Source organism: Mauremys reevesii, linkage group 7, assembly GCF_016161935.1.
Source record: "Mauremys reevesii isolate NIE-2019 linkage group 7, ASM1616193v1, whole genome shotgun sequence".
Taxonomy (NCBI): Eukaryota; Metazoa; Chordata; order Testudines; family Geoemydidae; genus Mauremys; species Mauremys reevesii.
The window spans coordinates 71992924-72064516 of record NC_052629.1 but is presented as its reverse complement, the minus strand read 5'-3'; the positions used below and the strand labels follow the sequence as shown (position 1 = coordinate 72064516).

The 71593-nt window shown below is 48.7% G+C and overlaps 1 protein-coding gene across 1 annotated transcript; it reads left to right on the top strand.

The window, feature by feature from the left end:
- The first annotated feature begins 14675 nt into the window (after positions 1 to 14675).
- LOC120368839 (neurotrypsin-like) lies at positions 14676 to 42486 on the top strand. The gene is made up of 16 exons (XM_039481491.1): positions 14676 to 15025; positions 18161 to 18483; positions 20931 to 20976; positions 22393 to 22629; positions 24788 to 24911; positions 26590 to 26765; positions 27388 to 27535; positions 28436 to 28614; positions 29017 to 29158; positions 30420 to 30622; positions 31849 to 31990; positions 32547 to 32752; positions 34602 to 34680; positions 38730 to 38852; positions 40792 to 41072; positions 42021 to 42486. Exons 2-16 carry the CDS (start codon positions 18412 to 18414, stop codon positions 42326 to 42328), a joined length of 2466 nt encoding a protein of 821 aa, XP_039337425.1. The 5' UTR covers positions 14676 to 15025; positions 18161 to 18411; the 3' UTR covers positions 42329 to 42486.
- The last annotated feature ends 29107 nt before the right edge of the window (positions 42487 to 71593 follow it).

Sequence of the window (71593 nt, the reverse complement as noted above, 5' to 3'; positions counted from 1 at the left end):
GGGAGCAAGGAGGCTGTGAATTCTCAGATCACCTCTCCCCCGACTGCGCTGTCTCTTCTGTACTCTAAAACCTTTAGTATTGAGCATAGCCTCATGCCCCTTACTCAGGGTATGTCTACACTACGAAATTAGGTCGAATTTATAGAAGTTGTTTTTTTAGAAATCTTTTTTATACAGTCGATTGTGTGTGTGTCCCCATACAAAATGCTCTAAGTGCATTAACGCGGCAGACTGCGTCCACAGTACTGAGGCTAGCGGCAACTTCCAGAGTGTTGCACTGTGAGTAGCTATCCTGCAGTCTCCACCGCCCATTGGAATTCTGGTTGAGATCCCAATGCCTGATGGGGCAAAAATAATGTTGCGGGTGATTCTGGGTACATGTCGTCAGGCCCCCCTCTCCCTCCCTCCATGAAATCAACGGCAAACAATTGTTTTGTGCCTTTTTTTCCTGGGTCACCTGTGCAGACGCCATACCACGGCAAGCATTGAGTCCCACTCAGTTCACGGTCACTGTATGTCTTCTGGGTGCTGGCAGATGGGGGACTGCATTGCTACACAGCAGCAGCTCATTGCCTTTTGGTAGCAGACGGTGCATCGTCGTTGCACTCCTGGGTGCTCTTTTAGCCGACCTCGGTGAGGTCGGTCAGAGGCGCCTGGGCAGACATGGGAGTGACTCAGCCAGGTCAATCCCCAGTCGTACTGCACTGTCTTCTGGCGAGCACCCAGGAGATGATGATGGCTAGTAGTCGTACTGCACCGTCTGCTGCCAGCCTAAGATGTATAAGATAGATGGAGTGGATCAAAACAAGAAATAGACCAGATTTGTTTTGTATTCATTTGCTCTCCCCCCCACCCCCTCCGTGAAATCAACAGCCTGCTAAACCCAGGGTTTTGAGTTCAATCCTTGAGGGGGCCATTCTGTGTGACAGTTGTTTGTGTTTCTCCTTGATGCAAAGCCACCCCCTTTGTTGATTTTAATTCCCTATAAGCCATGTTGTCAGTCGCCCCTCCCTCCCTCCGTCAGAGCAATGGCAGACAATCGTTTCGTGCCTTTTTTCAGCGCAGACCCCATAGCACTAGGAACATGGAGCCCGCTCAGATCACTGCAGCAATTATGAGCACTGTAAACACCATGTGCATTATCCTGAAGTATATGCAGAACCAGAACCTGCAAAAGCGAAACCAGGCGAGGAGGCAACAGCAGCATGGTGACGAGAGCGATGAGGCTATAGACTTCTCACAAAGTACAGGCTCTGGCAATGTGCACATCATGGTGTTAATGGGGCAGGCTCATGCCATGGAACGCTGATTCTGGGCCCGGGAAACAAGCACAGACTGGTGGGACCGCATAGTGTTGCGGGTCTGGGACGATTCCCAGTGGCTGCAAAACTTTCACATGCGTAAGGGCACTTTCATGGAACTTTGTGACTTGCTTTCCCCTGCCTTGAAGCACCAGAATACCAAGATGAGAGCAGCCCTCACAGTTGAGAAGTGAGTGGTGATAGCCCTGTGGAAGCTTGCAATGCCAGACAGCTACCAGTCAGTTGGGCATCAATTTGGAGTGGGCAAATCTACCGTGGGGGTTGCTGGGATCCAAGTAGCCAATGCAATCAATGAGCTGCTGATATCAAGGGTAGTGATTCTGGGAAACGTACAGGCCATAGTGGATGGCTTTGCTGTAATAGGATTCCCTAACTGTGGTGGGGTGATAGATAGAACCCATATCCCTATCTTGGCATCAGTGCACCAAGCCAGTGAGTACATAAACTGAAAGGGGTACTTTTCAATAGTGCTGCAAGCACTGGTGGCTCACAAGGGATGTTTCACCAACATCAGTGTGGAATGGCTGGGAAAGGTACATGACACTCACATCTTGAGGAACTCTGGTCTGTTTCAAAAGCTGCAGGAAGGGACTTTCTTCCCAGACCAGAAAATAACTGTTGGGGATGTTGAAATGCCTATAGTTATCCTTGGGGACCCAGCCTATCCTTTAATGCCATGGCTCACGAAGCCATACACAGGCAGCCTGGACAGTAGTCAGGAGCTGTTCAACTATAGGCTGAGCAAGTGCAGAATGGTGGTAGAATGTGCATTTGGACGTTTAAAAGCTCGCTGGTGCAGTTTACTGACTCAGAGAGACCTCAGCGAAACCAATATTCCCATTGTTATTACTGCTTGCTGTGTGCGCCACAATATCTGTGAGCATAAGGGGGAGACATTTATGGTGGGGTGGGAGGTTGAGGCAAATCACCTAGCCGCTGATTACATGCAGCCAGACACCACGGCAGTTAGAAGAGTACAAGAGGGCATGGTGTGCATCTGAGAAGCTTTGAAAACCAGTTTCATAACTAGCCAGCCTACAGTGCGAAAGTTCTGTTTGATTCTCCTTGATGAACCCCCACCCCCTCTTGGTTCACTGCCCTGTAAGCTAGCCACCCTCCCCCCTTCAATCGCCTCTTGCAGAGGCAATAGTCATTGTTGCTTCACATTCATGCATTCTTTATTTATTCATCACACAAATAGGGGGATAACTGGCAAGGTAGCCCAGAAGGGGTGGAGGAGGAGGGAAGGACAAGGCCATACTGCACTTTAAAATTTATTGAATGCCAGCCTTCTGTTGCTCGGGCAATCCTCTGGGGTGGAGTGGCTGGAGCCCCCCCCACCACATTCTTGGGCATCTGGGTGAGGAGGCTATGGAACTTGGGGAGGATGGCGGTTGGGTACACAGGGGCTGTAGCAGTGGTCTGTGTTCCTGCAGCTCAACCATCCACTGGAGCATACGAGTTTGATGCTCCAGCAGCCTGAGCATTGACTGCTGCCTTATGTCAGCAAGCTGACGCCACCTGTCATCTTCAGCCCACTGCTTACTCTCTTCAGCCCGCCACCTCTCCTCACGTTCATATTGTGTTTTCCTGCACTCTGACATTGTCTGCCTCCACGCATTCTGCTGTGCTTTGTCAGTGTGGAAGGACAGCATGAGCTCAGAGAACATTTCATCCTGAGTGCATTTTTTTCACCTAATCTTGCTAGCCTCTGGGAAGGAGAAACATATGCAGCTGGTGGAGGGAAGAAAAGGGAGAGTGGTAGTTAAAAAGATTTTATAGAACAATGGGTACACTTTCACCATAAACCTTGCTGTTAACATTGCATAGCACATGTGCTTTTGTTACAAGGTTGCATTTTGATAGCTTCACCCCTCCCCCCACCACATGGCTAACAGCAGGGAACATTTCTGTTCAGCCACAGGCAAACAGCCCAGCAAGAATGGGCACCTCTGAATGTCCACTTAATAAAACCACACTATTTTAACCAGGTGACCATGAATATCATCACTCGCCTGAGGATAACACAGAGAGATAAAGAACGGATGTTGTTTGAATGCCAGCAAACACCAGTACCATATGCTGCAATGCTTTGTTCTGCAATGATTCCCACATATGTGCTACTGGCCTGGTGTGGTAAAGTGTCCTACCATGGAGGACAGAATAAAGCTGCCCTCCTCAGAAACCTTTTGCAAAGGCTTTGGGAGTACATCCAGGAGAGCTTTATGGAGATGTCCCTGGAGGATTTCCGCTCCATCCCCATACATGTTAACAGACTTTTCCAGTAGCTGTACTGGCCGCGAATGCCAAGGCAAATCAATCATTAAACACACTTTTAAAACTATGTATAATATTTACAAAGGTACACTCACCAGAGATCCCTTCTCCGCCTTCAGGGTCCAGGAGCCCGCCTTGGGTGGGTTTGGGGGTTACTGGCTCCAGGTCCAGGGTGAGAAACAGATCCTAGCTGTTGGGGAAACTGGTAGCTCACAGCAAGGAAGCGGAGAAATCTTCCTCATCCCCAAAACCCACTTCCATGTTGCGTCCTACTCCATTGACGGAGTCAAAGCACCAGGTTGGGGTACTGGTGGCTGCACTCCCTAGAATGGCATGCAGCTCATCATAGAAGCTGCATGTTTGGGGCTGTGACCCGGAGCGGCTGTTTGCTTCTCTGTTTTTTTGGTAGGCTTACCTGAGCTTAATTTTCACACAGCACTGCCATGAGTCCCTGTTATAGCCTCTGTCCTTCATGCCCTTTGAGACTTTCAAATGTTTTGGCATTTCATTTACTGGAACGGAGTTCAGCTAGCACGGATTCATCTCCCCATACAGCGATCAGATCCTGTACCTCCGGTTCGGTCCATGTTGGAGCTCTTTTGCAATTCTGGGACTCCATGGTCACCTCTGATGATGATGATCTCTGCATGGTCACCTGTGCTGATCAGCTCGCTACGCTGGCCAAACAGGAAATGAAATTCAAAAGTTCGCGGGACTTTTCCTGTCTACCTGGCCAGTGCATCTGAGTTGAGAGCACTGTCCAGAGCGGTCACAATGGAGCACTCTGGGATAGCTCCTGGAGGCCAATACTGTCGAATTGCATCCACACTACCCCAAATTTGACCTGGCAAGGCCAATTTCAGCGCTAATCCCCTTGTTGGAGGTGGAGTAAAGAAATCAATTTTAAGAGCCCTTTAAGTCGGAAAAAAAGGGCATTGTCGTGTGGATGGGTGCAGGGTTAAATCGAGGTAACACTGCTAAATTCAACCTAAAATTGTAGTGTAGACCAGGCCTCAGGTGGAGAGACAAGTATGTTGTTCTAAATGTATCTGATATGAACACCAATGAATAGCCTCTTATTACAGGATAGGGTGAAAAAGAGGGAACTCAGGTTTTTTTTCCTTCACCCTTCATCTCAAATAATTCATTCAAGTCACTTTAACTTTATGTTCCATGCTAACTAATCCCTGATTTTACAGTTGCATTAGAAAATATGCAGTGCTTCTCGGTGACGTAGTCGCCTTCTCTGATCATTTCAATCTCTGCTGTATCTTTACCATAGCATGCCACATTTGGGTCTTACAGTTGCTAAAGTACAGAATGTGCTCTGTTTTTTCTCTTTTCCGTTAATGCACTTAGGCATTACAATATTTGTTTTAAAGACTACTTTTGACAGTTCACTTGGTTCTGGATTTCATGCTGTGATCATTAAGTGTTGATGCTGACTGGGTCCTAGGCAGTTATAGCTGCTATGATCACCCTCTGACTATTACACTTGTAATTAAGCAGATTGCCTGGGGTGTTGAGACATTTACTTGCTCACTAACAGAAAAAGACCCTAGGATGCTTACTGTGTGCAACTGTGCGGAGGATGATTATCGCCTCTTAATGAGTTCTGTGGGAGCACTGCTGGATGATGTACATGGTGATATTGCTGGATCATGGAAGCTGGATGTACCTGATAGCCTGTGGTGCTACATGGAGCAGCAGAATCTCTCTCAAGAATGCCTCACCTTCGTAGTAGGGAAGTGTTAATTAAATGAAAGTTTACTTATCTGTTTTTCCCCTCTCTAAGTAAGATTTATAGGATTTAAGCAAACCTGTTGGAATTCCTTGATCTTATTCTCCCTGTTTCTTCCACTCACCTTACAGCCTGGCTATCACCAGCTCTGGGCATGATTGTGCTCTTAAATCCCTCTCATCATTTTATCATATAAGGTGTATGGAGGAGGCAATATTATCTCTTTACTTCCCTGAACACAAACAGCAATCTCATAGGAGGCAGGAAATCATTCAAAATTCCTGAGGAGTACACATACATGAAGGCATGGGGTAACTTTCTTCTTGCACCTGTTCTACCTTTGATGGGTGTGAGTAATATTTAAAAAAACCACACACCACGAATGGCCTAAGGTAATGCCTGTAACTTTGTAGGCTCACTGACTTCTGGGCACAGTGCCAACAGGGTCTGTATTGATATAGTGTGGATTTGCTAAATAATAGGTGTGATTATTAAAATTTATTTTAATACCTTCGCTCTCCAACCTCTCTTGGGGGAGGGGGTCATGTCATTATAGTCTTAGAAGGAAGAGAGTAACTTGACTCTTCAGCCGCTAAACATTCTCTTCTCTCCCTGCCATCCACCCACCCAAACAACAGTCACAGGGAAATCCACTGCACTACAGTTATGGTTCAGGCAGCAAAGCTGATCTGGATTAACTGGCTTGATTAGTTACAAGCATATAGATGAGGAGGTTGGGGAGCGGGGGTGTACAGCTCCTGTGTTAGGGTGCGTGACTGTTACATTACTGAGGAAGTAAAAGATTGCCTCTCCTCAAGGATATGAAGTCAGTGTCACTTCCTGATCTTTAAACAAATGACGTTCTCTGTGCTGAGCCCACAAGGATGAGGGACTAAGGCTATGTCTACACTACACAGCTTTTGTCACTACAGCTGTGCTGCTAAAAGTCATGCAGTGTAGCCACTGTTTGTCAGCTCTCCTGCCGACAAAACTTCCACCCCCAAAGACCGGCGTTTGCGTTGTCAGCAGGAGAGTACTCCTGACAACAACGCGCTATTCACACTGGCACTTGTCATGGCAAAACTTTTGTCTTTGGGGGGGGGGGGGGAAAACACCTCTGAAAAACAAGTTTTGTCATTCAGTTGCTAAGGCCCAAGGCTTGCTGCAGTGAATTCAGGAGGAGTCTTGCCATTAAATCCTGTTCATATGGAAGTTGACACTATGGCAGCAGCAGAAAGCAATTCCACCTCCCTGCTTCTTGACAAAGGGGGATTGAGATTGTGACACTATGCCCCATATTCTTCAGAGAAATATTGTTATAATATGATTATAGCATATCTAAGATGTATTTTATGCAAGATGGGTCGTGTGCGATATCATTGGAAAGGTTATTTACTAAATATGAGTATCATATTTGTATGCATGTATCATTTTGGTATCTGAAGTTAGGAATATTATCTATGCACCTATTACAAATGTGTTTACACCTGGTGAACGCCCACTAGACAGAATACAATCAGTCTAGATTGCTGGCTGGAAAGGGCCATCAGGAAAAACAATAGGTCTTTGAAAATGCTAATCTCCCACCTTCCTGGAAAGCCTTCCTGTGTATGCTGTAAATAGACTGAGTTATGGCTGCAGGGCCATGTGATCATGTCTCCTGATACTGGACTCCATGATAAAATTAGTATTTTTCCACTGATGGGGGTGGGAATCACACTGGAAGACAAAGGATTCCTGCCATATGTAAAATCTATTTACAGCAGGGGAATGACATAATCGTGGTTCCTTCTTCACTGTATGCCTGCCCAAGATGACTGCTAAAATGACGACTAAGACTGAATTGGGGAAGAAAGGATTGAACCTAGGCTGGAGGGTGTCTTGTCCGTGAAAGAAATACCTGGAGTTTTAAGCTGCCAGCAAGAGCAGCTTGCCTTCAAGAACCTCTGCAATCTGCCTAACACAACATTTAGGGTGAGAATTCACTACTTATAACCAGTTTCTTTAGAATAGCAAGCTTATCTTGTGTGTTTGTTTCATTTGCTAGGTAATCTGCTTTGATCTGTTTGCTATCCCTTATACTCAACTACAAAAGATAGGTTTTGAGTAATAAACTTGTTTTTGTTTTCTCTAAAACCAGTTTGTGGAATTCATAATGGGGGGTGGGGAAGGCTGTGCATATCTTAGAATCATAGAATATCAGGGTTGGAAGGGACCTCAAGAGGTCATCTAGTCCAACCCTCTGCTCAAAGCAGACTGTAAGGCTCCAGTAAGGGGCTCGCCCTTCTCAGGCGCGGCGGGGAGCCAGGGCGCCTCCCTACAGGCAGCAATCCGTCTCGGGCTCAGACCCCTCCGCAGGGGCTGAGCAAACTAATAGTCTCTGGACAAGGCAGAGTCCTGGCCCTTTTAGCAGGGGCCCGAGTAAACACACTATCTATAAGCCCAGCCCTGGAGCAGGGCAGGCAACAAGTAGTCCTAGCTCAGGCCCTTCAGCAGGGGGTGAGCACACACAGTATTTAAGCCCAGGCCCTTGGGCAGGGCGGGGCGGTAACAGTTCAGGCTCAGGCCTTTCAGCAGGGCTGAGCAAACACAGTATCCAAGCCCTGGTCAGGCCAGGGGGAAGGGGGAGTCTGCCACCCTTGGAAGGGTGGCAGGGGGACGCAGGCCCTCCCACTCCACTGCATTCCAGCCCAGGGCCCTAGCAGCGGCAAAGATTCGCTGCAGTCAGTGGGGATCCTGGCCGCAACACTGACATTGGCTCAGGGTCCCCTGGAGCCAGACTGGGGTCGGCTACCCCCGGGCCACTTCCAATCTCCCCCTCCCTAGGTACCTGTCTCTCGCCGGAGTCATCCGGTTGGTCCCAGACCATGGGCTCTTCAGGATACCGGGCAGAGGGGACGCTCAGGTGACTCCTCCGGATACCGAGTGGAGGGGATGCTCAGGCCAGCGCTCCTCTGGATACCGGGCAGAGGGGAAGGCTGGGCCCGGCGGGAGCCTGAGCACCGATGTCTGTCCTCTCCGGCAGCCTTCCTCTAACTGAGTGCTGGGGCCGGGCTTTTATACTTCCTGTCCTGCCTCTTGACTTCTGGGGGGCAGGGACAGGTGGCGATGGCTCCGCCCACTCTGGCACCTGGTCTGGCTCGTCCATCTCAGGCACGGCGGGGAGCCAGGGCACCTCCCTACAAGGACCAGTCCCCAACTAAATCAATCTTCCTCCACATTGAGTTATCTATGCCTCGCAAGATGATATAATTTTGGGTTTACATTCCAAAGGGGGTATGCACTTGAGTGCTGGGCAATTCCTTAGTTCTCTCATGCAGAGCTGATCTCAGCATCTGTGTGAAACTTCAGCTAGGCATGTTCCTACTTGTTTGTGTGCTGGTAAAGCCTGAGGGCAATACCATGTGAAGGGAGCCCAGCTGGTGGGACAGGCGGGCTCAGTGGTACCCCAATTCCAAGTGGCACCCCAGGGGAAACCCATCACAGGGATGTTGCACCTCTAAGGGGAAGACCTTAATCCTGAGCTGTGCTCATTCAGTGCCCACAAATAGGTCAAAGGGAAGGATAACTGTTTCTGTGGGGGGCAGAACAATGTGCAGTGTGGGGGCAGTTCATCAGTGCTATGGTTACTGCTTGCCACCACTATGGAGGAGACCAGGATCAGCTCCTCAGGCCAATAGCACTGCAGGGGAAGGGAAACCTTTTCCTTGCGCTCAGAGGGATCAGTGTAGATCACATAGGAGCAGTGTGGGTAGGGTGGCTCTGGAGGGATTCTAGTCTGCTGGCTATGGCTGAAAGGTTTGTCCCACAGAGGGACCAAGGGATGTGCTTTAATCAAAGGCGGGGGGAGATTTCTCTACAGATACACACTGGACTGAGGTGATTTGCAGCTAGTTAGGTCTTGTCTACACAGGAAAATTATAAAGTAAGGTGAAGCCTTTAATTGGTATAGTCCCCTCTCCCCCCCCCCCCCCTTTGGACACTTATTTTAGTATAAAATGGCCCTTTTCAGTTTAGTTTGTCATTTTGGAAGCAGTTTAAACCAAGCTGAAAAAGCCACTTTTATTCTGAAGTGAAGGTGTCCACAGGGGGAGTAATCCTGAAATACTAGAGTGGTTTAATGATACCCGTGTAATTACATGGATATAACGTAAAACTTTCCTGTATGGACAAGCCCTAATCTCACTTGGACAGCAGCAGAATACAAAATGGTGTGTTCTGATTGGTAGGGAAAGGGCAGATGGGCAAAACTCAAAGGCTTCCACTGGCCAAAGTCAGTTTCATTTGCTACCACGTTTGTTTCCTTGATGCAGTTGCCAAACTGAAATAGTGTCAGGTCTCAACAAGAGTGAAATTGTAGCCTTATAACAGCCCATTGCAGAGGGGCACATGCTGCAATGTTCAAGTGTCTCATTGTCCCTAGATCGTCGGGCTCAACGGGTAGTGATCAATGGCTCCATGTCTAGTTGGCAGCTGGTATCAAGCAGGGTGCCCCAAGGGTTGGTCCTGGGACCAGTTTTGTTCAATATCTTCATTAATGATCTGGAGAATGGAGTGGACTGCACCCTCAGCAACTGGGAGGAGTGGTAGATACGCGGAAGGGCAATGATAGGATACAGAGAGACCTAGACAAATTAGAGGATTGGGCCAAAAGAAATCTGATGAGGTTCAACAAGGACAAGTGCAGAGTCCTGCACTTAGGACAGAAGAATCCCATGCACTGCTACTGACTAGGGACCGAATGGCTAGGCAGCAGTTCTGCAGAAAAGGACCTAGGGGTTACAGTGGACGAGAAGCTGGATATGAGTTGACAGTGTGCCCTTTCTGCCAAGAAGGCTAATAGCATTTTGGGCTGTATAAGTAGGGGCACTGCCAGCAGATCGAGGGATGTGATCATTCCCCTCTATTCGACATTGGTGAGGCCTCATCTGGAGTACTCTGTCCAGTTTTGGGCCCCACACTACAAGAAGGATGTGGAAAAATTGGAAAGAGTCCAGTAGAGGGCAACAAAAATGATTAGGGGCTGGAGCACATGACTTATGAGGAGAGGCTGAGGGAACTGGGATTGTTTAGCCTGCAGAAGAATAGGGGGGATTTGATAGCTGCTTTCAACTACCTGAAAGGGGGTTCCAGAGAGGATGGATCTAGACTGTTCTCAGTGGTAGTAGAGAATGGAACAAGAAATAATGGTCTCAAGCTGCCGTGGGGGAGAGTGACAGGTTGGGGACTCACCACCTGGCACCTCCCGCTGGTGACTCCGGGAATTAGCTCTGTCCAGTAGAGAGCCCCCTCCTGGTGGTGTCCCATCCATCGTTCTGCCCTCGGTTGGCATCTCTGGACCCGCGTTGCTCCCTGCTCAGCGGCGTCCATTCGCACCCCCTTCCGGGGGTCAGTGATCAGCAGTCCTACACCCCAGCCACCATATCCAACCACACCCTCTGAGTCCAATCCCTCTTGTCAGGGATCTGGCGTAGTCTATAATGGGCAGCTCCCTACGGCCAATGGCTGGCAAGGGGAAGACTCAGGCCCGCCCTCTACTCTGGGTCCCGGCCCAGGGACCCTCTGGCAGCAGCCTCGCTGTCCTCCTTCTCTCTCTCTCCCCTCTGTCCCTGCCAGCAGGTATATGGGATCTTGGGGAGCAATTACCACACGGGTGGGGTGCAAAATAAACTTTATTAAGAAAATGCAAAAACAGGGAAAATTCAATAGTGAGGGGTATGGGGTTTGTTAAGGTAGACAATTGGGGAGGGGTTTCTTTTGGTGAACAGTATAGGGGGTTTCAATAGTGGGATACAATACAGCTGGTAAACAATTAACACTGAAGTATAAAAGCAACAGGTAGCTAACAATTTCTATGTAAAAAGGTGTGTCACAGCAGCATATAACCAACTAACAGTTATGGAAAAATATGTTAAATAAACAATTTTAGGTAAAAATGTGTCACAGTGGTGTAAATGTAGAATGTGAGGTGTATCAGAGAGGAAAAAGTAACCAATGGGGTTTTATGCTAGATTGGGATGGGGGAAGAGGAGCACGTGGTGGAGCAGAGGGAGATTTAAACTTAGAGAGAGACAGAGAACAGAGAGACTGTAAGGAGTCAGAGGGACACAAAGAAGCTGGGGGGGAGGGGGGGTTGCAGTGGAAAGACAGACTTAACCACAATTATACAAAACACAGCAAAATCTTATCTATGATCTAACTTAACCAAGACTACACAAATTAGCAAGTAACAAAACACAATGCAACAATTCTCTAAGCCTAACTTACAGAGTATAATGCTAACCTAACTTAACCTAATGAGTGCACCTTATATTAGGGGTGGTTCTCCAAGGGTGTGGCTGCAGCAGTGGAGCAACTGCAAGTGGGCTGCCCAGGATAGAATCCAGGGAGACATAGGGTTATTTCTAGCAGCAAAGGAGCTGCAGAACCAGAAACAGATTACAGATGCAGACCAAGGAGTTAACTTGGGTCTGTCTGTTGGGGAAAGAAAAGCCAGCAGCTAGAACAGGGAGGGTCTGCAAGAGAGAGTTCTTACCAATCCCCAGGACAACAGCAGAGGCAGGCACAGCAGCAGCATCAGAGGACGCAGAGAGGACTCAATTTGCTCACAATAATCAGGAGATCTCCAGGCAAAATTCGTTGTTCGTGGGGAGTTTAAAAACGGGGGTACGCTCAAAAACAAACGAGAGCGGGGAGAGGGTCTCCCAAAGAACCCTAGCTGATCAGACTAGGTGGCAAAGCAAGGACCTTCTCTGAGGTCTGATTAGAAAATGTCTGGTTATATAGGCAGACTTAGGCAGTTTCCCGCCAGTAAGTTTGATTGGTTCCCCTTCTTAGAGGGGAGGAGAGAAAGCAGGGAAAAGTCTTCAGGTGTGCACAGACGTATCCGGGCTAGTCCTAAGTCACAGGCATGACTTACATGCTCAGCTATGTGGCCATATAAGGTCTTGCATTCTTGGGCAGCGCCCCCTACACCGAGCCCAGGTCTAAACAAAGGAGGCAGGGCCCCACCCCCACCTGAGCAGAGCAATGGCTCCGGTTAGTCTGCAAAGGCCATTCCACTGAGCAGGGCCAGGCTATGACTTTTGCTAGCCCCATGGCCGGGAGGGGCAGCCACACAGAGAGGAAAACAAAAAAGGAATGCAGCAGGGAGGCAGCTGTAACAGACACCCTCGTCTGTCTGCTTCCCTGGGCCGCTTCCCCTACAGCCCCTTACACCCACTAGGCCCTTCCCTGCAGGGCCTGCAGCCTGGCAGGCTATGGGCTAGAGCTCCCTAGCCTCCCAGGGCCTGGCCAGCACTGCGCTGTCGGCGGTGCTAGTCTCCCTCCCTTGGAGACTGACCTTCCCCTCTTGAAGGCCTGGGACAGACTGACTGCTCCCTTCCTGGGCAGCCTTCTTATAGGGCTGAGCCTGGCCCTGATTGTCTCCAAACTGGGCCCTGATTGGGTCACAATAAGCCCTTACTTGATTGGCTCCCTGTCTGCACAGGCACCCTAGCCTGCCACAGCCCACACTCACAGGGAGTGGGGTAGTCCGCCCCACTACAGGGAGGGTTAGGTTGGATATTAGGAAAAACTTTTTCACTAGGAGGGTGGTGAAACACTGGAATGGGTTACTTAGGGAGGTGGTGGAATCTCCTTCCTTAGAGGTTTTTAAGGTTAGGCTTGACAAAGCCCTGGCTGGGATGATTTAGTTGGGAATTGGTCCTGCTTTGAGTTGGGGGTTAAACTACATGACCTCCTGAGGTCCCTTCCACCCCGATATTCTATGATTGCGTGGGTGTGAGCTGTTACTCCTCCAGAGGCTGAGTGTCACAGGATTGGGACTCACCACTGCAGCACCTCCCGCTGGTCACTCCAGGAATTAGTTCAGTCCTTGATGGGGCACTCACTGCCGGTGGTATCCCATCCATCCTCCTTTATTGTTGTCTGGACCTACATTGCTTCCCACTCAGCAGCATCCTCTTCAGGACACTGCCCACTGCTCTGGTCTCACCCTCTTCTGGGGGTCTCTGCATCCCAGCCACCATGGTCAACCACACCCTAAAGTCTAACCCTTAGCATCAGGGGTCTGGTGCAGTCCACTATCACCACATCCACTGTCTGGGTGGTCATGCAAGGCGGGACCCAAGCCCACCCTCTACACTGGGTCCCAACCCAGGGACCCTTTGGTGGCAGCCTTCCTTCTCTCCCCGGGCCACTTCCCCTTCAGCCCCTTTGCACCAGCTAGGCCCTTCCCTCAGAGCCTGCAGCCTGGCAAGTAGCAGGCTGGAGTTCCCTTCTACTCCACCAAGCCAAGCCTACCCCAGGTGCTAGTCACCTCATTCAGGCAACAGGCCTTCCTCTCTGAAGGTCTAGGAGAAACTGCCTGCTCCTTGCCTAGGCAGCCTTTATATAGGGCCTAGCCTAGCCCTGATTGGCTGGCTCTAATGTCAGCACTGATTAGCTCTCAGTAAACCCTTTTCTAATTGGCTGCTGGCCTGTGCAGCTGCTCTGGCCTACTCTAGCCCCCTCTCACATGGAGGTGGGGCAGCTGTCCCACCACACTGAGTATGGAAGTTGATGGACTGCTGATTGCTTTTAGCATGCCCTGTGTTCCTGTTTGAGGGCGAGGCACTTGGAACTACCTCAGAAACTGTCTTGAGTGGGAGAGAGCAGCAGCCACTAGCTATTGTGCTAGTGGCCCAAAACAAGGGCTCTTGCCGCAGATCATCAACCACAATCATTTCCATTGGAAGGCAGGGTTGAATAGAGGTGGCCCTTTCCAGGCCCTTAACTGCTGTAACAGATGAGCTGTCTGGCTGTCTCCACCTGTTGCTCTGCCTTTTCCTCAGAGAGAAGGACTTAGTCTTAAGTTTGTCTAACAATGAACACCTTTAAGGGAGACTTGGATCAAAACATTCGCTGTCAGCTAACACTGAGCATTGATAAACTTCCCCCAGTTGATCTTGTGGTGTTGAGGATTTTCAAAGATTGAGGAGTTTTCAGTCATTGTCACTGAGTTGCCATTTTACTCTCTCAATTTGAGCACACTCTTCCCCTCAGCTTGCATTAGGACAAGCAGCCCTAGAACTCTGAAATCATGGGCAGTGGGTATTGTAGGCGGGGGGAGGCTGAACTTCCCCAAACAGCCAGGTGTGGCCCCGCCCACACTCTGCCCCCAGACCCCCTCTTCCATGGCCTAGGCGGGCTGGGGCTGGGGCTGGGCCTGGGGCGGCACCACCCACTTGATGCTCTGGGGCTGGAGGCTCTGCAGCCACACTGCCTTGCTAGGGTTGCCAGGCGTCCGGTTTTTGACTGGAATGTCCAGTTGAAAAGGGACCCTGGTGGCTCCGGTCAGCACCACCAATGGGGCCATTAAAAGTCCAGTTGGCAGTGCTGCGGGTGTAAGTCAGGCTAGTCCCTACCTGTCCTGGCACTGCGCTGCACCCCAGAAGCGGCCAGCAGTGTCCTGCACCAGACACTGCCTCTACCCCGAGCACCGGTTCCACACTCCCATTGGCCGGGAACCGCAGCCATTGGGAGCTGGGAGGTGGTGCCTGTGGGTGAGAGAAGCACGTGGCGCTTCCAGGCCCCTACCTCCCCCTGCCTAGGAGCTGGACCTGTTGGCCACTTCCAGGGCACAGCACGGAGCCAGGACAGTCAGGGAGCCTGCCTTAGCCCCACTTACTGGGAGCCGTCTGAGGTAAGCCCACACCCCAACCCCCTCCCCAAGCCTGAGTTCCCCCCAAACCCAGAGCCCCCTCCTGCACCCCAAACACCTCATTCCCAGCCCCACCCCAGAGCCTTTACCCCCAGCCAGAGCCCTCACCCCTCTGCACCCCAACCCGGTGCCTCAACCCGCAGCCCCCTCCTGCATTCTGAATCCCTCATTCCCAGCCCCACTCCAGAGCCCGCACCTCCAGCCCAGAGCCCTTACCCCATTCCACACCCTAAACCCCTGCCTCAACCCGCAGCCCCCTCCCACATTCCAAATCCCTCAGCCACACCCCCCAGCCTAGAACCCTCTCCTGCACCCAAACCTCTCATTCTCAGCCCCACCCCAGAGCCTGCACCTGCACCCGCAGCCCTCATCTCCTCCCTCACTCCAACTCCCTGCCCCAGGCCCCCGGCCCCCAGCCCAGTGAAAGTGAGTGAGGGTGGGGGAGAGCAAGCCACCGAGGGAGAGAGAATGTAGTGGGGGGCAGGGTCTCAGGGAAAGGGCAGGGCAGGGGTGTGGCCTCAGGGAAGGGGCAGGGCAGGGTGTTCGGTTTTGTGCAATTAGAAAGTTGGCAACCCTATGCCCGACCACGTGGCACTCCAGGGCTGGGGGAGCTCGGATGGCCCGGGGCTGGGGCAGGAGCGGCTGTCAGCCGCAGTGGGGTGCTCTGGGTTCCTGTGGTGGAGGAAGGGGCAAAAGGGGAGGAGGAGGAGTGGCAGGGCCTCAGGCAGAGGGGGATGAGATGGGGGTTAGCCTCCCCCAACAGCCGGTTCACCAGCCGCCCATGCTAAAATTGCTTTCTTCTCTTCCCTCCCTGCCACTGCTGCTTTGTGTGACAGGGCCTTGCTAGTGGCAGAGCCCACCGGGGTGAGGCTCTGTTTTCAGCCTCTCTTCTTGTCTGCACTTCTGCCTCTCTGTCTGCTTGCTTAGTGCTGTCAGTTCAGAGATTTGTTCCCAGTTAAATGATTGCAATTCTTGGCCAGACAAGCAATGCCCAGCGCACACTGCAGTAGGATCCACCCAACAGCAACTGCTCCCTCCTCCCATCTTCTAACAGCATTGCATTGCATTGCATTTGATAAGCAATTGTGGATGAGACAAACCAGCAAGACTGGAATCAATGATTGCTGGTAATGAGCAGGGAGAGAGAAAGAGGCTTTGCATCCAGTCAAGAGGGACTTCAACAGCCTGTTCCATGTTTTTGTGTTGAAGGTCTCCTAGAAATCTTATCCAGTGGACTAGTGGACTTTCCCCTGCTGAGATGCAAGACAAACTCTTTTCCAAGGCGAATTCCACATTTCCATGCTGCAAAATCCCAAAAGAGTTAATTCCCCAGGAATAAAAAAGTACAGTTATAGGGAATGTCCATTGAATTGAGCTGAGAGCAGCACAGAGAAAGTGTAAAGACCCTTAAAATTCCTGAACTGTGTCAAATGGATCCACTCAACAGAAACTGGGAAGTGGACTGGGAGGCAGGCCCTCTGCGTATATTTATTAATGATAAACATTAAGGGATGTATAAATAAATCAACTAGCACTACGCATAATGGGCAGCTATAACAGCCAACCCCTGTGACAATTTGGGGTTCCACCCAGACTAGTGAAGGGTCGTGTCACCGCCTGCCCTGTGACTCTGGATGCCTTCAATGCTGTGCTGCTGCAGACTCCAAGAGCCAGCAAACATGCAGGTCCTACCCTGGCTTCCCTTGTCCAGTTACTGTTTGAAGAGTTACCTCAACACCTCCCGCAGTCCTAGATTTCCCTAAAACTGTCTCCAGCAGTGTCCAGCCCTCTTCTGGAATGCTCAACAAAGTTATTTAGTTTGCTGCTCCTTTAAAGAGCCAGAAACACCATCTTATGAGCTTGGCTGGAGCTAACAATCTCTTCAAGTCAGTCAGAGTACTGGGCTAGTTTAGAGAAAACGTAAAACAAATTTACATAATCAGAGAGTTTTTAAGTGAGTTTGGCATATCAATGTGCTTTTCCTTGTCTTTGGTCACACCTTGCTCCATTTACATGGGAGACCCATTCCAGCAGGCAGAACTGCATTCCTGTGTCTGGAAAAACTCTCTTTATTAACTCCCCCTGACATGCCTGGTTTAAACACATTTTAATCATAATTCCAGCAGCTCTGTGTAATTATTTGTGGGTTGACCATTCAGACATCACACACGAAGATTAATCATCAATGAGATGTTAGTTTTCCAATGACATATTACATGACACCTTATAGATGCAGATGATAACAGTGGCGAGTTGGGGTACATTGAGCTGGTCAGGCCAGCTGACACTTAGTGCTAGACACCAGTGCTTCTGGCTTAGGGATGCTCTTTGGGTCTTATCCCCTACCAAGTACCCCAGCCCACCAAGTGGAAACAACTTTCCAGCCTTAGCCCAAGGTTAAAGAAATGCTTGGCTGAAAAGGTGAATCTTGGAGGTGATCAGGATCTGGCAGACCAGCAGTGGGAACACCCTCGAATTGGAGTGGGGGTGGGGGTTATCCACTGAGAGTGCCCTGTCACCTATGCTGTTCTCTTAGGAGACATCTTAACCTGAAACGCTCTGTCTCTGATTTCCATAGGTTCAGAGACCAGAGAAGAGGGTGTTCTCAGGGAGCTGCAGGTGGTTGAGCAAGAAGACAGAGGTTGGAGGATAAAGTCCAGTTCCTTCGAAACATAATCTCGTGCAAGCACACAAACGATTTCCCCCCACACCTTCAGTTTTATTGCTGGAATTTTTCTAGCTGGGAGTTCCAAATCAACATCTCCCAGTTCCATCAGTCCCTTGCAGACAGGAGAGAGATGAGGAAGAGAGAAGAATCAGTTGGGGAAAGGAGGGAAGTGTCAGGAGAGGAGAGAACTGCTGGGCTAGGCAGCAAGGTAGGCAGGGGAAGAGAAGGAGGCTTGCACTAGAGAGAGATGCATATCTAAAGCAAAAAAAAGAGGCTGGGACAGCAAGAAAGAGGGAGGAGAGAGCGCTAGGGTAGGAGGCAGAGAGACATGAGGTGTGGAAGCAGCCTGCAAGGCTGAAGGCTGTACCCTGCCCATCTGCACTTGTCTCCTACTGTTTATGAAGGTGGATCAGAAATTCTCGGGACATATTCTCTTCCCCTCACTCCAGAACAAGGAAATAGAAGAAAGAAGAAAGCAAAATCACAAGCTGCTGCTGTGAGCTTTCATCCCCTTCCTTCCCTTCCCTGCATCGAAACGACAGAGTTGTGCTGTGCAGATCCTTCCAGTGCTGTGCTGCTCCAGCCCTGCTCCCTGGGAAATAGAACAAGGGAAGGAGGGAGAGGAGGAGGCAGCTGAGCCCAGCAGCAGCGAGAATGTGAAGCTTGAAGAAGCTTCTGGCCACTTTGCTCAGGAAGAAGGATGGAGCTTCCCAAAGCTTTCAGGTGCCTGACCCTGCTGCTGAGTTTGTTACCCTGCCTCAGATGTGTGGAGGTAGGAGATTTTTTTTATTTTATATCTCTCTCTAATGTCACATGGCTTTTTAAGGACCAGTGGGTTTATGCTGGGAGAAGGGCTATTTATCTTCTTTTGCCTCTGTAAATGCATAATCAGAAAACACAACCTACAGGAAGCTGAGCAGGGTGCATGGGGTGCAGCTGCTTTGACTCATTTTTTCTCAAGCTCTGCAGTGACCAAAGCAGGAAGTCTCTTTGTCTCTGCCCATTGCAGATAGATTGATCTCAGCTATTACTATTGTGGACTGATAATTTATAGTTACATGGACCTGGGGCCAAGGATGTAGGACAGGATATTTGCACTTGTGCTAAAATGTGAGGGGGTTGACCCCGCTAAGGGGACCAGTCTTTGATGAGAGGGCTTTGGGAGGAGCACATTGCTCCATGGGTCTGGACTGCAGTCCCTTCCTTCACGGTCAGTCTCCAAGTTGTGATGGATCAATTGTCCAACGGTCCATTATTAATCTAGCCTATCACATGCAGACTGGCCTGGGCATGCACATCCTGTGGGAGCAGGGAGTCGGGAGACATGGATTCTGGTTCTGTCACCTGTCTTGCTGTGGGAGCTTGGGCAAGCACAGGACTCCTGTGGCTCAGCTTGCCCGGCTCTGAAATGAGGAGAGTCATTCCCGTCTCTGTAAAGTGCTTTGAGATCTTCAGATGACTGTCGCTATAAAAGTGCAAAATATTGTTGGTTTACTCTCATTGTGTGGGCTCAGTACTGTATGATACAGAGAGAGAGGGGCTCCCTGCTCTCTCTCTCTCTCTCTCTCTCTCTCTCTCACACACACACACACACACACACACACACACACACACACACACACACACACACACACACACACACACACACACACACACACACACCTCCTCGTCCCAGCTGATCTGGCATTTCCAAAAATGTCATTGATACATTTCTGATATAGAATTTCAGGTCTGGATTTTCTGGGGTGATCTTGGTGCTGTCCCATTGTCGACAGCACCTGTTGATCACATTCAGTTCTGGCATAAGCAGGTCTGACCCTTGTTGAAACCAATGGGAATTGCCGCAGTTTACTCCAGAGATGGATGTGTCCCACAATCTTTAGTATAGCCAAAGAATTAGCTTCAATCCCAAATTGTTCTCTCCCCTCTTTACAGAATGAGAGGTGAAGCTGAGAGAGAGACAAACCATGGCAGCGCCAGTAAAAAGAGAGAGTGAGAACCGCTTCCGATGGCTAGGCTTCTAAAGATACACATGTAAATTAGTGATCCTTGCTCATGTAAAAAGCTGCTGGTTATTTAGAAATAAACTGGAGTGTGAGGCGCTAGCAGAAATACTTCAGTCTCTTTGCCTCACTCTGTTGCCACTGGTCTGGGAAGAGCTTGCACCTGCCTGCAAACCCTGTGAAAGCACTAGGTCATGTCAGAGCGGAGATCTCCCTCCCCCAGCCAGCAGTGGTGTTGATACCACCAGAAAGCATCTGCTTACACCACAGTATGCAGCTGGAACTAGGCAGCAGCCACAGAAACCCCAGAGCTTTGTTTCATATCTCTTGTGCTTGTTCCTAATATGTCAGGCCCTGTTTGGTGTAGTGTGGTGTGAGGTATCATTGCACTTCTTCAAGCCCTGAACTTATTAAAGGCAAAATCTTAAAGGCCCTGTTGAGTTCCCTTTTATAGACACTCATCGTTTTGTGTGTGGGTGTCCTCTCTGAGGGTATGTCTACACTACAGGATTATTCCGATTTTACAGAAACCGGTATTTGGAAACAGATTGTATAAAGTCGAGTGCACACTAAGCACATCAATTCGGCAGTGTGCGTCCATGTACCGAGGCTAGCGTCGATTTTCGGAGCGTTGCACTGTGGGTAGCTATCCCATAGTTCCCGCAGTCTCCCCCGCCCATTGGAATTCTGGGTGTGAACACTGACTCCTGAGGGCACCACCTCATTAGGTAGATGCCCTCTCTTCAGACCTGTTCACTGTCACCGCCATAGGAAGTTGCTCTTCCATGCTTGTGCAGGGAGAGAGGGCGGGACTGCTGATACATTTTTAGAGGGTATTACAATTTCTTTCAGTCTCCCCTTTTTCCGTCTACATCTTGCTCAGGCCCCTATTTCTCCTTTCCTCTCCTGCTTGCTCCAGCTCCCCATGCCTCCCAGAGTACTTGGATAAAAGCCTGAAAATGACGCGCAGCAGCCCTTTAGCAGTATGGTTGTTGTATGAAGGGTAAGCCTCTGCAGCCCACAAATTATTCATTTTGTTGCTCATGGGCAGAGCTGTGATTGGGTTCTAAGAGGAGTAATAGGGGAATCAGGGAAGAGGTGGTTACTAGGGTGTGTTTCCTCAGAGCAGCCAGAGACTGAGCAGCTTTCATGACTTGCCCACGTTTATTTCACGGGATAATCATCTCTCTGCTTTTGCTCTGTGTTTCTTTCCCAGGATCTCCTGAGATTGCAGCCCAGCCAAAACCATTTGCAGAGTGCAGGTAAGAACAAGAAGTTATTAATTCAGTCACCCAGTCAGATTCCTCACTGCTGCAGTGCCCTGAGACTGTGAACAGAATGGAAACTGTTGACTTGCTCTCATCCTCTGTCTTGTCCCATCATTGTGCCATTTTCTGTTCTGTTGCATGCTTGGGTTTCTGTTTCTCTCCCTCCCCCACATTTCCAGCCCAATTTTTTCTTCATCTCCAATACTGCTGCAGTTTTCTCTTCATCTCACATTTTCTTTCCCTTTCCTCTCTCTTTGTCTCTTTCACACGGTCTCCTTCTTTAATTTATTTTAATAAACATTGAGGTCTCACCAACCCCTCACCATGGCTTTGTCAGTGAATCCAAGTCGGGCTCCAAGTGACTCTCTCTAGACATTTATATTGCTTTCTTCACAGTGTATCTGTACCTGCTGATATACACTGCACCACAGCCCAATCCAGCTGGGCTTGAAAACATCTCTGTTGTTCTCAAGATCAATGGCACAGTGTAATTCTTCTGTACACATCAGCTCTTTGTCATACAGGACATATTTATCCTTGCTGTTGCAGAAGGGTTTTCTAAGAGTGTTGGCTTCTGTTTGTTTATTAAATGAATAGAGCTATTATACTGAAATTCATTCCAGGGTCTTCTCCCACATGCTGCGCTTGGAGACACCTATCTGGTATAGAAAGCCAATTCTGTTGTTCCCTCTCTTATTCCAAATGAATGAAGGAGGATTTCAATCTGTCACAAAAACTACATACTTAATTTACTGATATTTTTTTCACAGGCAGGAATTTTGGATAAACACTGGTCTGGATTTTTGTGCCTGCTTAGAATGGGTTCTCTGTACTCCCTGGAAGCTCACCGCTTTCAAACAGACAAGCGGATGTACTCACGTAAATAAAGAACATGCATATAGTGCATGCTGGAATAAGAGTCTCCACATGGGGGACTATAAATTCACTGCCTCCTTTGCAGAATCTGATTTCACAGGGTTCTGGGTATGGCTCAGCTGAAAGATGAAGTGTGGCTTTCAAGTAGGCTTATGTCCAAATGTAGTGGTGTCTTATTCAGGAGTCAGAGAGGGTGAGATGAGAAGTAGTATTAGTGGAGCTTGGGTTCTGCCTACCATCCCAGACTAGCTGAGAGTCCTCATTAGGGTCCAGAGTTAACATTCATTTCCGATGATGAGGGAGTTCACAGCTCTCAGTGCTATTATTTTTCAGGAAACATTTGATCAGATCACATTTACAAGGCTTTCTTCACAACCCCAGGGCAGGGAATCTTGATTTGTACAAGAAAATGAAGGTTCAATGTTGCAGAAATGGAAGAAGCCAGCAGAAGAGGGCTGTTATGTGACACATACTGGCTTTATCCAAGCCCTTCTTGGCAGCAAGCCATCCTGAAAGCTTCCTTTCTGTCTCCAGGGTCCGGCTTGTGTGGCGTTGGGCCCCTCGGGTATTACAATGGTTCGTTAGCTGTCACTGAGTCTGGATCAGAGTGTTTGAACTGGGCAGAGTTCCCTGATTATGTCCAGCAGTACCCAGACCAGGGCTTAGGGAACCACAACTACTGCAGAAATCCAGACAGGGGAGCCACGCCTTGGTGCTTCTACCGGCTTGCTTCTGGAGCGATTGGCTGGGCCAGCTGTGACTGTAACCAGGGTAAGTACCCCTCAGTATTGCTGTTGGGGTCTTGGCTGCGTGCTCTCAGACCTTACCCATGGGTGGGCGGGGGGTGAAGGAGAGGGGCGGTGGAGGTGCCGAGATGCATACAGCATCATGTTGGACCCAGAGCGATGAGCACAGCACAATAGTTGGTCAGAATTTTCAGAAAAGTTTGGCTTCAGTTTAGGCCACTAACCAAGGACTTGTCTCAATAAGAAAATTATACAGGTCTAAGGTAAGGTGTGAATTTATAACCCCAGTGTGGACACTCTTATGCCAGTATAAAAGCATCTTTAACCGCTTAGCTTAAACTGCTTCCAAAGCGACATAAGTTAAAGTCAAAAGAAGCCACTCTTAGGCCTGGTCCACACTATGAAGTTAGGTCGCTATAAATATGTAGCTTAGGGGTGGGGAAAAATCCACCCTCCCGAACAACGCAGTTGAACCGACCTAAACCCCAGTGTAGGCGGCACTAGGTCGATGGGCGAATTCCCTCATTAACCTAGCTATGGCCTCTTGGGGAGGTGGATTACCGATGCCTATGGGAGAACCTCTCCTGTAGGTGTAAGTAGCATCTTCACTGAAACTCTACAGTGGTGGTGCTGCAGCAATTTAAGTATAGACACGCCCTTGTTCTGGAGTCTGAGGCTATGGCTACACTATGGACCTTACAGCAGAACAGCTGTACCACTGTAAAGTCTCCCCTCTCTTTGTCAGCAGAAGAAAGCATAGGCACTGGAACTAGGGATGCTGCTGCAACCCCTGGCTTGAAGTGGTTTCCATTATATCCAGGGTTTACAGTTTGGTTTAATGACTCTCAGCACCCCCACTATACAAATTGTTCCAGCAGCCCTGGGAGAGAACTCTCCTGCCAACATAATTAAACCACCCCCAACAAGCAGCATTAGCTACGTCGGCAGGAGAGCCTCTCTTGCTGACACAGCACTATCCACACCTGCACTTTTGTCGATGAAACTTATGTTGGTCAGGGGGACGTTTTTTCACATCCCTGACCGACAAAAGTGCCAGTGTAGACAAAGCCTGAGTGTCCACATGGGAGCTATACCAGTATAACTATAGCAGTTTAACTCTGGGTATGTCTACACTTAAAGTGCTACAGGGGCGCAGCTTCAGTGTAGACACTCGTTACAGGGATGAGAGGGGTTCTCCCATCACTGTAGTTAATCCACCTCCCTGAGAAGTGGTAGCTAGGTTGACGGAAGATTTCCTAGGGGTTAAGTTAGCATAGCTATGTCTGTGTGGATTGTTCACCCCCCTTAGCGACCTAACTATGCCAGTGAAAGGTCCTAGTGGAGATCAGCTTTACAGCAATGTAATTATACTGGTGTAACTATAGTCTAGTGCACATTCAAAATTCTTGATTGGTTACACAATCAAGTGTCTCAGTGTAGGAGTTTCAGAGATTGATAATACCTAAAGCCCTTTACATTCGTATACCTCACAGCTCATTCCAAAGATGGCTAAGTGGAGTTATCCCTATTTCACAGATGGGGAAACTAAGGCATGGTGCTGAAGGCAGATCCCAGGCCTCTGGGCTCCTCAGTCTCCTGCTCTATCCATTGTACAACCCTGGCTCTCAAAAGAAGATGGCAAAGGCCAGCCTCCCAAACAGCTGTCATTGAAGTGGGGAAGGTGCCGGTGTGGTGCTTCTCATACAGCACTGCCTGAGTAATAGCGCCGGCAAATGAGGGTGAGAGAGGCTGGCTGCAGCTCAGCCACAGCATGGGAAATCAGGGTGTCCAGCCCATTTCCAGAGCCACCTCGCACAGGGCCTGAGCAGCATGCATGGCTGCTGAGAGTGCAGCAGGGAGCACTTTGTCATCAGAGTCTTTCTTTCGCAGGGGCGGCTCTACAAAGTAGGCTGCCCCAAGCAGCGCGGAGCGCTGCGCCGCCCTTCCCCAGTCCCGCGGCGGGTCCCCTCTTCCCGCGGCTCCGGCATCCTGGGAGGCGTCATTTGCTCGGTGGAGCTCCGCGGCATGCCTGCGGCAGGTCCACCGGAGCCCGGGACGAGCGGACCTGCCGCAGTCATGCCTGCGGGAGCTCCACCGGAGCCAAATGACGCCCTCCCCAGGATGCCGCCCCAAGCGGGCGCTTGGCCCGCTGGTGCCTAGAGCCGCCCCTGTTCTTTCGGTAGGTGCTGTGCGGCTGTCTGAGGGCGGCAGGGTGGAGCTGTACTTCAGTGGACTCTGGGGCACCATCTGTGCTGACCGTTGGACAGACTGGGATGCCAGTGTGGTCTGCAGGCAGCTGGGAGTCAGGTAGGAACTTCAGAGGCAGATTCCAGGGATCACCCTCTAATAACAGTCTCTGCCTCCTTAGTGTCTGAATTTGCTCTGTCCCCTGGTCTCCCAGTTAGCAGTGCTGAATGTACACTGCTGTTTTCCTTCTGTGGCCATGGCCCTGCCCGTCCCCTATCCAGACCCCCAATCACCACTGGCAAGAAGAGAGTCTAGACTATCAAACCCCATTGACTTTCTCTGAGAGATTCTGTCCCAAGCCCCTTCCCTTTCCCTTCCCACCGGAACAGGAGAAGGAAGGGGCTTTGCTAATTCACACTGGCACCCCCACCTGCCTTACAACATGAAATAATGGTGAAAATCCCATTGGCTCTGTTCCCGCAGCAGACGAGAGACTGGCTCCTCTTCCTGCCAGGGAGGCCTAGCCCCTCTCTCTAGAACCTGCAGCCTTCCTGAAAAAGGAGCAACCTGACACAAAGGCTGCCTGTGTGACAGGGCAGTTTTGGCCTTGGGCTAGAAGGTTTCTACTGAATTTTGTATCCCCTGGGAGTGGTGCTGGCTAGTGATCCGGCAAAGCAGCTTTCATCACCTTGGGGGACCCAATGAAAAGCTCAAAGGGCCTCCAGAAGGGGGGTGCTGACACAGTGCCACCAGTTCTGTGGGAAGAGCCAGGAGCTCATGCTTAGTGCTGGGATCTCAATAGTCAGTCTGCTGAGCTGCCCCCTGCTTTGGAAGAGGGGAGGGGGTTCTCTCCCTACGAAGGGGGCTCAATGCCTGCCGAGCTGCCTCCTTCAGGGTGGTGTTTCAGCACTGCCCCAGATTCTCCAGGAGGAGAAACATGCTCCTGTCTCCTCCTGAACTTGCCCCATCTCAGGGGTTGCTGCCCTCCCTTCAAGCAGTTGGCCCCACCCCTGGTGATGTATGAGTCTACCTGAGTTGGGGCAGGGCTTCTACCTGAAGGAAGGAAGAAAAAGAAGAGGGTCATTCAGGAGCCACTAACATCCATATGAACATGAAAATAAAAGGAAGGCCCATGACTGGACAATTACTTACCCCCAGCCTTGCATTTATGATAACTGAGGCCAGTGGAAATGAGCACAGCTGCACTTTAAGACATCGTCTACAGGTGACAAACTCCACAAAGAGCAAAGCCAGTCAGGGTCCTGTAACACTGTCCTACAGACCTGCCAGTGTCCCCTGGAGAAGAGCAGTGATTTGAATCCTCTTCCAGCCCAGGCCCCACGTTACAAATAGAAGAAGTTTCAGGACTCATCTGTCCAAAGTGGAAGGATGGGTCATCATGTGCCTCCTTGCGAATCCATGCTGCAGAGAATCAGCCCTGCTCTTCTCCCCACTCTTTGTTTCTGTGCCTCGCGAGCAGATCCTTTCTTTAGACACACCTGCTCTCACTACTTTCTGCCTTTGAGACATGATCCTCTCTGCATGACATCCTTATATCTTCTGTAGCAGCTGCTGGGAATGGGGAAGGTGGCTTACCATTTGGTTTCAGATGGCAGCCCTGAGTGCATGCCCGCCTCTTTGGGCTTGGTGCATATACAGTACATCAGGCTGGGGTCCGATTTAAGTTCAGGTTACAGGCACCCATGTGAAAATGTGGGAGTGACAGTGAGGGGGGATGGTGACTCAGACGGTGCCAGAGATGCTAGTGTTGTCCTTGTGCTCTCCTCTCTGTGCTCAGTGAGATAGGCACAGCTAGGAAGAACAGCCATGCTGCCTTGGGGACGGTTCCACTCCATCTGCGGTCAGCAAACTGCCATGGGGATGAGAAGGCCCTGCTGCAGTGTGGCTACCGGGAGGCTGCATCCGGAGCCTGTAACCAGGGAATCGCAGCAGCAGAGTGTGTTCCTCCTGCAGGTAAATCCCCAGGGAAAGGAGCTGGGAGAGAACATGTGGAGGGGACCCCCGTCTCTCAAGGCCAAGTGACCCAATTCACAGCGTTGCCACCAGGATATAAAATCCCAGCTGGTAAAGTTGCGGGGATGGACAAGATGATGCAGGCTCGGCTTGGGCTACTTACTGCTGTAAAAGTGGGCTCTAGTTTCCAGCTGAGGAACAACCAGCCCCTCCCAGCCCTGAGCACCCAGAGGGGAGGCATGTGGGAGGAGAAGAGAGCTGCCCCACTTCTCCCACAATGTCAATCTGTTCCTAAAACAGTGGAAAATGTCAGCAGTGAGCAGCCCCTCGTCCTCAGTAGGGGTTCCCTGAGCCAGGCCTCTGCACCAGGGAGCATAGCCCCTGCTCATTGACATCCCTTGAACATCTGTGCCTTGGCTCACCTTTGGTGAGCCATCTCTTGGCAAACAGCCCCCACCACCACCACTGCTAGGGGAGGGCTAACAGCACAGTCACTAGTTTTCAGAGGTGGTTGGGAGAGACTAGGGCAGGGGCTGGTGCATCCTAAAGCCCTGTAATGGGTCTGCATCCCCAGCCATCAGATGCACTCTCTCTTCTGCTTGCTCCCTTTGCTGAAGAGCAGGTGCTGGGGCCCCGCTGCGGCTGGTTGGGGGAAAGGAGAGCTTCGAGGGGCGAGTGGAGGTCTACCACGACGGCAAGTGGGGCACCATCTGTGATGACCAATGGGACGACCGGGATGCCGAGGTGGTTTGCAGGCAACTGGGGTTCAAGTAAGTCCCCTTCTGGCTGGTGATGGGGTTCGGGGAGACTTCGGGACGTAAGAATTTCCAGGGTAGATCAGACCCATGGTCCATCCAGCTCAGGGTCCCATCTCCCACAGTGGCCAGCAGCAGCTGTGTCAGAGGGAGGATGTTCTTGTCATCCACGTAAATGTCTAGTCCTTTGATGAATCCTTCTGATCACTTGGCCTCAGTAATACCTTGCAGCAATGCGTTCCACCTGCTACATGTGAATGGTGCATATTGCCTTTGATCAGTTTTAATTGGATTGCCTTTCAGTTTCACTGACTGTCCCTGTTTTCTTGTGCCACACGAGAGGTAGAGGCTGCTCCTATCCACCTTCCTCTAGACTTTTCAGTGCTTTGTATGGGAGCTGCTGTGTGCTCAGCACCCCTGAAACTCAGGTCACTTAGAGAGGTGCCTAAATAGAGAGTTCGGAGCCTCACTGTAGATTTGATTTTTGAAAATCTTGGCCCAGGGTGTTTGTCTTGCCCATCCCTGTTGGTGAACTGTCATTGTCTCCTTGACCTGCCATGTTTCTGGGTCATCCACATTGCCAGCAAATTGCCAGGATATGATGTAATCATGTCACCCATGTTCAGACATGAATAAATGGATTTTACTTATTTACTGTCATATACCAATTGCAAAACCTGTCTTTGAGATGCTGAGGTTTCACATTGGGCTAGTGAATGGGCAGGTCACTGTGACTCAAATGCAGATGAGCTGTGGAATTAGCTGGAGGATCCCAGACTGCCAGCCCCCTTGCTGTAGCTAGGGCCCCAACCAAGGTAGCATCCCTATGCACAAGACTTTGTGTCCCACTGTAGGTGAGGGTGCAGGGAGGGTGTATCTTCCCTCCCTCTGTGTGTGTGTCTGTGTCCTCTGTAGTGGGACTGCAAAGGCCTTGTCGTGGGCTCACTACGGGCAGGGCTCTGGCCCAATCCTGCTGGATGAAGTGGAGTGCTCAGGAAACGAGCTGTCACTGGACCAGTGCAAGAAGAATAACTGGGGACAGCAAAACTGTGATCACATTGAGGATGCGGGAGTGTCCTGTGACCCCTTCACAGGTACAGATCCACCTCACCTCCCCCTGTGCATCCTGTCTCACCACTGTATTCCACAGGCCTCTCAACAGGTATAGTCTGTCCCCACTCCAGCGCAGGCACCTCTTTCCTGCTGGGCGGAGAGTGGGGCAGAGGCAGGAGCAACTCAGAGCCAGACAATGTAGCCTTTCCACTGTCTTGCATGGGTGCAGCAGAGGCTGAGGGGAGTCCTAGCCTGTGCCTTGTGGGCGAGCATGTCTGCGAGTCCTTTCTGCAAAGCAATAGGGTGTTCCTCTGCTGAGTCTACCATGCACTCTCTCTCTTCCCGCTCTCAGACTGCACACAGCCATCAGCAGAGGAGGGGCTGGGGATTGGTTCCTTTCTCCTTTACTAATTGCTTGCCTTTTCCTTTCCCGTCCCCTGCAGAGGGCATGGTCAGGCTGGCAGGAGGCCGCACCCCCAGCGAAGGGAGGGTAGAGGTTTATTACAGGGGAGACTGGGGCACGGTGTGTGATGACGGCTGGACGGCTCTCAGTGCCCAGGTGGTCTGCAGGCAGCTGGGCTTCAGGTACTGGAATGATGGTATTTCTAGAGGAGCTGGTTTTACAGGTGGCTAAGTTCCCTATTGGAAAGGTTTAGGTGCCATGTCCCCTCACTAGGAAAGCTGGGCCTTAGCGTCTCCTGCCCATGCTTTGGTAGAGACCTGATCTCCATGCTACCAGCCTTTCCAGGGAATGGTGAATCCTTTCTCTGGTACCTTCCAGGTTAGAGATTGCGGGAAGTGCCAGTGCCCCTTCCTAGGGAATGCTAAGCTTGAGCATCTCTGCCCCTGGCCCACTTAGAGAGCAGTGTACATGCCTGGTGCCACCTTCATGGATTCCTCCCATTAAAGAAAGATCTGTGCTTCTAAAGGATACTCCTTACATTTTCAGCCATATGACCTTGGGCTGTGGGCTCATCAGCTCTCAGTTCAGATGGGTTCAGCTGGCTCAGTACTTGAATGGGAGACCTGCAAGGAAAATTGCAGTGGTGTTTGTGATTGTGGAGATAGTGCTTCCCTTTAAGCCAGTACTGAACTGATGCCCCAAAGGGCTGTGGGGAGGTGCTGTCTTTTGGATGAGATTTAGAACTTAAATAGTCTAGTCATTAAAGATTCCTTGCACATTTTGGTATGAATTGGGGTGTTACCCGATGTCCCTGTCGAATTCCAAGTTAGACAGTTGGCAAAATGGCAAGCTAAATTTCTCCCTGCAGTTTCAACTGGATACAGTATTTTTCACTTCCTTGTCCTAAACTGCTCTGTGGTTTTAAACAGATGCCATGTTCTACTCCAGCGTTGGCTGCATTTCAGTGGTGGATGAGACAATTCCGTGTGTGTATCTTGTCCATAAAATAGTATAGAAATATAGGCTATTTTATACTTAAAGTTGATTTTTTTTTTGAGCAAAGGAACAACTACTCTCCCTGCCCATTCCCTCCTGCTGGTCCCCTGGTGTCATACCTGTGAAGCAAGCCCTAGTGAGAATTGCAAAGCACATGCAAGTGTGATTGTATGACCGATGGACACCAAACAGTGGATTGGTTTTATCAGGTCCCCTGGGAAGCTGAGCCTATGGAGATGTCCCAGCTCCTCCCACACTGTCTCCCATGTCCCGTCAGGAAGGTTTGTCTCCTTTACCATAGAGTTTTTCTCCATGTAGGCCTCCTTGGCTGTGCAGGTTCTTGAGGAAACAGGGCTCCAGCTAGATATGGGAGTTGGGTCAGCATGCAGGGTTCTGGGGAGTGGTGAGAGATGATGTTTGATGTGCTTTTCCATTTCCTTCCCCTAGTGGCCCTGCCAGCCTGGCATCTGAGGGGGAGTACACACCCGGCCAAGGCTTTATCCTTCTGGACAACGTGGCTTGTACAGGCACAGAGTTTTCTTTCCTGGACTGTCCCCACAGCAACTGGGGGCAGCATGACTGCTCGCATGCCGAAGATGTAGGGGTCCGATGCTCCCCTGAAACCAACAAGATCATCGAAGACACTGCTGGTACCTTGCTCTTCCTCTTCCAATAGAGGGTGCAGGGAATGGCTTACTGTTCCATCCCTTCTGGAGATTAAGGCAGGGCGGGACCTCTCCTAGCCTGTGGACTGCCCCATGGATGGGGTTGCTTATGGGGAAGGGATTCCAGTGGCCTTCCTGCTATGATTATACACCTGCTGTGAAGAGTCCTAGTTATCCCATAGCCGGACCACCGAGTTGATGGTTCCACATGCTAAACATGATGCACAGTATGACCATTTCCTGCTGATGCTAAGAGATTACATTTTCTAAGGCATGTTCCACACGGCCATTGGCCTGTTCTTCTCATGCCCCCACCAATCCCATGATCCCACCCTCACACTTCTCCTTCCCACTGTGCTGGCCTATCTCCCCCTTCCCTATGTGCAGTTTTCTTTTGCAAATCTGCATGAATTCTGCTGGTAGTGACTCCACCTTTTAAACAGAAATGAAACCCTGGGAGCCGCAATTGCGGGAGGAGCTGCTGCCCATTGCTCAGTAGCGAGACGCTTAGACCTTGTTTACAGAGGAACACTGTACCCTTTTGACTAAGCCAGTTTAGAAACTGCTTAGTTAAATCAGTGCAAGGACTTTGCAAAGACAAATGAATTTAGGCTAAATGGATATCAGGGGCTGTTAAGTTGAAATCAGTGTCCATGCAAGGGGGTTACACTCAGAAATTGGTATGTAAATGGATTTAGTTAAGTTGGTTCAATTTCTCATGTACACAAGGCCTTATTCCCCATGGCCTTCCCTACAGCAGGCATACCCTGACTCTCCAGCTGGATTTTGTCATTTGGCTTTACAGCAGGACTTTCTGACCTTTCCCGGGGGAGGAAGTCTCTCTCCCCACTTGAAATAAGCTCATCATTCTATTCCCAAGGTGCATGTGCGCTTGCCCACTGTTGGCCCCATATTTATTAAGTTTCCTCCCTCTCTGCCTTTTCATGTTCCCCTCTTTATTCAGCTTTCAGAACATAGTCTCTTCATGGTTATTCCATGTGTGGTCAATTAATTTCTTACACCCAATGCCCTACTTCTTCAGCAGGGATGTGGTGATTGGTGGAGAGTGTGGACACTGCTTTATAGATAGAACTATTGGTGTTTCCTGGCTTCTGATGTCAGTTCCATGGGATTCAGCTTTCTGTCCAGATCCCCAAGTCTCACTCGATGGATTTCCCTTTATTATGATCACTGGGCTTATTCTTGTGCAGGGCCCCCTGTGCGGCTGACAGATGGAGAGAGCACCAAGGAGGGGCGGGTAGAGGTGTTCCTGAATGGGCAGTGGGGCAGTGTCTGTGATGATGGCTGGACAGACAAGGATGCAGCTGTGGTTTGCAGGCAGCTGGGTTACAGGTAAGAGGATCGGTCGGTGTAACTTGTAAGCAGGGGTCATTTTCTTCTGCCTTGTCCTCCAGGAGGGAGATTTGGGCTGTTTTGTATATTTGAGCATTGTTGTGTGTACAAGATAGCTGTACTCTCACACACACTCTGCAACTGTGGGGTGCTGGGCATACTGCAGGATTGGACTAGTGTACGTCTATGCAGAGAAACCGATATTATTGCCACAAAAGTCTTTTGCTTCACATTCAGGATATGTCTACAGTGCAGCTGAGACCATTCTTCCCAGCCTGACTAGACAAATACAGGTTAGCTCCGCTCAAGCTAGTGTGCTAAAAATAGCAACATAGCCAGGGTTTGCATGGGCATCAGCTTGGGCTAGTCACCTGGGTACAGAGTTGTCTGGACCCCTGGGGTCCATACTTGGGCCTGTAGCCCTGAGCCATTGCTCCTGCTACCTCTAGCTATACTGCTATTTTTAGCGTGAGTCTACCCGAGCGTGAACCACACCTCCCTGCTTCAGTGTAGACGTACCCTCTGTGTAGATGGGTCATCCCTTCTCTCATTGCAGTGGTGCAGCAAAAGCCAGGACGATGGCGTATTTTGGGGAGGGGCACGGCCCCATCCATCTAGACAACGTGGAGTGCCGTGGCACAGAGCGCACACTGGGGGAATGCGTCAAACCCGACAATGGGATTCACAACTGCTGGCACAATGAAGATGCTGGTGTGATCTGCGACTATATGGAAGAGAAGGCCCAGGACACCAGAAACGCAGGTGCTCCTGCCCCTTGCCCTGAAGTGTCTCCTGCTGGGAGAGGGTGGCACTGAGCAGATGTGAGCTTCCCAGCCGCTAGTGCAGCTATTCCCCTTGTCTCAGTGTCTTCTGTTAGAAATGTGGCCTGGAGTCACTGTGCGCTGCCCACAGCCAGCACTGCTGCTCCACCCCTTATAGTGCCTCTGAGCCTGCAGGAACTCCAGGCCGCCAGTGTTTCTGCCCTGTTGTGCCGTGCACCCTCCTACGCAGAGTGGCAGTAACTGTGCTCTCCCTTTGGTCTCTAGCAGGCTGAGGAATTGGATTCTGCAGAAAGGGCTGAATGGCTCCTGCCCCGGGCTTGGAGCTAGAATCACAGCGAGTAACCACCTCCAGTCAAAGGCAGGGCCAAATTAACCTTTTGTGGGCCCGGCAACAAACATATTTGTGGGCCCCCATGAGGGTAATGGAGCATGGTGTGGAGAGGTCGGGTCCCTGGAAGTAGGGGCCAGCCAGGGGAAATGGGGCATGGCGGGGGCAGCCCCTCTATGCTCAGCCCAGTGTGAGGGCACTGTTTACAAACCAGCAGTCTCCAGACGCACACAGGCCCACCTGGCCCTATGCTGCCAGTGGCCCTTTCCGCTTGGGGGCAGGCTCATGCTGTGCCACACAGCCCCTCCACCTCGCGCCCAACAGCCCCCAACTCCCTATGCCCAGCATCCCCATCCAGAGACCCCCCACAGACCACTATGCCCAGTGCCCCCAACCCGCTATGCCCAGCACCCCCCTGCCCAGAGACACCCCCAGAGACTCCCTACCACAAATGCAGTGCCTTGCACACTATCATCCCTGCCCAGCAACCCCCCACTGCCCAGCATCCTACACAGAACCCCCACTCCCAGGTGCCCCAACACACACACAGATCTCCCCCACCCCCAACTGTCCTTCTCCACAGCTCCACCATCACAACTACACAGCACCCCACACAGACCACCCCCCACTGCCTACCCCCCAAAGCACACAAACCTTCCCCACTGCCCAGCACCCTCCACCCCCTCACAGAGCCCAGCACCCTCTACAGATCCACTCCCCCCACCCTGCACCCCAGGTTTCCCCCCAGGGCTAGTGGACCCAGAGCAGCTCGCATTCCCAAAGCAATCCAACTCCAACCCCCAGCCCGAGTGGTGCTGGGGCAGGCGGGGATCAGTGTCCAGCCTTGCAGGGGGGATGGAAGTTCTGGCCAGGGGGTCCCCGAACACCCAGCTCCAGGAGGAGATGCTGCTCTCCAGTGCGCACAGCTCCTGGCACCCGCCACCCCACTCCAGCTCCTACCTTGTTGATCTCCCGGGGGCAGAGAAAAGCCCCCAGCCGGTGGGCCGTGGGGGGCTGGCAAGGGGGAGGAGAGCCAGTGGGCAGATGGGGGCTTATTCCGCTTCCCCCACAGGGAGGGACAGCAGAGTCAGAGTGAAGCACAAGTGGAGTGGGCCGGGGCCCCTTCTGAGCATGGGCCTGGCACCATTGTAAACCCAGAACTGGTCAAAACCATTCTTACCAGCCCCACAGAAACAAGTGTGCTGCACATATGGCTTTCACAGCAAAGTTCTTAATCAGACCAGTCCAACTCCTGGAGGATGAGGGCCCCCCCAGGGAACAGGGGGTGGTGACTTGATGTTTGTCTGTTAAACAAAGGGGGGCTGCCTATAGGGTGCCCAGATGTTCCTATTTTATAGGGACAGTTCCAATATTTGGGGCTTTTTATTATTTATTATTTATTATTATATAGGTGCCTATTACCCCCCACCCTCTGTCCCAATTTTTCACACTTGCTGTCTGGTCACCCTAGCTGCCTAACCGTTCTGGTTTTGCTATGCAGGCTCAGCATCTGGCATGTGTGGGATGCGCTTGCTTCACCGTCGCAAGAAAAGGATAATTGGTGGAAACAAGTCCCTCAGGTACTGTCTTTTGATGGCTGGGGAGAGCAGAGCTGGCACCAGCTTGCCTGCAAGGAGGCAGGGATGTGGCAGGCCATGCCAAGAGGCAATGGTGCTTTTGAGAACCCTACTGTTTTCTTTTCTGTGCTGCTGGCCCAACAGCCCTGGAGATTGAACTCTGTGTACTCACAGGATAGGGGCTGCAGCCATGCAAGCTTTCCCCCTGCTACCTGGGTACGAGTGGTTCAGTCTCCATAGCTGTTTCAGCCTGAGGCCCCTCTGCTGAGCCTATCATGGGGGGCAGTTAATGCCAGTTGTGATAATGCTCTCAGTGACAGGAATGCTTTCTGCCTGGGAACAGAGCCGCTGGGCTAACTCATTATACACAGTTTTCAGAGTAGCAGCCATGTTAGTCCGTATCCGCAAAAAGAACAGGAGTACTTGTGGCACCTTAGGGTTTGGCTACACTTGCATCTGTGCAACGCTGGGAGTTAAAGCTGTCTTCGTACAGCTGTGTAGGGAAAGGGCCGCAGTGTGGCCACACTGACAGCTACCAGCGCTGCAGTGTGGCCACATTTGCAGCATTTGCAGCAGTTTTGGAAGTGGTGCATTATGGGCAGCTATCCCAGCGTTCAAGTGGCTGCAACGTGCTTTTCAAGAGGTGGGGTGGGGTGGAGTGTGACAGGGAGCGTGGGGGGAGACAGAGAGAGTGGATTTTTGGAGCTGACACTGTGTCAGCTCCCTGCCTTGCAAGTTCTAAGGACTTGAAGATACACAGCACCAACCTTCAATCATTTTAAAAGTTTCGACCCCTTCCCCCACTCCTCTCTCATTCACTAAATGCAAATAGCCTTCAGACCAGATAAGCAACTGCTCCGAAACAGACCCCCCCGCCCCCCGCCGAGCTGCTTCTCTCCTCAAGCAAACACTAGCTGTGGACATTCATCCCCCTGCCTGCCTCTGCTCGAGCAAACAGTAGCTGTGTTTGTTTTTTTAGATAAGCAGCTCCGGGAGCCCCGAGTTCACAACAAAACAAAGAGAGGCATCACAACAAAACAAAGAGTGTTATCTTTACTTAAAAAGCATTCTGGGAAGGTTCTGGAGGTCAGTTACAGCGTAGTAAGATTAATCACTGTTTACACTGGCACCCCAGCGCTGCAAGAGCAGCGCTGTTCTCTTTATTCCTCTCGTCAAGGTGGAGTACAGCCAGTGCTGTAGCCAGGGAGATACAGCGCTGTATGTGCCTTACCAGTGTGGACGAGGAGTAAGTTACAGCGCTGTAAAGCCACCACCAGCGCTGTAACTCTCAAGTGTAGCCAAGCCCTTAGAGACTAACAAATTTATTTGAGCATAAGCTTTCGTGGGCTACAGCCCACTTCATCAGATGCTATGCCAAGCATCTGATGAAGCGGGCCGTAGCCCACGAAAGCTTATGGTCAAATAAATTTGTTAGTCTCTAAGGTGCCACAAGTACTCCTCATTCTTTTCATTATACACAGGCCACCCAAAAAACACCCAGGATGACTCTGGGTCTCTGATGATCTGGCCCAGATTTTAACTGATGCCTCTCACAGCCAACTTCTCCTAATAGAAAGCAGTCGGGAGCAAGGTGTGTTATTGATATATGTTTAAACTGCCATCAGCGCCCAATTAGTTGGTACAAATCACCAGGGGAATAATCTCCCTGATCCTGTAATGCAGTATCTATCTGTAAAAGTGGGGGGGATGTTGTTGTGCCCAGGGTCCCAGTGGGAGCCAGCTATGGTCACTCAATTAGGATGAACTGCAAAGAATGGGGCAGACAATCCCCATAAAGATGGTGGATATTCCAATACTTAGATTTACCAAGCCAGCATAAAACAGATTCTTTATTACCTTACTGGTTACTCAGAAGTCCAAACAACACAGTTCCCTTAAAGTGATCCAGCCGCAGGCCTCCATCCAGGTACGCACATCAAATATGATGAAAATTTCTGTAAATCTTATTTCATCATATAAAAGAAAAGGTTCCAACAATCCCAAGGGATCGGACACATTACTTCCCAGGTAAATGAATTTTTCAGATCTTACCCATATACACGCTACAGCCATTTATTAATAACTAAACTAAATTTTTAAAAAAATAAGAGAGAGAGAGTATGGTTAAAAGATCAATATACATACAGACATGAGTTCAATTCATTGAGGTTCAGATTCCAATGTCCAAATATCATATTCAGGATGTACCAGCATAACTGTGACCTCAGTCTTGCTACACAAACTTCCCCTGATGAAGCCTAAGCAGATCTGAGATGACAGAATCAAGACCCAAGGATCTTTTATCCAATTTCATGTCCTTTTTGACAAGTTGGAGTTCAAAAGGTAATGAGCATGACTTTGAAGGAGGTCCATCACTGGTACTTAGCTATATAATTAACATAAGGCAAGTTGCTTGTTCCTCCACCATTCACAGATTAGTTGCTATAAATCTCAAAGAGAGATGAATGCAGAGATATCCCTTGTTTACAATTCATTTAAATGCTAGGATGTTCTTTTGATCTCTGAATTATCAGAATACAGCATAGACAGGGACTGTTGATTATGTCATTGATCCTACGTATATATATGTAAATACACAAATATTATCCCTCCACATGTCTTTTGAGGGTTATTTACTTTGCAGGATGTTTAACCCTTTCTGGCCATGCGTCACAGTTGTCAAGGGTGGATCATTGTTATGTGGGATTATATAAGAAATTAGCCTAGGCACCATCCATCACAAGGATAGGGGCAATAATATATTACTGTATTCTAATGTTCAGTTGAATTAAGAAATGATTGCTACAAATCAGCAGGAATGCTATCACCCAGGGATACACCTTCATATGTGGGGAATAGAGATATATTCTTATATACAAATAGTTTGCCCACTGATCTTTAACTCTACATAACCTATTGAACTGAGTAGTACCTAGACTTGCTTCTTTCCAGCAACCACACTTAAGCCCACATCCAGCCATGGACATATAATTGCCTATTGTTCATGGTGGGGATCTTACACCTTTCTCAAGCAAATCAAGTGCCTGCCTCTCTTGGAGACAGGATACCAGACTAGTTGAACCATTGGTCAGATCTGGTATGTCTTTTTGTTTCATCTACAAGCAACCTGGAAAATACCAGTAATTGTCCTTCCTTGCCAGCTTTGGGCTGCAATTGTTCTATTACCCATTTCCCTAAGGGCTCCTGGAGACTTTTTCTGAAGTCCAAGGGTATGTCTTCACTACCCGCCGTATCGGCGGGTAGCAATCGATTTCTCGGGGATCGATATATCGCGTCTCATCTAGACACGATATATCGATCCCCGAACGCGCTCATGTCGACTCCGTAACTCCACCAATGCGAACGGCGGTAGCGGAATTGACGTGGGGAGCCGTGGACGTCGATCCCGCGCCATGAGGACGGTAAGTAATTCGATATCAGATACTTCGACTTCAGCTACGTTATTCACGTAGCTGAAGTTGCGTATCTTATATCGATTTTCCCCCTTAGTGTAGACCTGCCCCAAGATTCTTCATGCTCAGTCCCACCACCACATCATGTGTGTTAAAGCAACAGTGATGCCCAGACTCTAGCTGCGAATTGAAAGGCATTGCAATACTGGTTTCTACTTTCTGCATTTTGCCACTTGGGTGTATTCCAAAGTGCCTGTGGGACAGTCCATCATGGACTCCAGTCCTCGTTACCTGCCCCCACCAAGTCACTTGCAATGCTGGTTTCTGCTTTCAAAGCTGAGGACAGGGATCCCAGGCTGTTTCCTGTCTTCCCCAAAGCAGTGACTAGCAATGCTGAGGAAGCTGGAGGTGATACTGCTGGAATCGCTCCTTGATTTTTATTGTGCTGCCAGTGGTGAGTACAGCTTCCCTAACTACCTCCCTCCAGTGGAGATTCCTGACGTTACCTTGACTGAAGAGCAGCACTAAGGGAGGATGAGAAGTGGCTGAGGCGAAATGGGGCAGTGTGGGTGAGGTGGGAGAGGACAGCACCATGCCATTGTGTGCATGCTGCCCATCATTCCTCTGTTTCTCTTTCAGAGGTGGTTGGCCATGGCAGGCCTCACTACGGCTAAAGGGGTTTCACAGAGACACTCGTCTGCTGTGTGGTGCCACGCTGATCCACAGCTGCTGGGTCGTGACTGCAGCGCACTGCTTCAAAAGGTAATGGGGGGAAGGGGAGTTCTGGTTGGGGGGATGTGAGCAAGGAACAGGGAAGATAATCCCATCTGACTCAGTCACCACCCTGGCCCCACGTATAGCAGCAGTTCCATCCAAAGAAGATGTGATCTCTGAAGAGTGGGGTTCCTGTAAACAGCTGCAGGAGCCATGAGCTCTGTGCACTCCCAGCACTGCTGCTGCTAGAGAGGCCAGCCGAGAGCTAAGCCATGATCCAGGGGTGACTGGGCTATTCATGTGGGACATGTGAGGGGATAGCCCCAGGACAGCTTTGCGTTATCCCTTGGTGTTCGTTTGTGCTCAGCCTGTCAGGGGTGGCTCTAGGTATTTTGCCGCCCCAAGCACGGCAGGCAGGCTGACTTCGGCGGCTTGCCTGCGGGAGGTCCCCGGTCCCGCAGATTCGGCGGCACGCCTGTGGGAGGTCCGCCGAAGCCGTGGGGCCAGCAGACCCTCCGCAGGCATGCCGCCAAAGGCAACCTGCCTGCCGCCCTCGTGGTGACTGGCAGAGTGCCCCCCGTGGCTTGCCACCCCAGGCACGCGCTTGGTGTGCTGGTGCCTGGAGCTGTCCCTGCAGCCTGTAACTTCCAAGTGCTATAACGTGGAATAAACCTGCTCTTTAGCAACCTGCCTATAGTTTGAGGAACAGTAAACTGGGGTGGTCAGGAGCCTGGAGTGGCTCTGGTCCAGTCACATGTTTCTGCTGCCTCAGTCTAGAGCAAAGGTCCCCAAAGTCAGGGGCGGCTCTGTGTATTTTGCTGCCCCAAGCACGGCAGTCAGGCAGCCTTTGGCGGCGTTTCTGCGGGAGGTCCGCCCCGGTCATGCAGATTCGGCGGCAGTTCTGCGGGAGGTCTGCCAGTCCCGTCGCCAAATTACTACTGAAACCGCGGGACCGGCGGGCCTCCCGCAGAAACGCTGCCGAAAGCTGCCTGACTGCCGCCCTCACAGCGACCAGCAGGCCGCCCCCCATGGCTTGCTGCCCCAGGCACGCACTTGCTGCGCTGGTGCCTGGAGCCGCCTCTGCCCAAAGTGCAGGGCGCGCACCCCTAGGGGGGCATGGAGAAATGTCTGGGGGGGGTGCAGTGGGCCCGGGACAGCCCCCACAGGGGCAGGGAGTGAGCACCACCCAGCACCTCCCCACCCCCAGCTCTACTCCGGTCCTGCCTCCAGCCACGTACACCAGCCCCACGCCTGGCCCCAGCCCCAGACTCGGCACAGCTCTGCTCCTGGCCCCGTGCCAGCCCCAAGCCTTGGCTGCTGGCCATGGCTCTGTTCCCAGTTCAGGGCCAAGGCTGGGGCAAGGCTGGGAGCAGAGCTGCACCTGGCCATGGGCCTGGCTGCTGGCCCCCACTGCAGCCCAGCTGTGGCTCCGCTCCCACTCCCAGCCTCAGCCCCAAGCCACGGCCCTGCTCCCAGACCCAGACCCACCCCTAACTATGGCCCCAACCTTGGCCCCCTTAGCTCAGCCACTGCCCAGCCCCTTTTCCTCCACCTCCCCTCCGGAGCCACAGCCCCGCTCCCGGCTCTGGCTTGGTGTGTGTGGGGGGAGGGGTGCAGAAGGGCATGGAGAGGGGTAAGGGAGTCATGACCCTCAAAAGTTTGGGGACCACTGATCTAGAGGGTCTGGAAGACAATTCATAGCCTGGTTCATGTCAGACAGAGAGTTGGGATGCTTGGTGACGGCATGAACAGATGTTACCTTCATTGCTAATGGGAACCACCAGTCCCCTGCTTAGCACTGACTTGCTGGGGACTGAGAGGAGCTCGCTCTGAGGCAGCTTGTGAAGTGACCAGACAACAATGCTCTCGCCTGGTGCGCTAGTGGGCACTGTAGTGGTACTGAGGCCTTTCTGCCGGGGGCATGGCCCTGGATCCAGCAGCGCAGTGCTCACATGAGCTCTCAGGCAGCTCTTTGTCGCCTGGCCAGGTTTGGCACTGATGTGCGCCGCTACCTGCTGCGGGTAGGCGATTACCATGCAGGCGTGAGGGAGGCGTTTGAGAGGGAGATGCCCATCGAGAGGATCATCCTTCACAGGAACTACCAGTCCAGCAGCAATGACAATGATATCGCCCTGGTCAGGATGCGGGGCAGAGGTAGCCACTGCCTCTCCTTCAATCGCCACGTTCTGCCCGTCTGCCTCCCTGACAGGAAGGAGAAGGCTTCCATTAACAGGCAGGCCTGCATTATCTCCGGCTGGGGAGACACAGGTGAGTCAGAGGTGGATGATGCTCATGGGAACAGCCTCCAGGGAGCGGGGGGCTCAAATGCTGGAATATTCCCAGGTGAAAGGACTTGTGAGGGAGAAGCCCAGACAATAGAATGGTTGAAGGGATGGGCAGATACCATGGTGAAGTATAAGAACCTGAACAGAATGGATGCGCTGAGATGGAGGCAGCATGCTCACCTAGAACACCTGTATTCAGTAGTCTGCACTGGCTACTAATTTATTTCTAGATACAATTCAAGGCAGTGTCGCTGATTCTCTTACTCTCTTTCTGAGCCCAGTGCCATTTTGTGTTCTCCTCTTCTGGGGTCTTTCAGGGCCTCAGCTGGAATGCCTCCTTTGGAGCTGTGAGCAGCAGAGAACGACGTAAGTTTCACTGGCAGAAGCAGCGGCGGCTCCAGGCACCAGCGCTCCAAGCGCATGCCTGGGGACGCAAGCTGTGGGGGGCGCCCTGCCGGTCCCTGCGAGGGCAGCAGTCAGGCAGTCTTCGGTGGCTTGCCTGTGGGAGGTCCACCAGTCCCATGGATTTGGCGGCAATTTGGTGGCAGATACGCTGAAGCCACGGGAGCGGCAGACCTCCCGCAGGCAAGCCGCTGAAGCCACGGGACCGGAGGATCTCCTGCAGGTAAGCCGCCAAAGGCAGCCTGCCTGCCGTGCTTGGGGCGGCAAAAAAGCTAGAGCCGCCCTTGGACATAAGCACTGGTGAGGACAGCACTATGTCGGCAAGAGATACTACGTCGACGGGAGAGCTACCGCTGCTTGTTAGGGGTGGTTTAATTATGTCAGCAGGAGAGCTCTCTCCCGCCGGCACGGAGCGGCTACACAGGGGGCCTTACAGTGGCACAGCTGCAGCCGTACAGTTGTGCCGTTGTAAGGTCTGTAGTGTAGACATTGCCCGAGTGGTGAGTTGTGCTGTTCTGTTCTGTTTCAGGGAAGTCCTATTCAAGAACATTGCTCCAGGGTGTGGTGCCCCTTCTCCCAAGAGAAGATTGTGAGGCTCGTTATGGGAACAAGTTTACTAACCGCATGATCTGTGCAGGAAACCTCTCTGAAGATAAGCGGGTGGATAGCTGCCAGGGTGACAGTGGTGGGCCACTCCAGTGTCAGAGGTCAACTGGACACTGGGTCATTCTGGGGATCATTTCCTGGGGTTATGGGTGTGGCCGGAAGGACTCCCCTGGAGTTTACACTAAGGTCAGCAAATTTGTGCCCTGGATAAAGAAAGTGACCAAGCTATAATGCAAGTCCCTGAGCTCTGAGATCTTCAGCATTTAATCCCTTTTGCCCCTACAGAATTAAAACTTTGGCCCACACTTGGGAAATGTAGCTTCCTTCTACCTCCATGGGGGGCTGCTGCTTCTGTGTGTACCTGACAGAGACTTGTTTTGACCTTGAACACTGAGAAGAGACTTAACCACCGGGGGAAATAATTATGCCTGTCTCTTGGAAGTCTTTGCTCTCACCATAGTCCCTAATCTCTGAAGCAGGGAAGTGGATATAAGCTGGCAAGACAGACAGCTCTGCTCCTGTAGCTATCAGAATCCTGTAGAAAAATCATACATGTCCCTCTGCGCCCAGATCGGGGGATGGCTCTGTCAGTATCACCTACAACTTTTGCATGTTCACACATTTTGGGTTTGTCTACACCTGGAATGCTATAGCGGCACTGTTGCACCACTTCTGTGTAGACACTATGTATGCCAACGGGAGGGGTTCTCCCATCGCCATAGGAATCCACCTCCCCAGGAGGCGGTAGCGCTGTCTACACAGGGCCTAGGTCGACTTAACTACATCACTTGGATGTGCATTTTTCACAGCCCTGATCAACATAGTAGGGCTATCTAATTCTCTAGTGTAGACCAGTCCTTTGATGGCACTGCAAGAGAAGATGAGATCCATGAGAAATGCCACCAGGCTTTGCTGCAGGGATCTTCATAGCGGATTGCTTGTAGCCACTTCCCAGACCCTACCTCTTGGACAGCAGGACTGGGTTGGGAGGAACAGGACGAGGAGGCTGCACAAGTTCTCTTCTCCCCCTGCCCAAGAGTTTTTTTTTCTCCCTTTCCATATCCCCATGAGGGACTTGCTCTCTTCTGAATATGAGCTCCACTCCCATATTGTCCCTGGGAACATCTTTATCCCTGCTAGGAGACTCCACATGCGCAAGAGCTGGCAATATTTGGTGGTTTTTCTTAAAGCTCCAGCTCCTGGAGTCAGATGATCACATGAGAGTCTGTCCTCATTTAAAAAAACCTGAGCGTATCTAGTCATCATGGTTGCAAAGGGAAGCTTGAAAATGTTTACCTTATGGGTTTTCAGCCTTTGGTGATCACAACTTCCCACCCAATCTATTGTTAAAGCCACGCTCAAATGTTTGGGTCATGATTTGGCAATACCTCTGTCTACTGAGGTAAACCCCCATCCCCTTAGCACCTCACAGTTTAGGGAGAGACTGTTATCCCCTTGTGCCAGCTGTGCATGCTTTGGGTTCAGTGTCACATGGGAGGGTATGCATTTATGGGGGTCATATGCACACACCTGCTGCCATCATGCATGGGAGGGTGTCTGCACACATTGCTGTGGTTTGCCACGGACTCACAGGGGCGAAAGAAAATGCAGGCCTGTTATTTACCAGGCTGCACGTGGCAACAGACTATATTGGTCACGATGCAAACTGCAGACACACACACACACACTAAACTTAATCAATTTAAAAGTTTTATTAAAGGTGCAGCATTTAGTAATAACTGATACTTACAAATACCAGGTATACACAAGACACATGGGTATACACAGGATATAGAAGTGTCATAGGGACGGGGCCCAAACCTGTTTGTGTTTGTTTAATGCATATTGTCTTAGAATGTGTTTAACACTGAAGGATGCAGACAGGAACTCATCTCAACAATTGCATGTAAATATACTACCAGTGTACAATAGCAGTGCAAGAATAGGTGACTGACACAGGGGTTACGCACATAGTGGGTGAATTAACATGACAGGTGTCACTAGTGTCACAGTGCATGAACACTATGTTACAATAGTAAACCTCAAGGCACATAGTGGTGGGGTTCCAGACATGTGTTTTAGGTTTGATAGGCAGCAACTGTATACCACATTTGCCTGAGCTGCACCGAGAGACCTTAGTTTAAAGGGAACCTACCAGGTTAAAAATCTAGCAGATTTCCCCACGTACATTACACTGAATAGTTCTCTCTCACTCTCTCCCCTGTTTGCATGGTAGTTGGGTTGTGAATACTGTAGTGGCAGAATGTTTCAAACAAGTTTCTGCTGGGATTGTTAAACTGCGTTTGTTGAGGGATGGGACTTTGTACAGAACTTGACTTTGGGTGAGCTCTGATTTGTCAGTGCCCTTGTTAAGGGCTGAGTGTCTGCAGTGCCGTATATATGAAGTGCAGCCACACTACTGTAACCATGTGGCCTGCACCACCAGGCCTGACCTGTGTAGAATGGGGTGTGTAACTCCTTGTGGGTTTGCTGTCCTGCAGCTGCTGGCAGAAAATCCCCATCAGACAGATCAGCTTGCTTCCTCCCTCAATTTAAATGACATGTTGCGGGGACGGGAGGCCCTAGGGAATGGGGGGTGAATATTTCCTAGAATGCTGGTGTTTACAGTGGAGTGAATTCTGCCACTGATTTCCACAACAGCAGTGACAGTAACTGACTGGGGAGCACACTGTGGCTTGGCTTTTACTTGGGGCTGACCAAAGACACTGTTCTCAGCTCACGTGGAGTTTCTGCTTCTCTAGCTGCTGACACCTGTCCTTTCCAGCCTTGCTGAGCTGACCAGCTGTGCCCAGAATCCCACCAGGCAGAGTTTTTCTTGTGAAGGGAACAAAACTCTCTGTATTTAGCTGAGCTGGCAGACAGGGTTGATGCAGGTGACCCACGTAAAAAGTTACCATTTAGCAGACACAGGTCAGCGTTGCCTCTTTGAGCCTACCGCGTACACATTGCTCTTTCTCCTGTTCTTCACAGTCACCACTGAAGTTGTGAGAGGCCTTCAATAAGTCCCTGGGATGCTAGTAAGGCAGAATGAATGAAGGGGTATCACTTGTACATCATCTCATTCATTTTCCACGCTCTTTACCAGTACCCAGAAACAAGTCAAGTCTGTAAATACTGTTCTTAATTCTCCTGACTTGCCTGTTTCAGAACAGCTCTCTTGCTAGTTAATTTGGCGTATAATTCCACACTGCCTTAATGTACCTTGTCACGGGAGTAATGGAATGGCCTGGCTGGATCAGACTGGTGGTCTAGTCCAGTCTCCTGTGTCCAGGAGTGGCCAGTATCAGAGGCTTCAGAGGAAGGTGCAAGAAACACTGTACTGGGCAATTAATTGAATAACCTCCCCTTAGGGAAGCTTGTGCCTGACCCTTGTACCCAGTTAGTGGGTAGTTTATGTCTGAAGTGGGTGCTTATGACTGTTTAAGGAGAGATAGTTCAAAAGGTTATAACTTTTTTTGACCCCCTGGCTAAGGTGACTTTCCCCACTTCCCATGGAAATGTCTAATACTTCATTTAATTCAGCTAAGCTCTTGGCCTCAATGCAATGTGCTGGCAATGTGTTCCACGTATTAATTTTGATGCTGCACAATATGTAATTTCCTTGTATGGGTTTACAATGTATGCCTTTCAGTTTCATTGAATGGCCCCTGATCATGTGTGCTTACTTATTAGTATAAATAGGAGTGCTTGTTTTCTCTATACCATCCATTATTTTATGGGTGGTCTCTTCTCTAAACAGTCCCCGTCTTTTCAGTCTGTCTTCATACAAAACTATCCATGTTTCTAGTAACTTTGTTACCTGTCTCCTTCATGCCTTCTGTGTCTGCTAGATCTTTGAGCTCTCGTAACCAGAACTGAACAGTCTGCCAGGATAGGCTGTATCATCAGTTTATTTTCTAGCATACTCTTTAGCTATGTTAAAACTTTGCCCCCTGTTTTGATGGCTGCTGTGTTTGAGCAGAGTTTTTTGTCACAGTGAGGCTCAGGTCTCTGTCTCAGTGGCAGTGCTTTTCGCAGAACCCAGGAAATGGACTTGGACAATGTGCATTAGTCAACATTGAGTTTCATTGGCCACCGCATTGCCCACATGCCTAGCTTTGTTAGGTCCCTTTGAAGTCCCTCATAAACTTCTTCAGTCTTGATTAATCTACATAATTTTGCCTTTTGCAAATGTTACCATCTTGGTGTTCACCCCTTTGTCATATCCTAAATAAATACTGGTCACTGCCCCCAAAACAGCACATGGAAGGAGGTGGGAACCCTTTTTGAAAATGGACCATTTATCCCTACTGCTTTCTATCCCTTAGCTAGTTTCTAATCTATGACAACAGTCTAAACTCTCTCACCCCTTAACTGATGAGTTGTCTTGATAGCTTCTTATTAGTGATTTTGTTAAAGGCTTTTTGAAATAGTGAACCATGTCAACCCCATTCGTTTTCATCCTCCCTCTTGTGGACATGGTCAAAGAATTCTAGTAGATTAGAGAGGCAGGAATTTCCACGACAGAAGCTGTGTCCATTGTTTCCCTAGAATGTTCATCCAAGAGTTTATATTTGTGTTTTTAAATGTTCATTTCAAGCAGTTTATCAGGTACAGATGGGAGGCTCACGGATCTGTAATTCCCAGTAGCACTTCTAGCACCTTTTTAAAATTGGAGCCATCAGCAGCTTCTCCTTACACAAGTGCTGAAGGGAATGGCTATAGGAGTGGAAAATATGTCTGTGGGAAGGTTAGGCTTCACCACCAGCATTAGTCATCTGGGTTGAACCCTAAACCTGGGGTAGTGATGCTGCATAGGTTATTTCTCTTTTTGTGATGGATACGAATTCTTGAAGATTCCTGGCTGACTAAACAGTTTGTTTTTCTTCTGTTTTATTCCAGTGGTTTAGGTGCCCCTTCTTACCTGCCCCATGCCTAGTAGAACAGTTTTGCCCTGGAAGATTGGCATCTGTCCTACATTTCCTGGGCTTGCAGTATGGGAGGAGGAGTTATACTTTGCTGCATGAAACAACCTCCCATTGCAGCATGACAGAGCTGGTGCTGGGACGGGAGCGCATGCCCCACTAGGACAGAGTTGGGAGGCAGTAACTATGCCAGCTTGACTGTTTAAGGAAAGGTAGTTTATGCTGCACAGTTGCCTCTCATCAGAGAAAATGTTCCAATCCTCCATGAATCCAACACATCCATCCACAGTCAGTGGTTGTCCCTGGTGTCCATTCCCTTTCTGACCTGTAATGCCTGCACAGGTGCCCTTATCAGCCCTCTCTTGAAACCAGTCCAGGCTCTGACCAGCTGGTGCTGGATTAGATGTCTATCCCTTTGAGCTGTATGCTGTGCAGATAATCTCTATGAATTACATTTCATGCTACAGTTAATCAGGCAGCTGTTTATTAACCTCTGCAGAAGGCCGATTACCCTTGTATTGGAGGGTAACAGCTGTTACATACATGGCTATAGAAATGGTAAGGAAATTGGAGGAGTGGCTTATGTGAAGCGCTGTCTAAGCCGCTGCAGCACAAGAAGCTGCCGTGACCCAGTAACAACATGGAGCAGCGTGTTTACATTCACATGCAGCGGCCATTGGGGGAGATTCTCTCTGTGGATGGGCCTGAGAAGATCAATTGGTTACAGTGTGATTTTTTTTTTTCCTGAGCCACCTTGACAGGTTCACAGGAGTCTCCTGCAGCCAGAAAAGGTGGATACATGAGTGGGCACAGGCACTGAACAGCCTCAGGGCTAACAGCTTCTTGGGTGCTCCTTGTGAAATCGGTCCAATTGTGACATGCTCAACTGCACCCCCCTTGTGCTCGGTTTTTACTTGTTTACAGAACATTTAAATCCCCAAATGCAGGGAGAACGTCTCACTTGGGGAGGAGCCAACCTGGTCTTGTTATAACCCTCTTCTACCATCCAGGGGCTGAGCCCTTCCTCTCAGCGCTAGATGGAGTACCTCTGAAATTAGTTAAATGCTAAAACTGTTATATCCATCTGGATGAACAATGACAGCTCACAAAACATGTTAATAAACAGATTGTACTGTCACTGTGTGGGATTGTATGTTATTTTGTGGTTAGTTCTCCTATGTGGGTAGGGTTACCCCCTGGCTGGTATTTGACTGGCCTGGCGGGGTTTTTTAAAGGATTTGCCAGTGGCCAGAAAAATAATTTAATCTGCCCCCGGGGGGAGAGGGGAAGGGGTTTACATGGGTCTAAAGATTTGCATTATTACCACAATTCAAGGGGGTAGCTAATGGTAAACGCTTCATGTCCAGCTAAAGATGCTGCCATGTTCCCACAGCTACCTTTTGAACAATAACAGATCAAAACTGTTGAACATACAGCAGCTGTCTGCCCACGGACACACAAGTGCACTGCGTGTGTGTGAGAGAGGGTTTGAGTCACATGAGAGTGAGGAGATGTGTGATGTTATCAATCTTATCTATGTGTGTTCTCTGTCTAGACACTATCAGTGGCAGTTGAAGGTGGGGGGTTGCAGAGTTGGCTTGTGGTTGGGGGTTGGGGTTGCCGAGGGCTTGCCTCGTGGGAGGGCATGCCAGGTTTTTTGTATTTCAAAGGTGGTATCCCTACATAAGAACATAAGAACGGTCATACTGGGTCAGACCAAAGGTCCATCTAGCCCAGTATCCTGTCTTCCAACAGTGGCCAATGCCAGGTGCCCCAGAAGGAATGAACAGAACAGGTAATGACCAAGTGATCCATCCCCTGTCGCCCATTCCCAGCTTCTGGCAAACAGAGGCTAGGGACACCATCCCTGTTGATCCTGGCTAATAGCCATTGATGGACCTATCCTCCATGAATTTATCTAGTTCTTTTTTGAACCCTGTTATAATCTTGGCCTTCACAACATCCTCTGGCAAAGAGTTCCACAGGTTGACTGTGCATTGTGTGGAAAAAATACTTCCTTTTGTTTGTTTGAAACCTGCTGCCTATTAATTTCATTGGGTGACCCCTAGTTCTTGTGTTATGAGAAGGAGCAAATAACATTTCTTATCTACTTTCTCCACACCAGTCATGATTTTTATATATCTCTATCATATCCCCCCTTAGTCATCTCTTTTCCAAGCTGAAAAGTCCCAGTTTTATTAATCTCACCTCATGCAGAAGCCATTCCATACCCCTAATTATTTTAGTTGCCCTTTTCTGAACCTTTTCCGATTCCAATATATCTTTTTTGAGATGGGGCGACCACATCTGCATGCAGTATTCAAGATGTGGGCATACCATGGATTTATACAGAGGCAGTATGATATTTTCTGTCTTATTATCTATCCCTTTCTTAATGATTCCCAACTTTCTGTTCACTTTTTTTGACTGCTGCTGCACATAGAGTGGATGTTTTCAGAGAACTATCCACGACTCCAAGATCTCTGTCTTGAGTGATAACAGCTAATTTAGACCCCATCATTTTATATGTACAGTTGGGATTATGTTTTCCAATGTGCATTACTTTGCATTTATCAACATTGAATTTCATCTGCCATTTTGTTTGTCCCTTTTTCCAGATCATTTATGAATATGTTGAATAGAGCTGGTCCCAGTATAGACCCCTGGGGGACACCACTATTTACCTCTCTCCGTTGTGAAAACTGACCATTTATTCCTACCCTTTGTTTCCTATCTTTTAACCAGTTACTGATACATGAGATTCCATCTTATCCTCTGACAGTTTACTTTGCTTAAAAGCCTTTGATGAGGGACCTTGTCAAAGGCTTTCTGAAAATCTAAGTACACTATAGCCACTGGATCCCTCTTGTCCACATGCTTGTTGACCCCCTCAAAGAATTCTAGCAGATTGGTGAGGCATGATTTCCCTTTACAAAAACCATGTTGATTCTTCCCCAACCAATTATGTTCATCTATGTGTCTGACAATTTTGTTCTTTACTATAGTTTTAACCAGAAGTCAGGCTTACCGGCCTGTAATTGCTGGAATCACCTCTGGAGCCCTTTTTAAAAATTGGCATCACATTAACTATCCTCCAGTCATTTGGTACAGAAGCTGATTTAAATGATAGGTTACAAACTATAGTTAGTAGTTCTGCAATTTCATATTTGAGTTCCTTCAGAACTCTTGGGTGAATACCATCTGGTCCTGGTGACTTATTGCTGTTTAATTTATCAATTTGTTCCAAAACCTCCTCTAATGACACCTCAATCTGGGACAGTTCCTCAGATTTGTCACCTAAAAAGAATGGTTCAGGTTTGCGAATCTCCCTCACATCCTCAGCCATGCAGACCAATGCAAAGAATTCATTTAGTTTCTCCACAATGGCCTTATCGTCCTTGAGTGCTCTTTTAGCATCTTGATTGTCCAGTGGCCCCACTGGTTGTTTAGCAGGCTTTCTGCTTCTGATGTACTTAAAAAAATGCTTGCTACTACTTTTTGAGTCTTTGGCTAGCTGTTCTTCATATTCTTTTTTGGCCTTTTTGGGATACCTGTGGGTATCAGTATTTGGATCAGCGCCAGACTAAGCCAGTTGAATTTTTCTGTTAATCTTACATTGAGAGAGCAGCTTGGACCCTAAAGCATTTTACAAACATAAGAGATCAGGGTCACTTCATTCACCACCAAAATGAAACACAACAGCTCTTTCAGTGGCACACACTGCAGCCCTTGAGAATGAGCGAAGGCTATTCTCACATTTCAAAATCAAACCTCTTACATCTAAAACTCAGAAAGTTTTGGTTAAATCACCTTCAGAATCTGTCAGTGTCAGAACTGAGTTTTTTTCTAATACTTACTTTAAACCAACTCATGTACTCTACAGATGGAGAACCACTGCCGTGCTCCATCGGAAGTGGAAGGAAGGGAGAAGTGACCCCAGTTTCATAGACTCATAGACTTTAAGGTCAGAAGGAACCATTGTGATCATCTAGTCTGACCTTCTGCACAATGCAGGCCACAGAATCTCACCCATCCACTCCTGAGTTTGAATTTGGCCAGGACACTTGTGCTAACACTCCTATTTTTACAAAACTCATCCTGAGATCTCTTCCAAGGGGTCAGTATTTATGTTTGAAATACAGTAGCTGTGTCAGCACCAGACCTGTAAGAATCCTGCTTGGGCATGGATGCAGTAGTGACTCAGCAGGAAAGACAGTCCCCTTCCCAAATCAATACAGCTTGATTGCATGGACTAAGCAAAGTCCCACTCACAGTACAAAGTGTTATGGCTTCAGGCTGTTTACATATATCTGTTATCTCCAGGCTGCTATTGGGAGTTTTGCACTGAAGGGAGAATAAACTTGTTTGTGGTTAGCACTTCAGCAACTTCAGATCTGACTTTAGGGTTCCCCCCGCATGGACCTATATTTTTTGAGGGGAGGGCAGGGGAGGAGGAAAAGGGGGTAGGTAATTTGATTTAACGGAAACACTCAATTCCATTACATCCCCAACTTGCCAAATTCATCCCAAGAGCATTTTGAAAGTATACCTCAAAACCAAATGAGGGCTTAGTGCCAAAGCAGATGGCTGGTGGAATGTTTGATGTGGATTTTGAAACCAAAACCTGAGTCAGCAGAACAGGAGCGTCAGCTCTACCATTTTTGTAGCAGTATAGCTAGTTCTATTAGAGAATACCAGCCCAACCCCTATAATGGGCAGAGTTATACTGAGATTAAGGTGTCATAGCAGACTAGCTTATTCTCCTTCCTGCGTGGGAAGAAAACATACTGGTATAAGAAACTTTATACTGGTGTCAGTGCATCTGCTCAATGGGATTGTGCCTCTTTAAGTATCGTAGTAGTTGGTAAAACGTGTGTGTAGGAAAACATTTGGCCTTCAGAGTTGCTGGGGGTGGGGAGACAAAACCCAAACAAGTGTAGTCTTTTCTCTGGCCTCCCTCCCCTCTTGAAAACTCACCTGTTGTGTGCAGGGAACGTGAGAAAGGGGCCCCTCTTTATCCTTGCAAGATTGTAGCCTGTCTTCTGACATGAAGAACAGGCAGCTGCTGTTTGCCAGCTTTACCGAAAGGGAAGCTATGGGTATGTCTACACTACAGGATTATTCCGATTTTACAGAAACTGTTTTTTTAAAACAGATTGTATAAAGTCGAGTGCACGCGGCCACACTAAGCACAATTCGGTGGTGTGCGTCCATGTACCGAGGCTAGCGTCGATTTCCGGAGCGTTGCACTGTGGGTAGCTATCACATAGCTATCCCATAGTTCCTACAGTCTCCCCCGCCCATTGGAATTCTGGGTTGAGATCACAATACATGATGGAGCAAAAACCGCTGACTTTTCAGTTGTGCCTGGTTCACCAGGCTTTAAGCACTGATGGCATATCAAGATGCCATGTCAGTGTCGGATAGACACTCAAAGTTTGTCCGCTGCTTGGGTGAGTCACACATTCTTCAGAAACGTGCTCATTGCAGCAACCTAAAGGCTTGAGCGTGGAGGGACAGAGATCTGCGCCCAAGCTCCTCTTAATGGAGGAGTCTCTGCACCCAGCTTCAGACCCAGGCCAGCAGACTCCCTCTGGACAAAGATCTCCAGAGACCACACCCTCTTCTCAGAGGAAGGCTTATTCCTCTAAAAAATCAAGGAAACGAGCAATGACTTCTCCTCAAAGAGAACCGACCAAAAAGAAGCAGTCTCCAGCTCGGTGTCTCTCCTTGGTACCGACCGCACCGCTATGAGACACCAGGATTCCCCTGCACAGGCCTCTGCTGATCCCAAGCACTCCGGTGTGGAGTTGAGAGGCAAGAACAAGTCTACCTTCTCCACTGTGGCACCATCAATCCTGCTGAAGGAGACGGCACTGAGACCTCCAACACAGGCTATGCCACTTCCGCCTGCTCTGCCAGCTTCATTGGCACTGATGACCATATCAACAACGATGCCATCAGCACTGGCAGCTCTACTGCCAAAACCATCAGCACAGTCTACTGTGACACCGAAACTCTGAGCACCGACCTCTTTGGCGCCAAACCACTGGCACCGCGCCACTTCCTTCATCAGAAGGACCTATTAGTGTCGTCAACGTCGGATTCGTCACTTTTCAGCATCAATGGCTCCTCGGTGCACACAGTACCAGAACAACCCATCTTTCCAATAGCCCCTTTATTTTCCAGTGAGGAGGAACAGGATGAGGAAGAGGGTGTTTTTTCCTCACACCATTCCTCATCCATCTGCAGACCTAACCTCTGGATCTCTATGATCAAGGTCTCACTATAGGCAAGACATACAGCTATGGTATGGGCATCCCTGGATGGGACCACCCATGCCATTTCCCACACAATGCCTTACTAGGCAGCAGTCCCTATACAGAGGGGATTAGATTGCCCCCAACACCCTCGGTGCCTGCAACATCAGAGCCCCACAAGGAAACAATCCAGGAATGTGAGGAGAGCATAGAGCAAGACACCACGCCACCTACTAACAATTCCTGCTCTTCCCCAGATGAGACCATAATGCCTCCGCCGCCCAGAGCCCCCACTGACTTTAAGCAACTTCAGGAACTTTTTAAATGTGTGGCTGACAGATTAGCGATTCCTCTTGTGGAGGACCCAGAGGCCCAACATAAACTGCTGGGCATCCTGCAAGCCTCCTCAACTTCCAGAATAGTGCTCCCGATTAATGATGCCTATGCCCACGTAACAGTACATCCCACTCACAGGAGTTCCGCAGGTTTACCCTGAGAACAGACCATTACCAATACAAGGTCTCACCTTTCAGCCTTTTCACAGCACCATGAATTTTCTCCTAAATTCTCACAGTAGTAGCGGCACACCTGTGCAAGCAAGGAGTAATAACAATAACAACACTACAAGGGTGATAAACAAGATACATCCAGACAAAGCAAAAGTCATACTGATAGCCCCAACATAGCCCAGATAGACTTGGTACTCTTACCTGCTGTGGATGACGCTATGTGCACTATGCACTCTCCCACTCCAACCAGGCCTGCTATCACAGAATAACGGACAGGGCCACCATCTGAACCTGGAGAGACTTCACCTGAAGGCATGGCTCTTGCATGGGTCCATCATGGTGAACCAGCCTGTTCGGAAGAGGTTAGATACATATTACTAAACAGTAGGAGGTCAACCACATGCAAAACTGATCTTCAGAAATGGAAGAGGTTTGCCATATGGTGCCAAGCCAAGCAAGTCACTTTGGTTTCCGCACCGCTACCCTTGATATTGGACTAAATTGTGGAGCTAAAAAACTCGGAACTATGCACTATTAATGCCTTCCATCACAAGATTGATGGAATGTCACTGTTTGCACACCCCATTACCAAACGCTTCCTTATGGGCATTCAGAACATTTACCATGAAATACATGCACCCACACCACCATGGGACTTGAAGCTGGTAGTATGCTGCCCCCCCCCCCCCCGGAGCCCCATTCGAAACCTTAGCAATATGCTCTCTGGTACATCTATCAATGAAGGTAGCATTTTTAGTAGCCATTACATCAGCCCATTGTGTGGGTGAGTTAGGAGCTCTAATGGCTCATCTATCTTATACCATTTTTTTCAAGCAACTGAAGTGCTGATCAAAGGGGAGAGCCTGGCTGAAGAGCAACCAGCCAGCCTGTGGTGAGAAGCATCTAAATTTGTAAGAGCATTGAAAGTGTTCAGATCAGCTTAGAATGCAGTTTGCTTTTATTTCATTTGACCAAATCTGACTTATTATGTTTTGACTTATAAACACTTAAAATCTATCTTTATTGTTAATAAATCTGTTTGCTTATTCTACCTGAAGCAGTGCATTTGGTTTGAAATGTGTCAGAGGCTCCCCTTGGGATAACAAGTTAAATTGATGAACTTATATAAGTTTACAGTGTCCGGCAGGCATTACTGGACACTGCATGATGGAGGTTCCTAAGGTTGTGTCTGGGACCGGAGATATTGGTTAGTGTCATTTGGTTGCAAGTAGTTGGGAGCAGCTTACATGCCAGAGGCTGTGCGTGAACAGCCCAGGAGTAGGGGTTCTCACAGCAGAGCAGGGTAAGGCTGGCTCCCAGAGTCAAGGATTGGAGTGACCTAGCGGATCACTAGTCCAGACAACACCTTCCTGTATTCTTTCCAAAACTTCAGAAGAGCACACAGGACTCAGTACTACATAATCTGAACATTAGACATGCACTAGCATTCTACCTCAATAGAACTAACCCTTTCAGAAAATCCTTGAAGCATTTTGTCTCCACTACCAAATGCGCTAAAGGAGCCGCAATTTCCACACAGAGACTTTAAAAATTGCTCTCAGGGTGTATTCACCTCTGTTACCAACAAAAGAACCTACAAACCCCATCCAGGATCAGAACTCACTTGACTAGATCTGTTGCTACCTCAGTAGCTTTTCTAAACAACATACCACACATAGACATGTGACCGGGGATCCCAGGGGAGCCAACTGAGGTCACTTAATTAGGTTGAACTGCAAAGAATGGGGCAGACAATCCCCAAACCTGGTGGATATTCCAATACTTAGATATTTACCAAGCCAGCATAAAACAGCTTCTTTATTACTTTACTGGTTACTCAGAAGTCCAAACAACACAGTTCCATTAAAGCAACCCAGTCTTAGGCCTCTACCCTCTATTCATATAAAAAAGTTCTACCAATCCCAAAGGATCAGACACATTACCTCCCAAGTAACTGAATAATCCAGATCTTACCCAAATGTACGCTTACAGCCAATTCTTGTTAACTAAACTAAAATTTATTAAAAAAGAAAAGAGAGAGAGTATTGGTTAAAAGATCAGCATACATACAGGCTTGAGTATGGTTTCTGAGACCAGATTTATAGTAGAGATGGTGAGCTTTGTAGTTGCAAAGGGTTCTTTCAGAATAAATTCATAGATTATAGTCCAATGTTCAGATTCAGGGTGAATCCAGGTTAGGACTGGAGATGTCAGCCTTTTGGCTTAAGCTTCCCCTGCATGAAGCATCAAGTAGATCTGAGATAAAAAGGATCAGGACCCGATGATCTTTTATACAGTTTCAGGCCCTCTTTGACAGGTTGGAGTCCGTAGGTGAACAACAGGCAATCGGGGAGACTTTGAAATAGACCTATTTGCTAAATATCACCGGTCATTAGCTATATGGATTAACATAAGGCAATTGCCCATTTTCCACCATTCTCTGGTGATTTGCTATACATTTCAAAGTGAGATGAATACAGTGATATCACTATGTTTACAGTTCATTTAAATGTTAATATTTCCTTTTGATTTCTGAATCAGTAGCTATAGTGACAGACAGGTACCGTCTGTTTACATGTGGCTAACATCTGACAAGATATAAGTACACACATACAATTAGTATCACCTCCAATTCTCTAACAATACAGGTTTGCATTTCAAAGTTCTAGCCTATCTAGCGTGGAACAGCCCTAATTACCATTTATATACTTTTCTAACATGTCTCTAAAGGTTGGTTCTGGGTCATTTATCCTGCAGGATGCTTAATTCTTTCTGGCCATGCATCACACTTTGTATAAGGTTCGTTGGAATTATATCACAATGGTAACAACAATGGTTTGCATGGTCATATTCTAATTAGATAACATCAGAAGACATATGTAGAACTACCACCTGGGCCTCTGAACATATATTCACAAAACACTATGCAATCAGCCAGAGTTCAAGATCGCATGCACTGCTAGGTCTAACAATGCCATCTTCACTCACTAATGCAACTCTGAAGTCCCTTCCATCCAACGTGGGGCACTGCTCTACAGTCACCTGAAGTGGAGCACCCATAGTGACATCACTCGAAGAAGAAGAGAAAGTTACTCACCCTGTGCAGTAACTGAGGTTCTTCGAGATGTGTCCCTGTGGGTGCTCCACTACTCACCCTCCTCCCCTCTACTTCGGAGTTCAAATTCCAGACTCCTCAGTAGAGAAAGAATTGAGAGGGTTGGGTCGGGTCATGCACATGCTAGATGAGGCACCAACAGCACGAGACAGGGACCGTGCATGTGCGATCCGAATGGGCACTGCTGCTGAAATTCTCCAATCAAAGGCCCAGGGATGCACCAACACCTGAAGTGGAGCATCCACAGAGACACACATCTCTAAAAACCTCAGTTACAAAAGAGAGGGTTTCTTACCCTGTGCACTGTCACCTATCCCTCAAAATACTGACCCGCCCCAGCAGTTGAAACAATCTGCTTTGTTTAAAGATGAGCTACACAGGAACAGAATGGGCTCATCCTCTTTTCTTTAGGAGAAGTTTTCGAGGAAGGTTTTTATGTTAAAATATCAGTTTCTTCCTGCTGTTTTCCCCCACAAAGTCTTTATAGATGGCTAGAGAACAAGTAAGACTATGATCTATCATAGAATCAAAACCTGATTGAGAGGGGAAGTGTGTATTATTCAGACTGTTTAAATGTTTTGTTTCTGTTAGTGCCAGTAACCAAACACAGAGGAGGTCAGAGATGCTCTTTTTTAAGGAATCTCTTCTTGGCCATTCTATCATATCTGGTTGGTCTTTTTCAGAATACTTGCTATTAATGAAACTTAACAGAGATTTCCAAAAAGTGAACTTCACTTTTCTTGTTATAACAGTCTGTCCCATTCAAACTTACTTTAACTCATCTACTGTAAATAGTGGATTCTCTGTAACTTGAAGTCTTTAAATCATGGTTTGAGGATGTCAGTAATTCAGCCAGAAGTTAGGGGTCTATGACAGGAGTGGGTGGGTGAGGGTCTGTGGCCTGCAATGTGCAGGAGGTCAGACTAAATGATCATGATGGTACTTTCTGACCTTAAAGTCTATGAGGAGACTAATTAAAGACTCAGTGCTTTCAATAGCTGAGAGCTTCCCATTTCCTTCAGCAAGACTAGGGAAGGTCTTACGTGCTGCATAGCTATTGAACAATTGCAGTGAGCTCTCAGCTGAATCCCTTTAGCTTTCCAAGCAGTTAAAACACAAATAGCTTTCTAAACTCTGAATATCCTTTTCTGATCACTAAGACCTTGTCTACACTACAAAGTTTTGTCAACAAAAGTGACGTCGACACTCAAATCGACATAACAAAAATTGGAATGTTATGTTTATACTCGCTCCCATTGTCGGCACAGCACATCCACAGTGGGAGCACTATCATTGACAGTGTGAGCAATGCACTGTGGGTACCCATCCCACGGTCCAGCTCGACACCTTCTCTCACTAGGTGTTGTGGGAAGGCAGAGCAATCGTGGCACATCTTGGGACCAGGCTCAATGTCCCGTGATGCATTACTTTCTATCCCAGCACTCCATGGGCTTCTGGCTTTCTTTCACGGCATTTTTGCAATGGCCTTTGTTTTCTGTGCATGCTGGCATCTTTGTGAGAAGGGATGGATCCCACCCTGTTCTCCTATGCTCTGTTAACTGTCATGAGGACATTGCAGATGGCAGTGCAGTTATTCATGAAATTCCTAACTGAGGAAGACTCCCAGGTGCCTGACATTCTGTGTGATATGGATAGGAGCAACTTTAGATTGCTTTAGGCATTCACAGAACAGCTGCATAGGATAAATCATCACTTTTGGGCTCAGGAAACAAGCACAGAATGGTGGGTGATGATGAGCAGTGGCTACAGAACTTTTGGATGCAGAAAGCCACTTTCCTGGACCTGTGTGCGGAGCATGCCCCAGGTGTGGTGCAAGGACCCCAGAATGAGAGCTGCCCTATCTATAGAGAAGAATGTGGCAATTGCTGTGGAAGTTGGTGACTCCAGACTGCTACCAGTCAGCTGCAAATCAATTTGGAGTGGGGAAGTCAACTGTTGGGGCTACATTAATGCAAGTGTTCAGGGCAATTAATCACATCCTGCTATGAAGGACCGTGGAACTGTGTGTGAAATAGTGGATGGTTTTGCAGAAATGGATTTCCCTAACTGTGGAGGGACGATAGATGGCACACATATTCCAATTTTGGCACTAGAAGAGTACATCAACAGGAAGGGGTACTTCTCCCTGGGGTTGCAGGCACTTGTGGATCACCACGGGCATTTCACTGACATCAACGCAGGGTGGTCCCGGAAGATGCATGACCTGCGGATCTTCAGGAACACCAGCCTGTATAGAAAGCGACAAGCAGGGACTTTCTTTCTAAACCAGAAGATTACAGTGGGGGATGTTGAAATGCCCATAGTGATCCTGGGAGACCCAGCGTACCCCTTAAAGACATGGCTCATGAATAAGACTACGTTTTAGTCATGGGTATTTTTAATAAAAGTCATGGACAGGTCACGGGCAGTAAACAGAAATTAACAGCCCGTGATCTGTCCATGACTTTTACTTTATTCCCCTGACTAAAACTTGGGGGGAGACATCTCAGGGGGTGGCCCTGGGGGCACCGCAGGTGCTGGAGGGGGCAGCCCAAGGGGATGACATGGGTGCTGGGGGGGGTGCAGGTGCTGGGGGGGTGCAGCCCGAGGAAGCGCCACAGGTGCTCGGGGGGGCTCGGGTGCTGGGGGGGGCACTGTGGGTGCTGGGGAGGAGGTGCAGCCTGGGGGCACCTTGGGTGCTGGAGAAGGGGACAGCAGCCAGTGCAAATGGTCCAGGGGCTGCCTGAGCTGCTCAGGTGGCTCCCGGGCCAGATGCACTGGGCTGCTGCAGAAGTCACAGAGGTCACGGAAAGTCACAGAATCTGTGACTTCCATGACAAACACAGAGCCGTACTCATGAAACCTTACACGGGATACCTGGACAGCAGTAAAGAGAGGTCCAACAACAGGCTGAGTAGGTGCCAGATGACAGTTGAATGTGCCTTTGGCAAATTAAAGGCACACTGGTGATGCCTTTATGGCAGATTAGACTTTAATGAGGATAATATTCCCATGGTCATAGCCACGTATTTTACGTTGCATAATCTTTGTTATGCTAAGGGCAGTGGTGAGCTGGAGACGGTTCCCACGGGTTTGCAGGAACCGGTTGCTATATTTAGAAGCGGGTTTAGAACTGGTTGTTAGGGTTACCATACAGCCAGCAGCCTCCGCTGCTGCTGGGAGACAAGACACCTCGCGCTGTGCAGCTAGAGCGTCCTTTGCCGGAGCGCTACTCACCCCCGGATTCCTCCCCTCCCCCAATTCCTCCCCTCTGAGTCTTGTCTTACCTTGGGCTCCGGCAGGCTGATTGAATCAAACTGCAGCTCTCCTGCCCGAGCTGATTCAATCACTCTGCCGGAGCCCAAGGTAAGACGAGACTTGGAGGGGAGGAATCCGGGGGTGACAAGGCTCGGGGAGGGGGAGAGGAATTGAGGGTGACGAGGCTCAGGGGAGGAATCGGGGGGCTGCGGGGCAAACTGGGAGAAGGTAGAGCTCGAGCAAAGGACTCTCGGCTCTTCAGCCGCACAGAGCGGAGGTGTCTTGTCTCCCAGCAGCAGCTGCCGCTGCTGCGAGGGCAATCAGACTGCAGCTAGCAGCCTGCGGAGCCCAAGGTAAGAAGGAGAGGGGAGGAATCAGAGAGTGACAGGGCTGGGAGGGGGATGACGAGGCTCGTGTGGGGAGGAATCATGGGGTGACGAGGCTGGGGGGGGGGAGAGGGATGGGATCCCAGGGTGGCAGTGAGTTCCCTGTCTGTATGTTCTAAATAATAGCAGCTGTTCCCCTAGCAAAATCCTCTCCTCTACATTTCCTTTCTATTTTTGCCTCATTTTCTCCAGTCTACAGTTCTGTTTTTAAAGCCTATATTATCTATTCATGTTAATCTGTCTCTTTGTTTCAGACAGGGTTAAATCTGTAACTTGTTTTACATAGAAAAATAGCTAGAGAGATAATGGTAAGACTATAGCACCCAGCATTCTAAAGAGGATCTGTCCTTTACACTTTGTGACTAGGAAAAACAAAACTTGTCTTTGAATTTTATTAACCAATGTAATTGCTTTTAACACATCAGGAAGAAAGGCAATAACTTTAAGACCTGTTTGTATAATAATGGAAATACTATAGTTTCTCACTGACTAACTGTTAAAACATCATTTCTTTTGTTTACAGCCACTGGCAGTAGCTATATAATCCCTAACCCCACAATGGTGTTCTGTAACATTTGCCATGGCTACTGTCTAAATTCTTGCCAAGCTTTTCATCATATCCACAGAACAGAGATTAAATTAATGTAACTGCTAGCTTCAATTCATACTAGTGCTTGTAAAAACTGCTTCATCAAAGCACTTAGTTCAATTTTGCAATAAATATCAGAATCCAATAAAGACTATTAAATCTGACTTATTGGCTACATACGTATTATATTTGGAGATGCAGTCAGCTATTATTCAACAGTGAGTTTCGGGGGGCGGCTGTCAGGGGGCAGGGATGTGGAGGTTGGGGCAGTCAGGGGACAGGGAGTGGGCGAGTTGGGTAGGGGGTGGGGACCTGGGGGGGTAGTTAGAGTGGGGGGATCTTGGGAGTCGGTGGTCAGGGAACAAGGAGCAGGGGTGGGGTTGATGGATTGCAGGTTCTGAGGGGAGCAGTTGTGGGCAGGACGTGGGGGGGGTGTTGGATGGGGAGGACAGCTGTTTCGGGAGGCACAGCCTTCCCTACCTGGCCCCTGATACAATTTTGCAACCCCGATGTGCAAGGCCAGCTTTAGGAAGTGTGGGGCCCGATTTGAACAGTTTTGACAGGGCCCCGGCAGGGATGAACTTAAAAAAAAACACGTAAAAAAACACATGGGGCTTATTCACCGGGCGGCGCTCCAAGTCTTCGGCGGCACTGAAGGACCCGCCACCGAAGTGCTGCTGAAGACCCGGAGCGAATGAAGGACCTGCCGCCAAAGACCCGGTAGGGAACCGGTTGTTAAGATTTTGGCAGCTCATCACTGGCTAAGGGTGAAAGGTTTGCTTAGAGATGGTCTAATTGGCTGCTGATTTTGAGCAGCCAGATACCAGGGATATCAGAGGAGCCCAGAGGGGGCCAATTCGAATCAGGGAGGATTTGAGGCAACACTTTGAAAATGAGAACCAGTGATGTATATCTCTGAGATTGGTGTTACATCACATATAGTTTTCTAGGACGCAATGGTAACATTCGGGGCCTTACATTCTATTAAGCAAATGATTAAATGCCTGTGCATGTATTGGTAGTGCCTGCTTTCTCAATTTATAGGAAACAAATAAAGATGAGTTACCATTCAAAAACTTCACTTTTATTGCACAAGAAACAGCACACACAAACACACAAAGATGCTTGGTGGGAAAGGAGGAACCAGGGAAGGACAGACTGTCACAGCTGTGTGTAGGTCCAGCTATCTTTGTGAATGTTATCCAAGGGGGTAGAGTGAAGAGGAAACCAAGAAGTCCTGGCAAGTGGAAAGGAATGTGCAGGCAGAGTTTGGGGGTGGGGGGCATGGAAAAGAGTTCTGAATGCACTGCAGGGGAGGGCGGGCATGAATCTGCTCAGTCTGCAGCATTATTAAGGACTTCAGGATCTGCGTTTGCTCCTCCATTACTTTAATCATCAGCTCAGTTGCGTCCTTAACAAACACGTGATTCTCTTTTCTGTTCTGCCTTTCAGCTTCCTAGCACTCCTTATGGTTCCCTTCTCTCTGCATTGGAGCCAGGGGCAGCTCCAGGCCCCAGCATGCCAAGCGCATGCTTGGGGTGACACGCCATGGGGGGGCGCTTTGCCGGTCGCCGGGAGGGCGGCAGGCAGCTCCGGTGAACCTCACACAGACGTGCCTGCGGAGGGTCCGTCCTCTGGTCCCGCGGCTTCGGTGGAGCATCCGCAGGCCCGCCTGCGGGAGGTCCACCGGAGCCCGCAGGACCAGCGGACCCTCCGCAGGCACGTCTGCGGGAGGTCCACCGGAGCCGCGGGACCGGCGACCGGCAGAGCGCCCCCCGCGGCATGCCGCTGTGCTTGGGGCAGCGAAATGGCTAGAGCCGCCCCTGATTGGAGCACTGCAGTACCTCCTGGAACATGCCTTCTTTGCTGCGTCTTGGGTGCTTTCTTATATGGTAGAGACAGTCAGCCAGGATGTGTGGGGGTGTTCCTGAAGGCCACATCTGCTGAAGCACAGGGGACAATGAACAGAAGCAGGATTATTAAATTCACACACAGCATTGAAACATTTCAGTAAAATACACCTTTTGCAACATAACAATCACTTTCTCACTGACCCTTGGCAGCCACACATCTCTGCAAACACCCAAAGCATGGTGAGTGTTGGCTGAGGAGGGTGCGCTCCACCTGGGGAAAAGAGCGTACACTCTGCAAGGGTCATGCTGCAGCAGACTAGGGAAAAAAATCTAAAATCCTCCCACACTTTTCCACAGACAGGGTTCATTCTAGCAGACATCTCACTGCTGAGGGTAAGCAGGGAAACGAGGGTACATCTACTCCATGCTTGTGGCTTCTGCCTTACTCCCTATGCTGCTCGCCTGTGTGCTGCTTTGGTCCCTGCACATGTGGTTGCTGAACAGCATGGGAAAGTTTCCTACAATGGGGGAAGGAACAAAGCAGCTCTGCCATGGAACCTTCAGCAGAGGCTGAGTACCTCCAGGAAACTTTCCTAGAGATCTCTCTGAGGATTCCCGTGAGATCTCGGTGTGCATCAACACTCTGTTCCGCCGAACCAATTAGCTACACAGGGAAATGTCCAGCTCACAGAAACACAGCCAGCCTCTACATTTCTATACCCTGAACCCACCTCCGCACTATAGAAACCACAGCCACTTACCAGGTGTCTCCTGTCCTGCTTCTTGCTTGCCAGAGAGCAACTGCTGAGACTGGCTAGACACCTCTGGAATGGAGAACAGTTCCCAGCTGCCTGCCCCACTGAGCAGCCCCGCCAGGAGCTCCACATCATTGTTTAACTCCACCTCTTCATCAATAACTTCATCCTCTGGGTTAGGTGCTCTTTCCGCCACCTCCGGGCCCACCAAAGTATCCACAGGGCTCTTGGTGGTGGAGGTGGGGTCGCCACCAAGGATGTTGCCACCAAGCTCCTTATGAAGCACCGGAGTGATGGTTTGCCTCGCTCACTTTATGGTATGCCTGCCCTGCCTCATCTACTTTATCTTCTTTCTGCACTGCAGCGTGTCCCGATCATGGCCCTTTTCGCACAAGCCTCAAGAAATATGCTCGTAGGTATCCCAATTCCTACATCTCAAGTGCAGCTGGGACTGCGCAGCCTCCTCTCCCCAAATACTGAGTAGATCCACAGTGGTCCAAGCGGTAGAGCGTTTGCTGTGATAACCCACCACGGTCACCTGGGAAGATGCAATGAGACCTCTCCATGCCGAGCAAAAAGGAAATGGAATTTCAAAAATTCCTGGGACATCTAAGGGGGAGGGGTTGTTTACCTGGCTGCAGGGCAGTGAAGATCAAACTGCTCCCCAGAGCGGTCACAATGGGCATTGTGGGACACCTCCTGGCACAGACGCTTACTTTCCAGTGTGCCGGGGGATGCTCGACCCCTGGCTCTGCCCCAAGCCCTGCCCCCTCTCCACCCCTTCCCCCAAGGTGCACCCCTTCCCTCCCTCCAGCTAAGGCTGGGAGGAAAAAATGAAGATTATCATAATGGTGGAGTCATTCTCTCTGCAGAACCCAGTGATCTTCGCCCTACCAAAAGCACTCAAGATGTTACCTTAAGTTTAGCCATAGTAATTGATGGTGGGTTCTCAGAAATGTTAGTCACTACATTCCTTCTTAGCCCAACTCACTGAGAAGAAAGATTTATTTTCTATTCAGCTAGCAGCAACTGAGTCAGCTCAAATTACAAACACCTGTCTTCAGTTCCTGACAACAGTTCACCTATTTAGAGAAAGCTGTAAATATTGAAAATAGAAACTGATTACTTAAATCTAGGACCTTGGCTACACTGGCGCTTTACAGCACTGCAACTATCTCGCTCAGGGGTGTGAAAAAACACCCCCCTGAGCACAGCAAGTTACAGCGTTGTAAAGCGCCAACGTAAACAGTGCCCCAGTGCTCCCAGCGCTGTAAGCTAATCCCCCCAGGGAGGTGGAGTACCTGCAGCGCTGGGAGAGCTCTCTCCCAGCGCTGGCGCCGCGATGACACTCGCACTTCAAAGCGCTGTCGCGGGAGCGCTCCCGTGGCAGAGCTGTACTGCTGCAAGTATAGCCATACCCTAGGACTCCTGAATCTCCCTCCACTTCCCATTCAATTAGCCTTTTTTTGGAATGGATCACAGCTACTAGATTTACAGGTAAAAGGGAATTTAACAAACAAGACTGATCTGCAATTACCCACATAATTTTAAAGACAGGCTACAGACTACCATGAATGAGATCCTACTTTCTCGGGCATGGAACAAACAAAAATAAGAACTAGTTTTTGTCCCCTCATACAGTGGCAGAAAGACGTCTGAGATATACCCAGCAGCCCTGCAATGTTTAAACAAAAACTTTTATTTAAGAACTGAAATCTCTCAATCTTACCAGTGCTCAAAAGCAGGAAAAACTGTGGTAAGGCACATTTTGTTAAATTGAATGCTCACATGCAGTTAAAACAACACTATTTGTTAAAGTGGAAATACTTTATGATTAGTCATGTGGCTTATATGTAGCTTCATTGATTGTTGGAGATAACGTCTTCTGTCTTTGTATAATGGCCCTCAACTTCGAAATCTCTAACTGAAAGCAACCTACACTTATGAGCCCTTACTAATTAGGAGAGCCTGTACAAAATACTATTTATCATTTTTTTATAGATCCATGCCTGAACATTCACAGTAGCCTTTTCTTTCCTGTACTGTCTTGGTATTTCTCTGTTGATCCTTACACCTAAGTGCTAAAATAGTGTAAACTCAGGTTCCTCATCAGTCCAGTTTAAAAAGATTTGAATGACATAGGGCCCAATTCAGTGCTTAAGTACTTTGCTGAATCAGGGCCATAATGCAAATTTTGCTATAGCCGATTTTATTTAAACAGTAAGCAAATTTCATAGCACGTTATGCCCTAATTCTATGTCTAGGAGAGGGAGCTTTGAGAGGGCTATCTGCTAGCTTGCTAGTTTATTTCATCACTGCTAATTAGCCAGGAACCACTAAGAGTATACTACTGGTTTTGTGGTAACTGTAATGAGTGGATGTGTGGTGTGTCTTTAATAGTGGCTGTTTATTAACCAGTCTGCTTGCTTTGTCCTCAGCAGGATGTTACTGAGGCATGAGTAGCAGTTCCATAATGAAGGTGTGTTAAAGAGCCCCCTGAAGCAGCACTTCAGTGCATCTTTTTTCCTGTTAATTGTAATTGGGTTCTGAAATTGTATATAGTTTGTGTGTGAGAACACTGCTGCAGTTTAGAAACTTCATATAATTATTCCACTGGCAACAGATTGATAATGCAGTTTCCTTGTAGAAGGTATTATTCTAGCTAGCAGCATTGCACACTAGGAAGCAATACTATACCGAAGAGTCTATTTAGACAATTATTTTGATACAGACATTAAACAAAATGCAGTTTCCTCACCTCATCTCTTTTGCAGTCATCAAGATTCTCTGTGTGGAATACCAACAACGTTATCCACCTTTGCTTTCTTACGACAGGAAAAAAATGGTTTTTCTCTTATTGTGGAAACATGCAAATATCTCTGCATATAATCCACCGAAAAGAGATAGTCAATGTCTGTCCAAATTTATCAGTGGAACACCTATTGCATTATTTCTTCTCTTTGGGAAATCCATAAGCCCATGCTCCAGTTCATTCCATGTTATGTCATTTTAGCTTAATGCCAGTTCCTGAAGTAACACCTTAGTCTGATTATTCATTCATCTATTTGTATTGCATAGAATCATAGGACTGGAAGGGACCTCGAGAGATCATCTAGTCCAGTCCCCTGCACTCATGGCAGGACTATTATCTAGATCATCCCTGACAGGTGTTTGTCTAACCTGCTCTTAAAAATCTCCAACGATGGAGATTCCACAACCTCCCTAGGCAATTTAGTCCAGTGCCTAACCACCCTGACAGTTAGGAATTTTTCCTAACGCCCAACCTAAACCGCTCTTGCTGCAATTTAAGCCCATTGCTTCTTGTCCTGTCCTCAGAGGTTAAGGAGAACAACTTTTCTCCCTCCTCCTTGTAACAAACTTTTATGTGCTTGAAAACTCTTATGTCTCCTCTCAGTCTTCTGTTCTCCAGATCTAACAAACTCAATTTTTTCAATCTTCCTTCATAGGTCATGTTTTCTAGACCTTTAATCATTTTTGTTGCTCTTCTCTGGACTTTCTCCAATTTCTCCACATCTTTCCTGAAATGGGGTTCCCAGAACTGGACACAATACTCCAGTTAAGGCCTAATCAGGGCGGAGTAGAGCAGAAGAATTACTTCTTGGGTCTTGCTTACAACATTCCTGCTAATACAACCCAGAATGACGTTTGCTTTTTTTGCAACAGTGTTACACTGTTGACTCATATTTAACTTGTGATCCACTATGACCCCCCAGATCCCTTTCCGCAGTACTCCTTCCTAGGCAGTCATTTCCCATTTTGTATGTGTGCAACTGATTGTTCCTTCCTAAGTGGAGTACTTTGCATTTGTCCTTATTGAATTTCATCCTATTAACTTCAGACCACTTCTCCAGTTTGTCCAGATCATTTTGAATTTTAATACTATCCTCCAAAGCTCTTGCAACCTCTCCCAGCTTGGTATCATCCGTAAACTTTATAAGTGTACTCTCTATGCCATTATCTAAATCATTCATGAAGATATTGAATAGAACCGGACCCAGAACTGATCCCTGCGGGACCCCACTAAATATGCCCAGGACCGGCTCTAGGCACCAGCAAAGCAAGCACATGCTTGGGGCGGCACAATTCCAGGGGTGGCATTTTTTGCTTGGGCAGTTGTGCTCTTGGAGCTTGGGGCAGCAAAAATCCTAGAGCCGTCCCTGAATATGCCCTTCCAGCTTGAATGTGAACCACTGATAACTGATAACTACTCTATGGGAATGGTTTTCCAACCAGTTATGCATCAACGTTAAAGTAGCTCCATCTAGATTGTATTTCCCTAATTTATTTATGAGAAGGTTATGTGAGACTATATCAAAAGCCCTACTAAAGTCAAGATATACCACATCTACCGCTTCCCCGCCCATCCACAAGGCTTGTTACCATGTCAAAGAAAGCTATGAAGCTGGCTTGGCACAATTTGTTCCTGACAAATCTATGGTGACTGTTACTTACCACCTTATTATCTTCTAGGTGTTTGCAAATTGAATGCTTGATTATTTGCTCCATTATCTTTCCGAGTATGGACGTTAAACTGACTGGTCTGTAATTCCCTGGGTTGTCCTTACTTCCCTTTTTATAGATTGGCACTATATTTCCCCTTTTCCAGTCCTCTGGGATCTCTCCTGCCTTCCATGAGTTTTCGAAGATAATCACTAACGACTCAGATATCTCCGCAGTCAGCAACTTGAGTATTCTAGGATGCATTTCATCAGACTCCGGTGACTTGAAGACATCTAACTTGTCTAAGTAATTTTTAACTTGTTCTTTCCCTATTTTAGCCTCTGATCCTACCTCATTTTCACTGGCATTCACTATGTTAGATGTCCAATCACCACCAACCTTCTTGGTGAAAACTGAAACAAAAAAGTCATTTAGCAATTCTGCCATTTCCACATTCCCCCCCACCCCAATTGAGTAATGGGCCTACCCTGTCCTTGGTCTTCATCTTGATTCTAATGTATTTGTAGATGTTTTCTTGTTACTAGTCTCTAGCTAGTTTAATCTAATTTTGTGCCTTTTCTAATTTTGTCCCTACATACTTGTGTTATTTGTTTATATTCATCCTTTGTATTTTGATCTAGTTTCCACTTTCTGTAGGTAGTCTTTTTTGAGTTTCAGATCACTGAAGGTCCCCTAGTTAAGCCATGGTGGTCTCTTGCCATACCGCCTATCTTTCCTATACAGTGGGATAGTTTGCTCTTGTAACCTAAATAATGTCTCTTTGAAAAACTGCCAACTCTCTTGAACTGATTTTCCCCTTGACTTGCTTCCCATGGGAACTTACCTACCAACTCCCTGAGTTTGCTAAAGTCTGCTTTCCTGAAATCCATTTAGGGCTGTTGATTAATCGCAGTTAACTCACGCGATTAACTAAAAAATTAATGGCAATTAAAAAAATTAGTCGCAGTTAATCACACTTTTAATCTCACTGTTAAACAATAGAATACCAATTGAAATGTATTAAATATTTTTGATGTCTTTCTACATTTTCAGACATATTGATTTCAATTACAACACAGAATACAAAGTGTACAGTGCTCACTATATTATTTTTTACAAGTATTTGCATTGTAAAAATGATAAACAAACAGTATTTTTCAATTCACCTCATACAAGTACTGTAGTGCAATCTCTTTATCATGAAAGTGACATTTACAAATGTAGATATTTTGTTACATAATTGCACTCAAAACAAAACAATGTAAAACTTTAGTGCCTACAAGTCCACTCAGTCCTGCTTCTTGTTCAGCCAATCGCTAAGACAAACAAGTTTGTTTACATTTGCAGGAGATAATGCTGCCCGTTTCTTATTTACAATGTCACCTGAAAGTGAGAACAGGCATTTGCATGGCACTTTTGTAGATGGTATTGCAAGGTATTTATGTGCCAGATTGCTAAACATTCATATGTGCCTTCATGCTTTGGCCACCATTCAGTATTAGGTGAATTGAAAAATATTATTTATTTTGTTTTTTTTACTGTCCAAAAATTTGTAATAAAAAATAATAATATAAAGTGAGCACTGTCACTTTCTATTCTGTGTTGTAATTGAAATCAATATATTTGAAAATGTAGAAAACACCTAAAAATATTTAAATAAATGGCATTCTATTATTCTTTAACAGTGCGATTAATTGTGATTCATTTTTTTAATCACTTGACAGCCCTAAATCCATTATGTTTATTGTGCTATATAGTATCTACCTATTGGCTGTGTTTAACAGGAGGTTAAACTATGTCAGCAGTTCTCAAACTGTGGGTCGCGAGCCCATTTTAATTATATCACCAGGACCAGTATTAGATTTGTTGGGACCCAGGGCTGAAGCCTGAGCTCCACTTCCACTTGAGGTGGCGGGGCTCGGGCTTGGGCTCGGGATCCGGCTCCAGCCCCCTCTCCCCCAATCCAGGGTGGTGGGGCTGCAGCCCCCTCTCCTCCAACCCAGGGTGGTGGGGCTAGGGATCAGGCTCTGCCTGGGGTCACATAGTAATTCTGGTTGTCAGAAGCTGATCGTAATGTAATGAAGTTTGAGAACTGCTGGACTAGGTTATCATAATAGTCTCGTCTGACTTTATAATCTATTAAAGCATCCTGGATAGGCACCGACTGTGTGGGTGCTCCGGGTTGGAGCACCCATGGGGAAAAAATGGTGGGTGCTGAGCACCCACTGGCAGCCCCCCTACCAGAACCTTCCCTTCACCCCAGCACCTCCTGCCTGCCAGTGGGCCCCACCGATCAGCACCGCCCCCTCCCTCCTGCCCACTGCAATCAGCTGTTTCACAGTGTTAGGAGGCACTGGGGGGAGGGAGGATGAACCAGGATGCAGCATGCTCAGCGGGAGGGGGTGGGACTGGGGGGGAAGAGGCAGGGCAGGGGCGGGGGTGGGAAGAAGCAGGGCGGAGGTGGGGCCTTGGGGTAAGGGATGGAGTGGGGGCAGGGCCTGGGTGGAGCCTCTCCCCCTCTCCCCCGGCAGATTAGAAACTCAGTGCCTATGGCATCCTGTGCTAATTGAAGGGGAGTTGCTACATTCATCAAATCTTATCCTGTGGTTACATTAGTCACTACTGATGAGAGAAGTTATTCTCTTACTTTCTAGCAAAATGTTTAACAGTAATTTTAAGATCTGGTATATATAATATCTTTGATTACTCAATTTTCTATCAGAGCTATGTACCAGTGACTCATTTTACAAATAATGAAACCATTTTTGAAGTAGCCTTTAATATTATGCTAACACTTATATTATATACAGAATTCCACTAAAGAAAAACTCTCTGAAACCTTCTGTCTTTATCAGGAAAGGATTAGACAAAGACTGGAGGCTGCTAAATCCAAAAGGAAGTTTTTCTATTCCAAAATTCATGATTCCTCAGACTAGAATCATAGAATTCAAGATCAGAAGGGACCATTATGATCATCTAGTCTGACCTCCTGCAAGATGCAGGCCACATAAGCCGATCCACCCACTCCTGAACTAATTCTCTCCCTTGACTCTGCTGTTGAATGCTCCAGATCATGATTTAAAGACTTCAAGAAGCAGATAATCCACCAGCAAGCGACCCCTGCCCCATGCTTCGGAGGAAGGCGAAAAATCTCCAGGGCCACTGCCAATCTACCCTGGAGGAAAATTCCTTCCCGACCCCAAATATGGCAATCAGCTGAACCCCGAGCATGTGGGCAAGACTCTCCAGCCAGACCCTCTGGAAAAGGTTAACAATATCCCAACATTGACCCTTTGTACTAATTACCAGTGTGGCATGTTATTGACCTATTGACTAAACCCGTTATCCTATCATACCATCCCCTCCATAAACTTATCCAGCTTAA

What these genes read in the sequence shown, in the direction of transcription:
- LOC120368839 (XM_039481491.1), top strand. Translation starts at nt 18,412, where the DNA reads ATGGAGCTTCCCAAAGCTTTCAGGTGCCTGACCCTGCTGCTGAGTTTG. An exon ending in CCAGGACACCAGAAACGCAG is followed by an intron (nt 32,753 to 34,601) that starts GTGCTCCTGCCC and finishes TTTGCTATGCAG; the next exon opens with GCTCAGCATCTGGCATGTGT. An exon ending in GGTGGAAACAAGTCCCTCAG is followed by an intron (nt 34,681 to 38,729) that starts GTACTGTCTTTT and finishes TTTCTCTTTCAG; the next exon opens with AGGTGGTTGGCCATGGCAGG.